The sequence below is a fragment of the Aethalodelphis obliquidens genome, unplaced genomic scaffold (genome assembly GCF_003676395.1).
Source record: "Aethalodelphis obliquidens isolate GAN/ISIS:26980383/991018 unplaced genomic scaffold, ASM367639v1 scaffold19, whole genome shotgun sequence".
Lineage (NCBI taxonomy): Eukaryota > Metazoa > Chordata > Mammalia > Artiodactyla > Delphinidae > Aethalodelphis > Aethalodelphis obliquidens.
The window spans coordinates 22595498-22667586 of record NW_020837963.1 but is presented as its reverse complement, the minus strand read 5'-3'; the positions used below and the strand labels follow the sequence as shown (position 1 = coordinate 22667586).

The 72089-nt window shown below is 41.6% G+C and overlaps 1 protein-coding gene across 7 annotated transcripts; it reads right to left on the bottom strand.

Moving 5' to 3' along the window:
* Positions 1-26353: 26353 nt before the first annotated feature.
* Positions 26354-59394, bottom strand: SOCS6 (suppressor of cytokine signaling 6). 7 transcript variants are annotated; one of them, XM_027118751.1, is made up of 3 exons: positions 59176-59394; positions 54217-54405; positions 26354-31159 (listed from the first exon to the last, which is right to left on the bottom strand). In XM_027118751.1, the coding sequence occupies exon 3, from the start codon at positions 31028-31030 to the stop codon at positions 29423-29425; it is 1608 nt and encodes a 535-aa protein (XP_026974552.1). In that variant the 5' UTR covers positions 31031-31159; positions 54217-54405; positions 59176-59394; the 3' UTR covers positions 26354-29422. The 7 variants fall into 7 exon arrangements, with proteins under 7 accessions (XP_026974552.1, XP_026974553.1, XP_026974554.1 ...); XM_027118752.1 differs by lacking the exon at positions 59176-59394 and adding an exon at positions 58512-59148; XM_027118753.1 differs by lacking the exon at positions 59176-59394 and adding an exon at positions 58071-58501.
* Positions 59395-72089: the final 12695 nt, after the last annotated feature.

Genomic DNA, 72089 nt, shown 5'->3' with positions numbered 1-72089 from the left:
GCTAAAAGTAATAGAAGTTCCTATTTGAAATAACCTTAGGACAAGTAAATTTATCATCTCTCATAGCAGAGGCATAGTAATGGGGAGGGTGGCTGGTTGCAGGGCTGTGTAATTAACACTTGAGCAATGGCAACTTTACGGGCTCCGAAGACCCCCATCTCCCTGTCCAGTCCTTCCCAGCTGTGTTTCTTTCTTAGAGTCATGAAGCTTCTCCAGAAGATTCCTCCTCCCTCCCCGCTCCTCCAGGAGCTTGCTCTGAGCCCCTCGCCCAGAGAGAATGAGGTAACTGAATGGCCAACTTCAACTCGCCCCTCCCCGAGGGCCTGGCCCTGGAGAGGAGGGAAGCCTGCAGGAGGGAAGAGGAAGGGGGCAGGCAGAGTATGTGCTGATTTGAAGGCAAGGAGTCTGCAAAGAGAGACAGCTGGCTCAGCACAGGTCACAAGAAAGTTTCCTAAGCTTACAGACCACCTCCAGTGCAGCACGGCACTAAGAAAAGAGTCCCTCTCTGGGTGTCTGACAGAACTGAATTCAAATCCCCAATCAGCCACTTAACGAAAAGTGTCATCTTCATTTATTTAAGCCGACTAAGATTCGTCCTCTTCTCACGGACAGAAGGGATAGTGGCACCCGTTTGACACGCTGGTGTCAGAACTCAACAAGGAACGAGTTATACCTCGCGTTCACTGCATGCTGATCACGGCTAGGGTACCGTGCCTAGTCCCACGGACTCCCCACGCCAACCTCACGCAGCAAGCACTTTCTTATTCTCACCCCGCAGACAGTACACCAGCAAGTGACACGCTCCAGGTGACACAGATGCTGAGGCCCAGAGCATGGACAGAACACAGCCTGACTCCAGAGCTGCCCCCCTGTGCCTTTTGAATCCAAGCCCGGACGAGGTCAGGCCCTCAAAATACGCTGCCCCATATCACCTGCAAGACATCACCCTTAGCCGTTGCCACTACGATGAGCAAAACAGCACTGACATACCCTGTGTCTGGGGACCAGTCTACTCTGTCTGCACATCCTCACCCCTGACACTGATGAGAGACACGGCAAATCTCTCTTAGGTGAATACACTAACAAGGAAGGTAGGCAAAATGTGGGCTTTTGGGGTCTAACCCACAAGAGAGAGAAGGAGAGGTTTAATGAGCAATGGCTCTACATTTGTCAAAGAATACAATCTATTTTAAAACATCCACTGTGTGTGACAGCCCGGTTGGACAGCTCAGTGGTGGCACAGAGGACACAGGACACATCCCTGCCCCCCTAGAGGTACGTTCAAGTCCATGAAGGGCCGTGGACAGAGGCATAAACGATTTATATGTCTATAACATGTTCAAGGCTGATCACTGGCGGAGATCCATAACGTAAATGTCTGTCCCCATTTTTACCGAGAAAGATTCTGAGGCCCAAAGGCTTTGAATGACCTGCCACCTCGCACACAGGTGGGCCGTGCTGACTAGGCCCAGGGTGAGCAGTCCAGGCGGCTGTCACGTTGCATTCATGTCACAGGAGCTGCCAAAGCCTGAGCCTGACTCTCTCCCTTCCGTGCAGCAAGGCCACACGGCTGACAAGGATCTGTTCCAAGGGCTTCACCAGGGAATGAAGGGCAGACCTGTGCATAAATAAATAGATCTCAGGCTTGATGTCTTATTTTTACCCAACGCCAAAAACCAGTTCTTTCCTCCTTTTGTCCGTGGGGAGATCTTGGTGGCAACCGCCTGCCTGGGCACAGGCCTGTCCTCCTGGCCTGCATCGTCATCGGGCCATTGTGACCTGAGGACTGGATGCCCCTTTCTGCTGGATCTTGTTAACCCCAGTTGCTGCTAAGCTGACTTGTCTCTTGTTTTTCACTGTCCTTGTACTTTGGTTCCTGCCTCCTGACAGGGACTTGTTTCTCTTTGCTCATGTCCACTTTTTGCTAACATATTCTTACAGTTATGCCAACTTTTACCTTTTACTTTCTTCCCCGTGCATAAATAACAGAACCTGGATGAAAACACAAGTTTTGTAATTTCGGATTACGAGCTCTTTCTATTCTACTCCAAAGTTTCCTGATACATTTCATGGATTTTGTAAGAAACAATCAGCAAATATTTACTGAGTACCAAGCTCTCTGCTCAAGGATCTTTCAGTCTAGGGGGTAAAGCACACACACGGGCAGACGATGATAACACCGTGTGTTAGCTCACATGCTGAGAAAGCAGAGAACACGATAGGAACGCCCAGGGTGTGCGCCTAACCGATCTTGACAATGAGGAAGAGTTAACCCAGAGCAGCGAAAGGGGGTGGTTTGATGCTTGGGAGGTGCGTTCCAAACAGTAAAGGGAGCCCAATGCGCTTAGGAGAGCCTGTAAACATCTGCTCACCCTGACCGGCTGAGGCATTTGACACAAGTGAAGTTTGGAGTTTATGTTGGTGACAGTGTGGGAATCACCAAAAGGTGTTCAGAAAGATGTGAAAATAGACTCAAAGAGTCACTCAGCAAAAGGAGATGGAGTATAAAACTGATGAGGACACAGTCCCCGGGCTCCAAGATGCTCATCACCTCCTGGGCAAGACAGATAAATAAACCAATCATTACAGAACAATTTGTTTAGTCCTGAATATAGCTTATACACAAAGGGCTGTGGGAGCCAGAGGAAGAAGCCATTAGCACTGCCTGGAGGAGAAGAAAGAAAGGCTTTGTGTAGGTGACAACTGGGCAAGATGACAGACAAGTGGGTGGCAGCCAGTCCTGGCAGAGGAGATGCACACTTCCCAGCGGGCGGGTGGGCAGGACCAGGAAAGTCACCTCCAATTCATTACCCAAAATTGAATTAACCAATTCAGTTACCATTGTCTTTACATTTCAAGGCTTGGGAGTTTGTCTCCTCCTGTTAGAGATACTGAATGTTAGACTGTAACTTACAGCTCTCTTCTCAAGGATTTTGAATGTTTACAGAGCACTCCCTATCTAGTGCACTCCAGAAACAAAAGGAGCTTTTCAGAAGTATCTGCGGTACCAGGAAGCTCTGATCATTTCTGGAGGCTATATTTGTGCAAAACCCACAAAATCAGAAGCACGTAGGACTGGTGTGGGCTGTATCTGGGCGGGGCGCATCTGGACCCACCTTGGTGCCCCTTACAAAATGACTCAGAATCCAAGTGTCCAAGTCATGGGGTTAGAGAGAGAATCTTCTTTCTCTCTAGTGGCATCAAACTTTGCACAGGCTTCAGCTAGAAAGAATACTACACTTACTGTGTTCTTCTTACAGTCCAATAAGTGCATTGCTGAAGCACAGAATGTCATGGGATACAGGTTTCTCAGTTTTTCCCATAACACAGCTCAGTATCAGTACATAGAGAAGGTGAGGTTGACAGCCCAACATCTCCTTTGCTGAGAGAAATACAATCAAGGCGGATTCAGGTTTACAGTTCGGTAGAGTTCTAAGTTACGTGTGATAGTAGTTGTGGACATAGTGAAATAGAAACTATACATAATGGGTTGAAAATAAAGGAATGGGCAGTAATTTACCAGGCAAATACAAACAAACTATGTAGGAATAGCAAGATTAATAAAAGATTAATAGGGAATTTAATGTTTTAAGAAGTCACAGGGTATGGGACTTCCCAGATGGTCCATTGGTTAAGACTCTGCACTCCCAATGCAGGGGTCACGGGTTCCATCTCTGCTTGGAGAACTAAGATCCCACATGCCACGCGGCACAGCCAAAAAAAAATAAACAAATAAAAGGTCACAGAGTAATTTGGTAACGATAAAAAGTCATGAAAAAGATATCATAGGGTTTCCCTGGTGGCGCAGTGGTTGAGAGTCCGCCTGCCGATGCAGGGGACACGGGTTCGTGCCCCGGTCCGGGAAGATCCCACATGCCGCGGAGCAGCTGGGCCCATGAGCTATGGCCGCTGAGCCTGCGCGTCCAGAGCCTGTGCTCTGCAATGGGAGAGGCCACAACAGTGAGACGCCTGCAACCCAAAAAAAAAAAAAAAAAAAAAACTACAAATAATAAATCCTGGAGAGGGTGTGGAGAAAAGGGAACCCTCTTGCACTGCTGGTGGGAATGTAAATTGATACAGCCACTATGGAGAACAGTATGGAGGTTCATTAAGAAATGAAAAATAGAACTAACATAGGACCCAGCAATCCCACTACTGGGCATATACCCTGAGAAAATCAGAATTCAAAAAGAGTCATGTACCACAATGTTCACTGCAGCTCTATTTACAATAGCCAGGACATGGAAGCAACCTAAGTGTCCATGGACAGACGAATGGATAAAGAAGATGTGGCACATATATACAATGGAATATTACTCAGCCATAAAAAGAAACGAAATTGAGTTACCTGCAGTGAGGTGGATGGACCTAGAGACTGTCATACAGAGTGAAGTAAGTCAGAGAGAGAAAAACAAATACCGTATGCCAACACATATATATGGAATTTAAAAGAAAAAAAATGGTTCTGAAGAACCTAGGGGCAGGACAGGCATAAAGACGCAGACATAGAGAATGGACTTGAGGACACAGGGACGGGGAAGGGTAAGCTGGGACGAAGTGCGAGTGTGCCATGGACATAGATACACTACCAAATGTAAAACAGATAGCTAGTGGGAAGCAGCCGCATAGCACAGGGAGATCAGCTCGGTGCTTTGTGACCACCTAGAGGGGTGGGATAGGGAGGGTGGGAGGGAGACGCAAGAGGGAGGAGATATGGGGATATACGTATACATATAGCTGATTCACTTTGTTATAGAGCAGAAACTAACACACCATTGTAAAGGAATTATACTCCAATAAAGATGTTAAAAAAAACAATGGTAAGGAGATTCCCGGCGGTCCAGTGGTAAGGACTCCGTGCTTTCACTGATGAGGGCTTGGGTTCCATCTCTGGTGGGGGAACTAAGATCCCTTGGCCAAAAACAAACAAACAAACAAACAAAAAATGGTAAGCACTTATTGTTTGAAACCAATGAGTGTCCATCCCTGAATGTTGGCTGGGGTTGATCCCACCAACATGAATGAAGAGACGATTATTGAAGAGGAAATCAGGTGCCCTGTACTCTCTGAATTCACTCACTGAATGAATAAGAAAGACAACAAGACAGTAAGCATGACCTTGACAGCCGTGCACAAAGGAAGACAAGTACACAGAGATAGGACTGGGGTTGTGTAGGAATCCCTAGACCTCTTGGAGATGGTTTTCTAGACAAGAGACAACCAAAAAATGTGCCAATGTTACCTTAAGTAATTTATCCACTCATGTCCCTCCCCACCCTTTCTACATTTACAGATTTGCAAGTTAAAAAAATTTATTGAAGTGCTGTCAGGCAGTGAGATATTTCTTTATTTGCTAATGGAGGTAATTGGGAGTTTATTTTCATCGGATTCTTTGTGTTGGCAACAGCATAAGAAATCCCAGAGCAAGAGACTTTCAGAAGGAAAATTGCAGAGTAAATTCCAAATGACTGAAAGTTCACCAACAAAAGGGGCATAAACAACCAACATTTTCTCTCCTCATTCTGTAAAGCTATCGTGCTTCCTGTTTCTAAAATTTTTTGAAATTTAAAACTGATTTCTCAATCATTGAATTTTTTTAAGCACGTGGGCAAACACATTGAGTTAACAAGTGTGTTCTCAGATAGTAAGAGAAGGCCACTCAGCAAACTTCGGGATACACGCTTCAGAGTCAAAGAGAACATAGCCTCTCTGCTGTCCATTGGCTATGTGACCTGGAACACACTGCTTAAACTCTCTGTCTTGTCCCTTTAAAATAACTGGGACAACATCTCCCTAATAGGGTTGCACTGGAGACCAATGGAAATAATGCCCATAAACCACTTAGCCCAGTGCCTAGAAAAATCACTCAATATTTGCTATGTTATAATTATCATAATTCATGGGAAATCTGTCCCAAACACCTGAAATGCAACTCTTTACTTAAACGTTATTTAATATCCCTCACGTGACTCTAAAATGTAGACATCTGAGAAATGAGGTAGCGTTTTCCTCATCCATCAGATGCAAAAACTGAGGATAGAAGACAACATACCAACAAATCTGTAGCAAAATCAAAATTTCCTCCTAGCAATCAACTATACAAACGAAAACGGCCAATGCACAGAGACATTAACCCTCAGAACCAGAAGAGGATGCACTGACTAACCCCCGTGTTTATCTGACAGAACTACCCAGGCCTAGGCAGTCAAGGAGGGCAAAAATCGGGCCAAATAACTATTTAATGATCTAGTTAATTAAAATAGATCTCATGGCCTCCTCATAAAAGTAATAGTAACAACAAGCTTATATATATATATATATATATACACGTATATATATGTATAATATATATGTGATATTTCCAGGTATTGTTCTAAGTACTTTCCATATATTGATTCATTTTCATATAGTGACTCTTTCCATATATTGGCGCAATATACGACCTTCCATATATTGACCCCATCTATTGACTCATGGTCTTCACGACAGCTCTGACAGACGGGGACACCATGGAACTGAGCAGTGCAGCGACCAGCAGGGGCAAGGCTGGGATGCACACCCTGGCTGCGTGCCTCAGTGTCTGCGTCCTACCATTACACTCTATGCCCTACACAGCCCAATATGTCCTGCAGCCATATTTAAATTTTAAATTAACCTAATTATGCCAAGGGGGAGGGATGGATTGGGAGTTTGGAATTAGCAGATACAAACTATTGTATATAGAATGGATAAACAACAAGGTCCCACTGTATACCACCGGGAACTATAATCAACATCCTCTGATACACTATAATGGAAAAGAACATGAAAAAGAATGTATTTATATGTAGAACTGAATCGCTGTGCTGTACAGCAGAAATTAACACAACACGTAAATCACCTATACTTCAATAAAACAAATTTTTAAAAATTAATTAACCTAATTAAAATTAAATAATATTACAAATTCAGTTCTTCAGTGGGACTAGCCACAGTTCAAGCACTCAACAGCCACACGTGGCTCATGGCTTCCACTGGACAGAGCAGGTGGAGAACATTTCCGTCATCACAGACACTTCTCCTACAGCCCTGCGCTCCTGACCATGACACTGCACTGCGTCGTGGACTCCAGTAGTCTGTCCGCTCTACCCACCCATCGTAATGGTTACACTTGAATTCAAAACATATTTAGGTTATCTCATTCTCTTATTGAGAAAACAGCTTACTCAGGGCCTACATTGTACACAGCTACTCAATAAAACACATCGAAGGGTGCAAAGCAAGCTTCTGAGACAGTAATTTTGCATCCATGTAATCCAAAAATTAAGCTCAGACAGGAGTCAAGAAAAACAAAGCACATGCAGAGGGTGAGGTGGAGCCCTGTTGGCGCGAATCTTGCGGCGGAATCAAATTGCACCATGTCTGTGATTGTCTATTCCTAACCAAAGTCAAGAGCCCCCAAAGTAACAGAAATGATTGATGACCACCACTCGTTTTCCATCAACATCTTTTCTTTCCACTCTTCTTTCCTTCTCTCATTCTCCTACTGCATTTCTGCTTTTCTTCTAACTCCCTCTGAAAGTACCACAGTCTTTTCAGGATCCAAGTCTTTCACAATTTATTATGAGAATTAGGAATGTGTTCTTCCTTTAAAACCCCTCCTCCTTCTCTTTCTCCAGCTCCTTTTCTTGCTTTTCACTGACAGCAGGGGCCATAACAGCGGACCTGTTATATGCCAGAGCACTGTGCAGTGCGCCTTATTCTATTATCTCATTTAACCTCAGAACAGCCTCATCTGGTAGGATTACAAAACCTGTTGACAGAGAGAAAACCAAGGGGTAACCTACCCAGGCCACATAATAAGAGGTGAAGTCTGGATGTGGATTCAGGTCTGCATGCCTCCAAGGACTGTGCTCTTTACTGATGTCGTAGGCCGTCCTCAGCATCCTCCAAACAGGATCACCTGGAATAGTGGAACGAGCTTTTTACTAAGGGAATAAAAAAACCTTGGCTTTCAGCCTATTCCAGAATAAATTCAACTGTTATTGTGGGGAAATTATTTAATGTCTCTGGATTTCAGTTTCTTGTCTGTCAGATGAGGAACCGAGGGAGAAGATTTTTGAAGCCCCTTCCAGCTCAAAACTAGAATTCTATTCTACCGATATAAGTATATTTTAATTTTTCTCCTAAGTATATGACTTTTATCACATTTTAACTGATGACAACTAGTATTTACTGGTTGTGACTATGCGCCAGGCATTTTACACACTGTATCTCATTTCATCTTTATCTCAACCTTGGGAGGTAATTTCATTGTGGATTAAATTAATTCCACGGTGCAGAAATTGAGACTCAGGGCAGCTAAGTAACTTGCCCCAACTATGAAGGATGGAGGCTGAACCCAAACTCAAGGCATCTGGCTCTGTACTCAAGGGCTGCACTGACTCCCAGTTGTACCCACAAGTCCTCCCCTGGCCATATGCTAGACTTTTCACAGCACACAGATATCTAGCAGTAGAGAGTGATAGTACAGAAATGTATTAACTCTCCAGAAAAAGTGCAGAACAGAGGAAAAACCAAGCAAACATATTTGGATGACAAGCCTCTTACCAGTCCGTGAGGCAGGAGGCATATTCAACTTTCACCTGCCTCATTCCACCTACAGAATAAACTTTCACTTGTGAATTAAGCTGACTTCCAGACTCTTCAAAAAAATCATATGAAGAACACTGACTGCAGTAGCTCCATTAAGCTTAAAATGCCATATAGTTTTTTAAAATTGGCATTTCTCCCTACGCCTTTAATAACAATCTTTTTTAAGTGTGGGTAAATCCTGGCTCAATAATACTATCGACAAATGAACCTGTAGCACGTTAACTGCCTAAAGTTGGTGGACACTAAAAGCCTCATACGGGATCTGAGCCCCTCCCACGTTTGGCAAAAAATAGTGGTTTATAAGGACAATTAAGACATTTCTGGAACCGTCGCTCAACATTCTCTTGGGACTAGGATCTCTCCTCACGTAAGTATGTAAGGCTATAAACTGTTTTCTTTTTAGCTTAATCAAATGCGTCATAGGAAAATCCCTCTTGTGGAGCAAATGTATGGATAGACATGTGACGAAGGAAATATAGTAATAATTCAATTATGGAATCTAGGTGGTGGCAATATGGACACTTACTGTACAACTCTTTCAACTTTTATATTTGAAAGTTTTACAATAAAATGTTGGGAGAAAAGTCCCTCTTATAAGATATGTATTGCATAGTCTACAAATACTTATTGACTCCCTACTGTACACCAGGCACTGGTATATGCTGAATAAGGAGCTTAGGGTTTAATGCAACAGTCCTGCAGCGCTGGCTTAGGCTAGACTTGGAGCCCAAAGCCGAGGACCAGATACTCTTTCGGTTGAAACAGGAAAACCCCCATGGCCTACCCAGCCTGAGAAGGTCCCAGTTATGTGCCTGCTGACAGTGACCCAATCAAAGACTGTCACATACATTTGCAAGTCAATCAGAAAACTCCTGGCCCGCAAGGCACTCCCACCACCTCCATATCACTTCCCAAAATCCCACCCTAAGGGGAAAAAAATCCCTCCCAAATTGGACATGGACCAAAAGCTGTTTGAATTTCCTCCTTTCACTCTATAAAACTATCCTTTCGAATCCCTTTGTGTCTCTAGCAGAAGGAGTGAAATAATAGCTGACTCCTTCACTACAGGAAACTCTGAATAAACAGACTTTGATAAAGTCTACAGGTGGTCTTCAACCATTTGATAGTCCTCAACTACCATCATCGATATACTTCGTTAAAATCAGTTGTGACAACCCTCTAAAAACACATAGGGCACCTGTATTTGTTTCCCCCTGTGTTTCCACTCTCCTTGGATTGCGGTCTGCTGTTAAGAGAGATGGTGACACAGTTACGGGTCGCTTGCCCAGAGTGGCACAAAACCCAAGGTAACTCCTTGACAGCCTGTCACTTGAGAAGGTCATCTGCCTCTTGGGGAAACTTGTTGAAAATAGCTGAGTATTCATCAGTGCGCTCCTAAATGCTTTGCCTCCCCAAAGTAAAGCATAAGGAAGTGTCAACACTGATGGCTGCCTGTGGGCTGCATATTTACTTTGTGAAACAGTGGCCTGAATAATCATGACTGAGTCACTCTAGGAGACTCAATAAAAAGCATGGCACTGGTCCACATGTTTTGATTCAATATCTCCCATCCCATCTGACCAAACACTCAAATAACTCGCTCCTGATGTCTCTTCTCATGATTTCAAACCAAAGTGATCAAGCTCTCCTCCTTGAAACGCTCCTAGTTGTAAGTCCTGGAAAGAAGGCATGAAGGAAAGGAAGACAGGGAGGGAGGGAGGAGGAAAGAAGGGACAAGATAGCCCTGTTTTACCATGTCTCCGAACATGGAGAGGAAGATGATCAAAGTTCCTTGCAAGGACATATCCTCAACATTTTAATCTTAAAGACACCAGTCACAAGGGCACATCACACCATTTGTTTCCTTCTGTTTTATGCTGCCTCACATTTTTCAGAATTGCTGCTGTGCTTCATATATAGTTCCCCTCCAAATTTGCTGACAGACACTTACTATCGCTCACTTCTGAATCAACAAAGCCTAACGCAAAAGGGAAGACCTAGCAGTGTAATACACAGTCGGTGCAAGAGTCCTTTTTGTCATTTTATCCAATAGGATTTTGGAATTTCACTGTTAGTATGATGTTTTGAAATCTGATAGGAGCTAATACCCACCTAAGACAATCAACACCCTTCTGACGCGCTCTTCAGAACTGGCTGACTTGAGAAATGATGTGTGTGTGTCTGTAGATGTCTTCACAAAGAACGAGGTGAGGTCCTCTGAGATTCCTACAGGTGGGAAATTAGAAAAGTGCCTTCTAGATTCTTCTAAAAAGGTGTCTTTTAGTATAATGTTCTGATTAGTATCATGATTGCAAAAGGCTAACCCCATGAGTCCATTGGCTGGGAACGCCTGTCACACTTTAGGTCCCTAGGGAAAGATCCCTGCTGTGATGCAGTCAGGCTATGCATGCAACAGCCCCCCGCTCTGTTTAAATACACTGTTGACCTACTGCCTGACACCGGCGGCAGCGTTCCCACAGACCCAGCTGGCCAGCCAGGTCAGCACAGCACAAAAATGCACCACCTTGGGACCCAGAAGTTTCTCCTCAGCCTTTAGCTCAGACCCTCTGCAGGTCGGGCAGGGTTGAGGGGGCCCGGGTTCCAAAGGGGAGGCCAGGTGCCCAGGCGCCATACAGGGGTCACAGAAGTGACCAGATAAGGCCCAGACCCAGCTGGCGACTGAAAGAATTTGCCCCTCCAAGATTCACTTTGTCATCCAAATGAACCTTCACTTCCTCACCAAAACTGGGAATATATGTAAAACGACACGCATAAAACTAGAAAACAAACTTCCACTCTGCACAAAAGTAAACACGCATAGGAAGGCTACTATTGCTTACCTGAAAAAGAAAAGAAAATGTAGCTTCATGTTTGACATCTAATCGTTTTGACTTACATTAGCCATGGCAATAGCGATTGAGAACAATGACCCACAAATGAAACACAGATACCATAACCTGCCTGACTCTGATGGGTGTGGTGTCCACTGCGAGCTGCTGAGGCAATATCACTTCCCTGTTTCATCCTCATTTAGAGAATTTCAATTCTGACAGGAATGGCACTGGGCCCAGAGAACAAAACAGTCATCAGACCCTACTGCAGCTAAAGGTCACTGTGGGACACGGTTCAGGGCAAGAAGGTGTACATTTACTAGGGTTTCTGGAAATGTTCCAAGGCCTGATCTAGCCACTTATTCTTCCTCATTCATCTTTCTTCTTTGTTTCTGGAATGCTAACATGATTCTTAGATGCTCAGCCATTATGCGTGAAGGACGGTGAAGTAAAAGGGTGAAATGAGCCCGGCCCTAGAACAGATGCACTGGATCCTGAAATGACCACCTCCATACTTTTTGCAAGAAAAATGAAACTCCTTATTTGTTTAAGCAGTATCAAAGTTCCTGCCCCTCTCAGCTAAATCTATCCCAAGTAAAGAGTGTGGATCAAGAAACACCAACATTTCCCAAAATTCTTTGGGTTTTATTCACATCAGGTGGTTCTCTTCATTTTCAGATCAAGGAGATCACCTTCCGAAAGATGTGCTCATTGTTCCCAATCTGACCTCTCTAGGAGGAAGACAGGTTTGGGGTCCTGGCATTTTGGCAATTAAGGTAAAACTAAAGGAGAGTCCAACTCCATCACACTTCTCTTCCAAGGTGAGCTACTGAAGTCAATATTTTATTGAATACAATAAAAACAAAGAGAAATGTCCAGGATAATGATGCCAGTGTATGTTTCCTACATTCCTATCAATGGGAAATGATTCTAGAATTAACACATAGAGTTGATTGTATTGTATACTGCCTAACGACAAGATCATCCTATGCATTCTCCGACTATTTAAGGCAAACAAAATACAAATTTCAATGTACAAGTATGGAATTCAGAGAAACAATGATTTAAAAGGCGAGATCCATGAATTCCAGCTGTCAATGAACATATATCAAACATGTTTTGGACAGAAAACTTATTGTCCTGGTACCTTTGGTCATTTGGAGCCTAGAAATGAAATTGTTCACGCCTAGTTCCTAGATTTCAAACTGCTACCCCTTTAATTGTTCATCCTCATTTATAAAATCAGTAGGATTAATGGTCATTTGTCTCCTTCCAAGGCAGTTATGAGAAACGGATCAATGCCAGCACAACTTTCCCCCTCAGTGCTTCAGCTTGCACAGGTAAACTTCAAAGCGATTTAAATGGACCTGTTCCATCCACTCACGTACAGGAGCTGATTACCTTTCAAAAGTAGTGTAACAAAGTTCGGAACCCCATTCTTCCATGCTCGATGGGAAGTGTCAACTGCCTCGGTGGTAAGTTTGTCAGAGTCCATTTCCAAGAGTGAGGGAGGCTGTTGGCAGACACTGCTGTCTGTAAACGGAGTAGAAGGCAAAGAAAGAAAAGGAGCTTGTTAGTTGCAACAAGCACTTTGGTTGGCGATTCCTCATCCTTTCTCCTTGCCCACCTCCTAATGTGGATGCTAAAAAAGCGAGATCCTTCCTTTTCTAGCCACTTTTGTAGCTCAGAGAGGCCATGAGACCCCCTTCTGCCCAAAGAGATGTAAGGTAGAGGGACTTCTGGGAAAGACTTTTGTTCCTGGATAAGAGGAAACAGGTATGTGAGAAGAGCTGCCTCTTGCCACCTTGACAGCTCTCCTCCTTCTGCCCTCATACACGGTCACATAAAGACTTGCTGTCTGTAGGTGTGGCAATCACCTGGTGACCATGAAGCCTGACACCTAAGGATAAAAACTAAACAGGCTACAGATGTTGAAGCATAGGAAAGAAAGAACATGGGACCCCCATGATACTAAGTCACAAGCCAATCTGGAAACACCTCCCTCTAAATATCTTATTAAGTCTGCAATAAATGTCCTTTTTTAATAGGACACCTAAAAGAACAATACTGACTCAGATTCAGCACTGGGACCTACAAAATTATAAGGGTTCTAAAACTATAACACAAAAATAACTCAAGAACTGGCAACAGTTACGGCCGAATCCATGAATAATCAATTTAAACAGCTTGTTAGTTCATGGAAATATTTACCTGGCAGAGTAAGAACCAGCTGGAACAATTCCAGGGTTCCTGAGCCTCCATGGCAATTTAGAATGAGTGTCAGACTTCTCTGGAAGGAATCTCACCACTCCCTCTTCATTGAGAACGTGCTTATTTACCCTACAGGCACAGGTATAAAGATCAAGGAAATCATGAGAATCATTTCTTATATTTATATAGCAAATTATCTCTTGATAATTTTGTTTTTAATGATAATTAATCTTTGCAATATCCTTGTCGGGGGGAGAAGGGATAAAGAATAATGACTGCCATTTTAGAGGGAAAAGATACAAAGAACAGGAAATTAAGTGATCACCCATACATCACAGTCAACATGTAGCCCCACGTAAAGACAACCAGTAAGCCAGCAGAGATTAGATTCCAGTTATCTTAAATCCCGGTCTAGCCTCTGTCCCTCAGGTACTCTTTCCTGATGACAGCAGATGATCCGAATGAGTCACTCAGTTCCTTACACCTCCCAGAAACGAGGACAGGATTCAGGGCGATCCTGAATCCTGAATCGCAAAAAGGCAGGTCAAACCAGCTCATTGAAATCATTGTAATTAAGGCACCATAGTCATTTTTTGTCTCTTAAACATTTGGAATTAAAAAAAAGAAAAAGCAATAATAAGGAAAGCACCGATACAAAGGAATGCTTAAAAGTCAGAGATATTTGCAAATAACGTCTACAAAATAAGCAAAAATAGAGCAACTAGCAGTAGCAGAGAGGGAAGAGATAGTTTAGATATATATTAAGTACTATTTGAGAGGTCACTGAGGTTAAGTGAGCACTTTGTTTTCCTGTGTTAATAAGGCATGCCACAACTCTTTCAAAATAATGTGAGGTGGCTGGGAATAAAGTCTACATGAACCATAGGGCCTTTAGAATATCGATAGTACTGCCCGAGTGCAAACCCTTGCCTTGTCACATACTAGCCACGTGATTTAACTGCTCACTGCCTTAAGCTAACTGATCGAGTTTACTGTGGGAGCAGTAATAGCACCAACCTCAAAGCATTCTTACCTCATCTAAGTTAATATATCTGAGGAAGCTCAGAGAACACCAAGCAGGATAAATGCCCAAAAAACTACACCTAGGCATATCATTTTCAAATTACAGAAAATCACAGATTAAGAAAAACCAAGAAAGTCCTGAAAGCAGCCAGAAGGGAAAAATACCTCACCTACAGGGAAACAAAGATGAATTACATCTAACTTCTCCTCAGAAACCATGCAAACAAGGAGAAAGTGGAGTGAAATATTTAAAGGGTTGAGAGGAAAAAACCTCACCAACCCAGAATTCTGTACCCTATGAAATTATCCTTTAAAAGTAAAGGAGAAATAAAGTACTTCTCAGACAAACAGATATTGAGAGAATTTGTTGTCTGTCAGCAGACCATGCTTTTTTTTTGCGGTACGTGGGCCTCTCACTGTGTGGCCTCTCCCGTTGCGGAGCACAGGTTCCGGACGCGCAGGCTCAGCGGCCGTGGCTCACGGGCCCAGCCACTCCGCAGCATGTGGGATCTTCCCGGACCGGGGCATGAACCCGTGTCCCCTGCATCGGCAGGCGGACTCTCAACCACTGCGCCACCAGGGAAGCCCAGACCATCCTTATAAGAAATGTTAAAAGAAGTTCTTTAGAGAGAAGGAATGTGATATAGGTCAAAAACTTGTATCTACATAAAGAAAGGAAGAGCATGGAAGAAGGAAGAACTGGCTGTTTTGTCACAGTTCCTTAGACTGATTTATGAAACTTTTAAGAGGAATTTTCAAGGTGAGTTAATGTGCCACTCAAGATCAGTCTTACATCTTTAGGTTCGATTATTTTAATGCTGGTGATAATGACATGCATGAGCCTCCCCACCGTGATCCAGCAGGTCTGGGGTGAGGTCTGGCCATGGGACTAACAGCTCCCCAGGTAACTGTGCTGTGCAGCCAGTGCTGGAGGCCATGGCTCTCAACCATTTTTGGAAACTGGCAGGACCTATGTGCCACCTTAGGCAGTAAACCTTACCCAGATCTTTGCAACACCAAAGGCTGTTCCCAACTTCTAGGGGCTGCCCATATTCCTAGGGTCATGGCCCCCTCCCTTCATCTTCAAAGCCAGAAATGATTGGTCAGGCCCCTCTCATGTCTTGCATCTCTCCCATCTCCACTCTGGTCACATCTCTCTCCCTCTTTCTCTTTCTTTCTCTCTCCTCCCTCTGACTTCAGCCAGGAACAGTTCTCTGTTGTCAAAGGTTCATATGATGACATTGGATCCACTTAGATAATCAAGGATAATGTCCCAATCTCAAAATCCTTAATTGAAACACATCTGCAGGGACTTCCCTGGTGGTCCAGTGGGTAAGACTCTGTGCTCCCAAAGCAGGGGGCCCGGGTTCGATCCCTGGTTGGGGAACCAGATCCCGCATGCATGCCGCAACTAAGAAGTTGCATGCCACAACTAAGAAGTCTGCACCTGCACCTAAAGATCCCGCATGCTGCAATGAACATCCCACATGCCGCAACTAAGACCAGGTACAGCCTAAATAAATAAATAAATAAAACAAAAAAACAGAGCTTCCCCCAAAGCATAAAAAAAAGAAAGAAAGAAAAGAAAAGAAACACATCTGGAAAGTCCCTCTTGCCATGTTACTTAACATATTCACGTGTTCTGGGGATAAGGACCTGAACATCTTTGGGGTATCTACCTATCACACTCACTACTCCCCATCCCAATCCCAAAGTCTTTTTAAAATTATTTTACTAGTGTATATTATTATTTCTGGATTTCTTGTTTGAGCTTTAACATTAAGATAAAGATTTAACTCTTTTATATGCCCACACATTCACATACATACACCCTCCTCCTTTCCCCATTCTACAAATTTCCCAATGAGTTAACCAAATATTCTACCCAATTTTTGGTTAAATCATTATCCAGGTGTTTAGATTATTATAAGCATGTAAATATTTTTATAACTAAAATAGATATTATGCTATGATTATTTTTTCTTTCTTACATATATATCATTTCTTTCATTCACTTAAATTTCTATGTATCAATCATCTTTGAGGTTCTCATCAAAATTGGGAATCATTTCTCAGTACATTCAAACACAGCAGAAAATCTAGTAATTTTTTTTCTTTTCTTGAAAATACCTCTCCTTGGCCTTAGGCCCTTTCACTTAAACTTAGATTGATTGTTCTCGAATCTATTATAGCTAATGACCTGGAGATATTCTTTTGGTATCACTTCCAGGATTCCCTTCACATTTCTCCTATGCTGATGATTAACTGTCCCTTTTACTCCCTCTTTTTTGTTGGAGCACATGCTCCAGTAGCTCTCTGAGAAAAGGTGCATGATTTTGTTTAGCTTGCATGTCTTAAAATATTTTTATTCTACCCTCATATTTGTTTAGTGTTTAGGCTATATATAGTATACTGGGTTGTAAATCTTCCTCCCTGTCTCCAAAATGACATTGAGATTTGAGAGACAATCATGTAGAGAGTGGTCTATATGGCATCTTGTAATTATGGAATAACAGAGAAGGACAGTTTTGAAGGAGTTACCCAGAATGACACCTCCACCACAACATGATCTCAAGAAGATCAGTTTTAGAAAACAACAGACATAGTACTTGACAATCTGGGAAATGACTCCCTGAAATATCTATGCTTCCATATTTTAAAATAGTTTTCACGTACTTAACCTCTAGACTTTTATATACTTAACGCCATTTGAGGACTACTGTTTTAAAGAATTATCTCTTTCTGGAAATGTGGGACCCAAAATGTAGAGAGAAATAAAAACCCTAGCTTTCTTACTCTCTCCTTATTTTTTACTTTTCACCCTTTATTTACTTTTTATAGAAAAAAAAGAGCTTTAGCTATTTCTTTCTCCTGTAACACCTCCTCCTTCCACCTAATAAAACAGTAGGAAAAGTGGTTCAATGGCCTCTCTGTGATTCTGATGTTCAATAACCTAAATTTCTCTAGATTCTAGAATACTCAAATATAATCATCAATGATTACAATTTTCCTTTATTTTTCATTTTAAAATTTATATTGGAAACATATATGTTCCTGTTTGCAAGATATGAAAAATTTAAGATTTATATGTACATTATAGATAGAAAAGATTCATGATATTTAAGGATTTTAAGATAAAGATGATTTTAAGGATTCAAGATAATGAAGGAAAGAAAGACTTCAATAATTTTCTAATCACCCTTCTCTTTATTGTGAACAATTTTGGCATACATGCCTACTAAAGAAAATTATTATTAATTTTAGTAAAATTTTAATGAAAGTCATCATGTCCTAGATGCTGAATACTATGGCAATGTTATAACCTTAATTTCTGGGTTTTTATAATCTCTTTGTGGAGCCCAGACAGCTACACAGTGAACAGTTAAGCAGTCTATGATTAATTGCTAAAATGAGAGCTATGAACATACAATATCTGATTCAGTATGATGTAAGACCTAGACTATTAGGAAATTTGCTCCAGAACTTTATCCTGCAATTTATTTAGATGAAAAATAAAATTTACTAAGCTGTAAGTTGCTGAGAAATGCATCTGAAAAATTTATACTAAAATTCAAACAGATTAATATATATTCAATCTCTGGGTCTAAGCATATTCATTTCTACCACAAGCTCTGAATAGGAACAAACATTATGATACTAAAACTGAATTTTTAGCCTAAGGCTAACATGGAAATGGAAGCTGAAAAACGTAAGTACAGTACATTTATTTCTTTTACCCAGAGTTTTACTAAGAGTTTTGAGTTATTTGAACATTTAGCCCTCTTACACTTCAACTTCCTCTGAAAACAATAGAAATATATTCCCACCCTGTTACAGTTTTATCACCCAGTTCCTATAGAGAAATCCTTTCAACTGAAGCAGTTTAACAAAAAGGTTAAATCCAAAATGCTATCAATTAATGATGAAGGTTAGCAATTTAGTAGTTGATAAATGTTACATATTTAATGTACTTAGATGAACTCTTTCGTGCCCTTGAGCTAATAACTCGTATTAATTAAATTATTAATTTAGTTAAATGCAGAATTAACATTTAATCTTCTCATCCCACGGCAAACGTATCTTCCCATCACACGGCAAATGCACATAGCCTGAAAAACCACAAATGACTAGAAATAATATAAATGTGTAGGTATTTCAATATGTAAAGAAGAAAAAAAATCAATATCTGGTTCAAATTGTTCTAAAAACTCAAGTTCAGACTTCCCTTTCTAGTTGGCATTTGCCGAATTTCTGGATTCCACCAATTGTCTTTAAGTTCTAAACAGTGAAAAACTACTTCCTCAGAAGCAGACCAAAAAAAGAAAGAAAATGAAATCACTTTTAAAGCAATCAAAACCAACCATCAACCATCATTACCGGGGAAATAAGTAGTCAGGATTTGAGTGAGACCTTGAAGGCATAAATATAAACTTCTACATACCACGCCTTAGCTGTGCTTCTCAACTGAAGGCTCTAAAAATTACATGGTTTCCAATAAGTGAATTACATTCGTATTTTTTCCATAATCAAAGGACATAGATCAAAGTTTGGTTTCTCAACCTTGTTACTTCTTGAAGAAGCATTCTCATGTGAAAATGAGACCACCACCTGAAACCAAGAAACCAGTTCAGAAAGTGATCAAAGCCGTGAAAAAATCATTTTGAAAGTTACTGAGGGACATGCAAGCACACTTTATTGAGAGCCCCGAGGTCACAGCAGAGAAAAGTATTGATGTATATTTTTGTCTTGTGCTTTGTCACATTTTTTTCATTAAAATGCTTCATTTGGAGACCTATAAGGAAAGGCAGTGCTGTACCAAAAGAAGGAAAAGAGGGTGTAGATTTGAACCTTTCATGGAATCATTTCAGCAACTGAGATTTCCTTTTACCTTTAATCTTTTCACATGGAGGAAATGTTTTAGAAATGAATCTCTACCTCTCCCCCAAAATCAATTCTCGTTTTCAAAAGGGAATTTTGTTAGATACTGTAAATCATGCACAAGTCAATATAGAATGAATAAAAATGTTGTTTCTGGAAAGGCAAAAAGGCGGAGTTAGGGTTAGAAGACTCCAGGGATGGGGGTGGCAAGAGCAGAGTAAAAGCAAATTAATCCCAGGATGTTTTCCATCCAGAGTAAATTCATCTACTGACGATGAAAGGCGGAAAAAGTTCTCTTGGTTAGGGATTGAGTTTGTCTATTAACTGTCAATGGGTTTCCCTGGTGGCACACTGGTTAAAAATCCACCTGCCAATTCAGGGGACATGGGTTCGAGTCCTGGTCCTGGAAGATCCCACACGCCACGAAGCAACTAAGCCTGTGTGCCACAACTACTGAGACTGTGCTCTAAAGCCCACGAGCCACAACTACTGAAGCCCATGTGTCACAACTACTGAAGCCCACACATCTAGAGCCGATGCTCTGCAACAAGAGAAGCCACCACAATGAGAAGCCCGTGTACCACAACGAACAGTAGCCCCTGCTCGCTGCAACTAGAGAAAGCCTGTGCACAGCAACGAAGACCCAATGCGGCAAAAAATAAATAAATTAATTAATTAATTTTTAAAAAAATTATTAACTATCGAAAGATTAAAGTTATTTTTAATAAGATACTTTAGAATTTTTAGGCTTCCCTGGTGGTGCAGTGGTTGGGAATCCGCCTGCCGATGCAGGGGACGCGGGTTCGTGCCCTGGTCCAGGAAGATCCCACATGCCACGGAGTGGCTGGGCCCATGAGCCATGGCCGCTGAGCCTGTGCCTCCGGAGCCTGTGCTCCGCAACGGGAGAGGCCGCAGCAGTGAGAGGCCCACGTACCGCAAAAAAAAAAAAAAAAAAAGATACTTTAGAATTTTTAAAGTGTTTTAGTTTAGGCAATATTTATTAAAGTTAAAATGTAGTAAAACCAGTAGTAAAATTCTGATAACCTCCTCTCTGTTCTCATCTTAATGAGATGACTTTATTCTGAGAGGGTTTTCACATTTTCTTTGATCTCTGTCAAAACTCAGTGTAGCTGGAAGCAACCTAAGTGTCCATCAACAGATGAATGGATAAAGAAGATGTGGCATGTAAATACAATGGAATATTACTCAGCCATGAAAAGAAACAAAATTGAGTTAAAAGAAATGAAACTGAGTTATCTGCAGTGTGGTGGATGGACCTAGAGTCTGTCATACAGAGTGAAGTAAGTCAGAAAGAGAAAAACACATACCATATGCCAACACATATATATGGAATCTAAAAAAGAAAAAAAAAGGTTCTGATGAACCTAGGGGCATGACAGGAATAAAGACACAGATGTAGAAAGTGGACTTGAGGACATGGGGAGGGGGAAGGGTAAGCTGGGACGAAGTGAGAGAGTGGCATGGACATATATACACTACCAAATGTAAAATAGATAGCTAGTGGGAAGCAGCCGCATAGCACAGGGAGATCAGCTCGGTGCTTTGTGACCACCTAGACAGGTGGGATAGGGAGGGTGGGAGGGAGACGCAAGAGGGAAGGGATATGGGGATATATGTATACATATAGCTGATTCACTTTGTTATACAGCAGAAACTAACACATTGTAAAGCAATTATACTCCAATAAAGATGTTTAAGAAAAAAAAAAAAAACCTCAGTGTAGGGACTTCCCTGGTGGTCCACTGGTTAAGACTCCACACACCCAATGCAGGGGGGCTGGGTTCAATCCCTGGTCAGGGAACTAGATCCCACATGCTGCTGCAAAGATTCCACATACCATAACTAAGACCCGGTGCAGCCAAATAAATAAATGATGGGCTTAACAATAACCTGGAGATTGCAGATGTAAGGATTAACTAATTTAAAGCTCCAGCAAGAGAAATTATACAATCTGAAGCACTGAGAGAAAAATGGTTGAGCAAATAAAGAGCCTCAATGATATTTCGGAAAATATCAAGCAGTCTAACACACATGAAATTGGAATCCTACAGGGAGAGGACAGCAAGAAAGGGACAGAAAGTATTTAAATAAATAACTTAACAAAAATTTCCTAAAGTTGGTGAAAGACATGACTTACAGATCCAAGAAGCCCAATACATCCCGAGCAGGATAAATACAAAGAGAAACACACAACTCAGTACCTCGTAATCAGACTACTGAAAAATAAAAATACAGAGAAAAATCAAAAAGATAAAATAAAAAATTATTAATAAAGAGAAAGAGAAAAATCTTAAAAGCTGCTGGGGGTCAGAGGATTACACAAAATTGACAGAGGAACAATAATACAAATGATGGCTAATTTCTCATCAGCAACATTGGGGCCCTGAAGACAATGGAATGGTGTTTTTAAAGTGCGTAAGGAGAAAAATACAGTCAGCCCAGAATTCTACATCTAGTGGAAATATCTTTCAAAAAAGGGGTAAAATAAAGATATTTCAGTTAAACAAAAAATAAGAGAATTCATTGCTCTCAGACTTGCACTATGAGAAACACTAAAATTCATTTTAAATAGAATTTAGCTACTTTCACCTAATTCTCTAAACTTTTCAGGCTAATCATATGCGCTGATAGAGTTTAGGACAATGATTCCAAGTCTATAATGAAAAGAGTATTTGTTTTAATGGTACTGAGCTGTGTATAATATAAATCACTATTTCCCAGAAGTATGGAGGGGAATTTCACTTAGATTGATCATAATTATCATATGAACACGGGTGGTTAATTTTTCTACTCATTTAGGTATGGGCAGAGAAGCTGAACATAGGGTGGAAGTATAGTTAGAACTTCTTTTGGAAGGAAGTTTTTGCTCAGGGTGTGGAAGTGAGTTGGCCAAGCATGGGTATAGGAAATGAAAGAGAAAGGGTGGAGTCTTTCTTCTGCTATAAAGCAAAAAACCATGGCTCCTAGTATAACAGGGCACAATGAATGTCTCAGGCAATCTGATCAAATTCATTAGCAAAAAAAAGCAGAATTAACACTTTTCCTCATGCACCAAACATGTGGAGAAGTCCTCCGAAGAGTTCCATTTCACTGAATCTTGTTCCTGTATTAGCATATTAGGTAGTTCTAAGAAACTTGACGAGGCCATACAAGGGAAAGCAGTGATCCCCTTCCTCCGCAATAGCATATGAAGCCCCCCAGATACTCCACCAGTTAGGCCTCCGTAAGTTGTTTAAACTACAGAGTAGTCCCCTAGAGGAGAAGACAGTCGGTCACTCACTTGCTTCTGCTACAGTTCTTTCCCCTGACAATCACAGATAGAAACGCTCTAAATAATAGAAAACCCTGAAAAAAGGAAGTATATCACATGGGATGAGCACATAGATTTCGGAGCCTGACCGTATGAGTTTAAAACTGGGTTCTTTGTGGCTTTGGGGAAGTTTACCTCTGCCTCAGTTTCCTTTTTTATGACCCTCAAGTGCCTGCCTTGCATAGGGCTCTTATGAGGATATGAAACATATGTTAGGTTATTAGCAGTATATGTATTTTCACAACGTGTTTTCTATTATAATTAAAAAATGAATGGTGTAAAATCCAGCTCTCTGGTTTCATCTGTCGATTCTACTAAGTAGACTCCCGGAGAACCCCCGGTTTTTGCAGGGAAATGGATTCTTCTGCATTTAAAGATATACATCTATTGGTTTTCCAGGCAAGTGTCACACCGAATAGTCACTGTTAGGCTGGTAATACTTAGGGCCAAATGGCACTCACCAGTTGCCAGCCACAAGAGAACAGTGTGTCAAGGACTACAGTGAGAAGTGGGCTGTGACAAAGGCATTAGGTGAGCAGGTGGCTTCAGAGTGACAGTTCTCAATGGAGAGGACCAGAGACACTACCTCTTAAAGCTGTTGGGGTGGAATGGCACAAGAGGCCAGATTATTTACACAAAGGAAGGGAGGTTCTCTTCAATGTGATTCTAGGATGGAATTCCATGTATTTAAGAGAACATTATACAACTTCACTTGTGACCTAGGCTGGTGTTATCAAAAGCTAGTGTCTATTAGACTTACAGAACAAAGTGAGAGACCAGAAAAAGCTAGCTTCCTAAAACAATCTGTGCTTCCTAAAACTGCCTTGGTGTGGGGTAATCCATGGCTCATGATCAAAGAGTCTTTTCAACTTAAGATGGACCCTTTATTTGCAAGCAAGTTACCAAGGACAGAATTTGATGGCCCAAAATGACCTCTAGGCAAAGGCAACTGGCCCTGTTCATAAACCTTATCAAAATAATCCCAGCTCTGGTCAGCTTCTCCTTGGCTTTTACAGTCTGAAGGAGCCTCTCCCAGGAGGACCCTCCTCCAACCCTTCTGGAAGAGGTGGTGAGGCTGCCTGGTATTAAGTAGGGAAAATGCAATTTAAAACAAAACTCCAGGAGTCTGGCTACAAAATTCAGCTGTGCTCAGAAATGGAAGCTTAACGCAGACACCCACTCCTACTGGGTTCTTTGTCAGTGTCAGGCCCTGGTGTTAACAGGAGGCCCTGGACTCTGGGAAGGAGGCTTGGGGAAGGCGGACGGGGATGGTGGGAACAAAGAAGCTGAGGCAGAAATATCCGTTCGCAAGACAAGTCATGCAAAAAGAGCAGGAAGAACAAACACTAGTCAATTTTTTTAAAAAAGATGTTTCAGAAGGTTGGGAAGCCCTTAAAACTGGAGACTGGAATACGAATAAACTAAAAGAATTAAAGGAAATGTTTTAAAAAATAATGAAGTTTAAATGAAGCTAAAGAGTTGAAAGAAAAAAGAAAACTAGATTGGAGGTTAAAATAGCAGACAATAAGGACTAAATTGAAGTGAAATAAAGGTTAAAATATTTTTGACTCAGAAAGTTGAAGGTCTAGTAAAAGAATAAGTAAAATCTGTGAGGTTAAAAAAAAAAATTTAAAGGTGAGGTGGCAGGCAGTACGAGAAATTGACTATGGTCAGCATGATAATCAATTAGGACGCTCTGAGGTGGACCCAATGTTCTCAGCAAGTCATCTCATACTGGACAGCAAGTTTTGCTCTCTTGTTGAATGAGTAAGAATCTGTTTATTTGGCTAGGGTGTAAGTTCGTGAAGTCTATACTTCTACATAGTTCTTGAGGCCTGACCATTCTCTTTCCTTAATTTCATATTTCATTAGCACCACCATCAGCAAAGTCTGACATTAGAATCAATGCTGTCAATTGATACCAGTTCTGGAAAATGTGGTTAGAACGTGACGTTATTTGGAGTCTACGAAAGACAAAATTTGTGATATATTCTGAACAAGGTCATTTAAAAATTTATCTTTGTATCAGCTATGATAAAAGACTTGTTAAAAAGTAATAGAACAACAAAACGCGAAAGAACATTTAACCCAATATGGTGTTTAAGAACTTTAAAAGCATATAATGAAATTCAGGGGCTATGAGAAATCATTCCTGCCTATGAAGGGATTTCTAAATGACTTCTACACAAAGCACTATTTTGATAACCTGGTTCTATATCTATGAAAATACCATTAAGTAATAAGGGACATATTTTTTCAAATGTCACAATCCAAACATTTTACCATTAGGCCTAACATTCTTTTAATGAGGTTTTATTACTGTGTCTATTTTAATTAGTCTTTGCTTTGCAAATGTTCCGCCAACTCACTCCAGCTTTTGTATTGAAGGCTCTAGGATATCAGCAACATTGACTAATTCCTAATTTGTTGGATGTCTCCTATGCCACCATTTCACTTTTGCTGTTTTACTAAAATTTGTTGGTACCTACCCTCCAGTAACTGCCCAGTTTATGGGACATCCAGAAATTATCTAGTTAACCCTATACTAATTAAAATCCAACTCTGCATCTCGTTATTAAATAGACTGCAAGGCAGACCTTGTGAACGAAATTTTTATTTACACACTGTATCTAGAAGCAGATACATAAATTCTTTATACGATTAATTTCCAAAAATGTGCAAGAAATTACTCTAATTTGTTTACAAACCAAAACACGTATTAAAATCAATGGACTTTGGATAATTCATTCTGTGGTGTTCTCAGTACAAATGGTACACACCTGATTCGAAACATACAGAAAAGTGTAAACTACAGCAATCTGGATTGCAAGTATTAATTCCATGGCACTCCAACGACTATAAAATTTCTTGAACCCAACATGTATACTTATTACAAAATTCTATAAGAATTTTTCATCACCTCTGGATGTAGAGTTTGGATCACTTTTCAGAAACGGCAGCTACACATTCGCCATGTTTTAACTGATTAATAAAAAAGGATGTTTATAAAAAATCTTTACAGGATTAAAAAAGTATTAAAAGAAACCGAATTTGTGATTACTAGCGTACCAGTACTTTATTCTAGAATTTTAAAGTTATTTACGGAACTGGCGACTGTTCCTTATTAGAGTTTTCAACAAAACTGTCTATTGCTGGTAGCATGATTTCATTTTCAAATTACGACTTCGCATTCGATGAAAAGCCATGAACATTTAAAATACGTTACTTTGAATCATTCATAAAGCAAGTATCTCTCATATACAATGTGAAATGTACAATGATCAAAATTGGCATTTCTGAAAGCATTGTTAAGAAAGATATTCAGACTGGTAGCACTAGTAGAGACACTGCATATAACCTACCTAAGATTTCAGTAACTTTTATCCTGTTTCAGTAATACTGGCTCAGAAATTATCATGTGTATATACTTGGGTTTTATTTCCTATATGCCAGTGATATAGCCTCTTGGCACATGATTTTCTTTAACAGCAAGATGGTTGCCCTGTGTAGCTGGTTTCCTTAAAAACTATTTTTAGTTCTATGATCGTTTCCTGTGATATTTTTTGACCTTCCAAAATTTTCACATTATTGCACCAAACAGAACAGTTTTCCTTAGAAAGAGAAAGAGACTTTTTCAAGTACTTTCTATGCTTTCTTATTATTTGTAAAATTGCATAATAGTGTCCTAGTAACACTGGAAATAGCTTCTGGCCTCCATCATGTTTCTGTGACGAGATATTTGATAAAAAGCAACTCTGATTCATTTATTATGGCAGAAAGATACAGCTTTCTTGTCTTCTTTTTCTTGCCTTGAGCTCAGATTTTCAGAAACACATATTTAAGAAATGACTTACAGGTAGTGCCCATGTCATCTACGCTACCATTCAACAGAATCCAGAAATTCACCCAAATGCTACCTAGACAAAACTACAGGATGATTTCTCTTTTTCCCCTTTCCAATTTTAACCAGCCTGTTTTACTACCCTACAAAGCCAGTCTTTCACATTATGTTGTACTGCCTATATGCCAAATGGTTCTCTTTAAACAAAAGCAGAAAATATTGCAACACTCCTTTCTCTGTAAATAACTTCTTGGCAAATATTTTTATTTTTACTGATACACTATCAGACCCCAGCAATTTGAAATTGGATTAGAATAGGGCATTTTACTTAAAAGTATTTTATATTATGAACATAAAAAAGCACATTAAAGATTGGCTTTCTGAATTAGAACAGTATCAAGACTTGCCCTCCATAAAAACACAAAATACAATTTTAAAACCATTTATATGGAAATCAGAATGATCTTAACTTGAAACCAAATGGCTAGATCTTAAACACATGGTATCATGAGGAAGGCGTGGGGAACAGGCTACGCCCACATTAAGATGGGGTTCAGGGCAGTCCAAAGACCTCTGTGCACCATGATCTCACAAAGAGTACATGTAAATGCTTCTAGAAACATGGAGAAGCCATCTCAACATTTATTATTAATACACAGTGACTCTGTGACAATACCTGCCATCTAATATAGATGCACAGGGACTTTTAACTCACCCTAGATATATTTTAAATTGTTTAAAAATAAATAGTTTTGCAAAAAAATAGTTTAAATGTCTTGCATTAATTTGATAAGTTTACAACTCTGTAATAGTTCTTAATCCAAATAGCTTACAATGAACACTTAAATTATATTATTACAGTATACTCCATATTCCATCTTATTAGGTGAAAACATATCAGAAAATGAAAGAGGAGTCTTTGTCACAAGGTACAATCAAACATTCCACCAAAATTAAGTACCTTTTCCCCTTTAAGTCAAAATATCGTAACAGATACTATGGCATTGTGCCTTTTCTTGGTAATTCTCAGTTGACTCTAAAAAACAAAGAGAGAAAAAAATGGGGATACTGTTTATGTCTGAATGACAACGCTATTACATTTGATCTGAGACCTTTACTCTTGTTTTTAAATGGGGGTAAGAGATAGGAAAACCGAGGGACAAAGGAAGAAATATCTTAAATTACATGCTTCGTCTGAGAGGGAAACATTTCCTTTAAAGTTATGTAGCTAGAAACATCTTCTGGATGGAGCAATTCCGAAACACTAAAGAATCATGCAGTAAATAAACACTGCATTTCAAAATAAAAAGTATTGGAGGTAACATACTCCACCCCCGCCCAAAGGACTGACTCAGAAGAGATGAAAAGACTAATGATGTCAATTTACTAAGGACTTAAAAAGAAACAAATAGAAAACCTATTTTTAAAGGTCAGTATATACGGTAGGCAAACACTTCCATACACCTGATTGGGTTTTAATATTGTTCTTACATGGTGCTCCACAATCTCCACAGTTTGTCAACTCAAGTCACTGGGTTTTTTTGGTTTTTTGTTTTTGTTTTTTTGGTGGGGGGGAAGGAAGGGTCAAATCTAGCACATCTCAATAGTGACTGCATAAAAGAAAAATATAAACCCAACTTTAAAACAGTGTTTTCTTTCTATTCAAATCAATTTAAAACTTTATATAAACTTTATGTTGCAAGAGGATCTAGTCCATTTATGAAAATCATTTCTACATCAAGTTCACCCAAGAAAATGTTGACTAAGCTAAAGAAATCACAGATAAAACATTTTACCAAAGGAAAGTATAGATAACAATAAAACTGCTTAACACCGGAAACTATGATCATCTAGTATTTCTTTAATAGTTCTAGTTCCATTAGGTCTTTATATGTTACGCCAATTTGTACCAGAGTTTAATGACAGAAAAGGCAACAATTTCTAAATTGGTGGTATACATTTCTTTACAATTCTGTAAGGCCATTTATTAAAACAGACAAACCACAAGATGAAAATGAAGGCAACAGAAAAGTCCAACTTCTCACAACCAACATAACAGCACAACCTTAAAATAATTTAGAACTGAATGTTGTAAAAGATATGTAGCAGATCTCTGTTCCATTACCCAAGATTATGTCAGTTCATAATTCTAAATAAATCCTTCTGAAGTATGAAATTAAAAATCATTTTCAGTGTAGGTGTGACCTCTGTGACTTATCACACGGCTATGTTTACTCAACACTATCTTTGAAAACGGGCCATTGAAAGAGACATAACAATGTTCATTCTATAAGTTTCATTTAACTTTACTTAGTATTGAATACACATGAAATGTGCTTTTAATGCATAAAAATCACAGTGGATAGCAGCAAAGGACTGGGGGCGGGGTGGGTAAGGAGAATCTGATTAATTCACATTGTGATTATTCTGCACACTGATGGAAGATAGTTTACTCTTCTAAAAGCTCAAGACTTCCCTTTTTAAAGAACCAAAGTAAACCCAAGACACCTTGCCGACACTTGCCCACCCCTAAACGAACTGGTTACTCTTTTACACATAAAACTGAAACAGTATGGCAGCAAAAGATTTTGATAGCAATGGAAAGTCTGTAAACTGTATTCCAATCTCTTTTCCTTCCTCCCCAAGTGCAAGACGCAGGGTTCTCAGAGCCTCTCAGTAGTGCTTCTCCTGTAAATAATCCTTCATTTTGTTTGGCAGAGGCAGCTTCTGAATCAGGTCTATTCTGGTGTACTGACGGATGACGAACCGGCACAGGTACTGCAGGGAGCGCACCTGCATGAAGCGCGACACGGGGTTGGTCAGCCTGACGGGGTAGGTGGCCGAGCCCGGCAGGCGAGACCGGGAGTAACAGAAGGCCCCGTTCTCGGAGTCCCTGACTGAGTGCTCGATCAGGTCCACGATAGACGTGTGTCCTTCCACGTCCGGCTGTTCATAAAAGCTAAACCTACCATTTGAATGTTCGATTCTAGTGTGAAGGGTCTTGCCGTGCGAGCGGAAGCTCAAGCTTAAAAGGTAGCGGTCGTCAGAACTGTCCCGAACGAGGAAAGAGCCATCCGGCACGTTGGCCAGCTTCCCTTCTGCCTCCCAGCGAGTGATGGGGCCCCAGTACCATCCCTGTTTCGCAAGTTTCTTCAGCTCCTCCGTAAGGCTTGTCACGACCATGGGACCACTACTCTGCACTGAGTCATAAACTCTGGCAACCCCGGGGGCAGAGTTAGGATCGAAATTCAAGTGACAGCGCATACTTTCGGCCACGTGGGCGTCGGAGCCGGCGAGCCCGCCGAAGTTCCTTTGGATCTGATTCGTCTGCAGGGGAGGTAGCAACGGTGAGAGTGGCGGGGCGTCGTCGGGACTCGCCCTCGGGCTCTGCAGCACGACTCCCGTGGTGCCGATCAGCAAGCCGTTCACCGACTGGTCCACGAAGATCTCTGGGGCCACCACGAGGTCTGGGTCTACCTGATTCTCGTCTTCGGGGAAGGAGCCCCCTCCCACTGGAGGAGGGACCGCGGAGACTTCCATGGGGGAGGAGCCGTCCAGACAATAGCCGCGCGGTCCTTCCAGAGGGTACATCCCCTCCTCCAAAGGCACAGTGTACTGAATGTAGTCCTGAGGCACGAGTCCGATAACGACAGGCACATGTTCTTCCAGGTGGAGATGCAGGTCCCCATCCTGAGACTCAGAACTCTTGAGCGAGTTCGTCTGTTCTTGGCACGCGGTGTCGGCCTGGAGGTCGTGGAAGTCCTTGCGCACGCCGTTCAGGGCCGGGCCCGGGCCAGGCGAGTGGACCAGGGCCTTGACCCTCACCTCCATCTTGATGCACGTCTCCTCCGACGCGGTGGGGCGCAGGGGCCACGGCGTGGGGCTGTAGTGGTGGCTGCGCAGCGAGGTGGACCTCATGGGCCTCTGCGCCCTCACGTCCTTGAAGACGATGGGGGCCGAGGAGGAGGAGAAGGTGTCCTCGTCCGCGGAGCCCCCGGAGGGCGCGCCGCCCTTGCCCTTCGGCTTCTGTTTCGCAGACAGCCGTCTTTTCAACGTACCCATTAGGCTTTCACTTTTTGATCTACTCTTTCCGCCTTTTTCATCTTCACTGTTGAGATCACAGCTGGCTATATCTTTCCCATAGCAGCTACCAAATAAGGAATCCTCTTTTCCAAAGTCACTGGCTAGTGACGGTTGTTGTACAACCATAAAATCCGCTTCTTCTTTACTTTTATTCAAGTTGAAAGATTTCCGGAAGGTTTTAAGACTAATCTTCTTCATTCTGACTAGTTACCTAATCCAAGGGAATCAACTGCTCTCTGGAATATTATCCTCGAACATCTGGAGAGGCTGCACGCAATGCTGCATCTATGTATTTTTCCCGCTTCATTTACCCTTTGGAGCCATTTTCTAAAAAAATGCAAAAAATAAAAAATGTTAGAAGGCTACATTAAAAAATATCTCCACAAAAAGTTTTACTTTAGTCACTTTCAATCCTTTAGCTTCTGAACAAGGATGCCTGAGTATGTTTATAAGAAGGTAAGCTCCATTAAGACATATTTTTTCCATTTCACACAGCACAATGCATCACTGCCTACTACCTGATCAGCACTGGACAAATATTTGATAATGCTTAAAGAGCAACCCCGACTCTACCTCTTTCCTTTCTGCACCTTACTTTGATTTTACCCTAATTACGGTTCGTGTTCCTTACTTCCTAACACAGCTCTAACAGAGCCACTCATCCTCTTCACACTGATCCACACCGTCCCCGGCCTCTCCAGCTACCAGGCTACCAGCCTGTGTCCTGCAAACGGCCAGCACTCAACAGAGAAGGCCCCACATCCGTAATAAGCCTCATCGATTCTACAACAAGCTATAACGTATTTTTAAATATTCAAACATCTGTAAAAATGAATTAAAGCAGTCCCATCATCTGTGATGAGTTATCTAGGAAAAGCCTAGAAACGTCCTTCTATAGCCATGAGTTAGTTCAGCGAGAACAGGGCCCATCCACCTTCGCGTTGCCAGTACCCTGCACAGCCAAGAGCGCCCCGAGAGGGGTACTTGCAGCTTCAACACTTTCACCTGCAGGGAACACTCCTAACAACTAGATAAGTACAACTCATCATAGTAGTAGAAACTGCATTTATTTGTCTTAACAGGTAGAAATTGGTGACCTGAAGACTAATAAAAGCCTCCCTGTGTTAAGTGATAATTTTCTGGCTCACTAGCAATGAACCCAATTTTGTCCACCAAAAAACTGGGCATCAGTTCACACAGATATTAAGAAAACGTAACTACCAATATCCATAAAACCAAAGGCTGTGAAAACCAGACAAAACAAACATGTTTTGCCGCAACAACAGGGACGTTGCAAAGGAAGTAACGTTTACAATAATAACCGAACATCAGCAAATTCTCGATAAACGAGATCAATGGATCGGTATCCAAAATGGCTTGTATCTGGTCTGTCTGGAGCGTCACCCCCACCGCCTCCCAAACCCAAGCATGTAAATCTATTTAAAGCTCGATATAGACGGTCAGGCCCAGCTGACTTTCTAGGAATGGTATAAAATGTTAATTCAGATTTCTAATTATTAGAGAAGTGCAAATCAAAACTACATTGAGGTACCACCTCACATCTGTCACAACGGCCAACACTAAAAAGTCTACAAATAAAAATGCTGGAGAGGGTGTGGAGAAAAAGGAAACCCTCCTGCACTGTTGGTGGGAATGTAAGTTGGTACAGCCACTGTGGAGAACAGTATGGAGGGTCCTCAAGAAACTAAAAATAGAACTACCATACGACCCAGCAATCCCACTCCTGGGCACATATCCAGACAAAACTCTAATTCAAAAAGACACATGCACCCCTATGTTCATAGCAGCACTATTCACAATAGCCAAGACATGGAAGCAACCTAAGTGTCCATCAACAGATGAATGGATAAAGAAGATGTGGTACACAGATACGATGGAATAGTACTCAGTCATAAAAAAGCACAAAATAATGTCATTTACAGCAACATGGATGCAACTTGAGATTATCATACTAAGTAAAGTAAGTCATAAAGAGAAAGACAAATACCATATGATATCACTTATATGTGGAATATAAAATATGACACAAATGAACCTATCTAAGAAACAGAAACAGACTCATGAACACAGAGAACAGACTTGTGGTTGCCAAGGAGGAGAGAGTTGCGGGAGGGATGGAGTGGAAGGCTGGGATTAGCAGATGCAAACCATTATATATAGAATGGATAAACAACAAGATCCTGCTATATAGCATAGGGAACAATATTTAATATCCTATGGTAAACCATAATGGAAAAAAAATATTAAAGAATGTATATATGTATAACTGAATCACTTTGCTGTGCAGCAGAAATTAAAGCATTGTAAATCAGCTGTACTTCAATAAAAAAAGAGAAGAAAAGTTCAGTTTCAATCTTAATTATGAAGCCTTTTGTTTTTCTACTGCTGTGCCTCGTTTATGCTATTTTGCTCCTCCTGATAAATGTTCTCTTCTTCTTTCCTAATCCACCTTTCAGGGAATTCCTTAAAAAATATACTTCCTCCTTAAATATTCTCTGATCACCCAGCCAGAAAGGAGTTCCCTCCCTTTTCTGGACTCCAAATACTCAACCTGTACCTCTTTAACAGTATGTCACACAGTGACTTAGAACTGCTTGTATTCTATTCATGTCTTATCTCTCCAACCAGATTGTAGTACTGAAAAATAGAGACCATGTCTTATTCGTTTTTTATATTCCTAACCAGGAACTATCATTAGATACTTAATATACACTGCTTAAACTCTTTGATACCAAATAAATATTCCTTAGCTGTCAAGTAAATGGATAGAAAAATCCACACTGTGCAAAACTGGCTAAATCTCCTCTTATCAAAATAAAGCGCTCCATATGGCTGATTCGCTTTGTTGTGCAACAGAAACTAACACAGTATTGTGAAGCAATTATACTCCAATAAAGATCTAATAAAAAAATAAAGCACTCTATCTCCTATAAGAATCAAAAGTCATTATTACAAATGATCAAGGATTGGCAATTCCACGTAAAAAAAGACACACAGAAAAACACGTGTCTATCTGTTAGCAAGCTCTACCATACGGGTAATGGGTGTCTACTCCCATACTTCACATGGTATGTGTTCAGACATGTGAAAACTACTGAAGAAATTCCACCAAATAAATACTAGTAAAGAGAAGGAAGTAAATATACTAAATTACATCCCACCCCCCAATACTTAGTACCATGTAGTTGTATAAGTACATCTAAAAATAAAAAGTATCTTTGATCTCACAAGTTGAGGCTGGGTGAAAAGTAGCATAACAATGGCATTACCTATATAAGTACTACGCTGTCATCAGGTCCAAAAGAAACATAAGGTTGTCCTCAGTCTCAGAATATTACAGTAGGTGCTACAGACTGTCCTTTCTGCTTGTAAGCTGCTTTTCATAAAGTCTTCTACTGCCCTTTCCCCCTCCCATTTGTAAGATACTCTACTGGATCCAAGAGGAGTTAAGATGTGTGATTCAAAACTAAGAGATGAAATCTGTGAGCTCCAAGATGGGTGAAAGAAAACGACAGGTACACCAATATGTATAAAACAGATAACTAATAAGAACCTGCTGTATACAAAATAAAATTCAAAAAAAGAAAAAAAAACGATAGGAAGAAACTGGACAGACACAATCTGATAGAGTATCTTTAAGCAGTCAACTATGAACATGACCAACGATTAAAAGCCCTAAGTCAGACCAGACTGTAAATAAAGACACAGGGGAGGGCATAGTGATTCCTGATTCTGCTTCCTAGCTGTACCCTAACCAGCTGCATGCTAGCGTGTGGGTAAAATTCACGAGTGGGTCTTAGTGGTTCTGCCAATCTGCTGAACTCACAGACCAAATACTCTATGTTCCTTTCTCTACCTGTCACTTTCCTCACACCCTCAAAGGAGTCCTGACCTACAAAAAAGGTCTTCTGTCTTCAGAGAAAACTCTGTACATGGGAAGAATGCACCTCAGTGGTAACAGAGCCAGTGGCCCTAAGGTCCCGGTACTCACCATTTCCTGGGAGAGGCTGCCTGGGCCGTGCAGACACAAACCAAGTAAAGCAAAGAGGACAATCGTTGGTAACTGTGACAGATACCATGAAGGAAAGGGAGGCTATCAGAGAACACCAGGGTTCCTACTTTAGGCTCCATAAACACATAAGACACGTATCCAAGGCCTCTCTGACAGCCAAATATTTAGGCTAAGGCTGGAATGATGAGAAGGAGCCAGTCGTGCAAAGGAAGGCTGAGTGAACAACTTTCTAGATTGAGGGAAGAGCATGTGCAAAGGCCCTGAGGTGGGAAATTGCAGATGCAAAACTGAGAAGCCCAGTGTGCCCGAAGTCCAAGGCGTGAAGGATGAGTGGGCACAAGACAGGCACGGCAAGGTACCTGGGTCTGGTTCGAAGTGCAATGAGAAGAACTAAAAGGTTTCAAATATGAACATGGTCTAGTTTATATATGCACTTCCCAGTTTTGAGACCACACATCATCCTCTCCAACACAGACACAAACCCATCAGGAGTGTACCTTTGTTGACAAAACCAACCAAAAAAGCCCACAAAGAACCCAGGGGTCTCAAACTGCCTCATCTGAAAAACAGACGAACAGTTTCTGAATAACAGTAAGATGCTAACCACGCGGAGCTGTTTGGAGATCTCGGGGAGGCTATCCCAGTCCTCCTCACAGGCCGCATGCCTCTAAAATTCTTCTAACAATGGATGGGTGGGGAGAGTTCAAGTTCAACATAAAGCACTGGAGAGACTCAAACATGAGTCAACTGCATATAAAGGTTTTATTCATAGCTAGTTTCCATTTGCAAGCAATTCTTCATAATGCCCCAATTTTGTGATATAATTTTAGTGAATTACATTCAATTTCAATTCTGGTAGGAAATAGTTGTCGTTTCAAACCCTTCAGGGTCCACCATTTATGGATAGGCCAGTCATTAGAAACGCGTGTGTGTGTGTGTGTGTGTGTGTGTGTGTGTGTGTGTGTAGGTGTGTATACACAGTTAATGCAGCTAGGAACACACACAGACTCATCCCGAGGTTGCACGGAAAACATCTGCAGCACGTGCCCAAGCTTTAGGGATTCACAACTAGGTAAGTTCTGAAAAGTAGGTTCAGAGGACGAAGAAAGATTCAGAACATGAAGTGGAAAGGAGGCCTGAATAAGAAAGAACACACTGCAGGATCCAGGCAGCCTATAAGAAGGCAACAGCCTCATCTCCTGCCCACATACACTCTGGTCTTCCTCGAATCCAACTGCCAAACTGCAGGAAGAGTAAAACCCGAAAGAGCTTTCCATCTCACCCAGTGAAAAACAGGTCTTTACAGTGGGCTGCAAGGCCGCACATGATGTCACGCCCCCATTCCTATACCACTCTTCCCTTGCCCTCTCCACTCGCGTCCTGGTGCTCTGAGAATACTAGACACGTGCTGCCATTGAGGGCCTGGGCGCTGGCTGCAAACATTACACAACCAACTCCGCCCCCGCCACTTCTTTCAAGTCTTCAGGACTGTCACTTTCTCAGTGAGACCTGCCCTGATCATGCCATTTAGGCTGCAACACAAACCCGCTTACCATGCTCACTCATTTTCCCTGGCAGACAACAGAACTGTCTTAGTAGGTTCTCCGTCACTCTCCCACCTCTTTAAAGAACATAAGCTTTACAAAAGTAGGGATATTAACTCTGCCTTACTCACTGATGTGTCCCAAGCATCCAGGAGCACAGCACGGGCACAGGAGGTGCTCAGTAACTAGGAGTCAATAAATGCTAGACATGCAAACCTAATCAGGTATGGTGAACGGATCCCCTGCCCATCTTCACCTTCCTCACTCCCCACCTCAAGCAATAATTCACCATCATTTGGGAAAATGTTACAACACTCCTTAACATGGTCAATAAATTCTACACAATCTGGCTATTTTTGATGATTTCTGCTCCATTCACATTCACCATATTTTCACTCAACACACAACTTCTTAACATACTGCTCCTTTCATTTGAACTGTGTTTTTTTTTTTTTTTTTCCATTCTCCTCCTTGACTAATTCCTTCACACATCAGCTCATCTGTCAGTTCCTCAGGGAACATACCTTACTCTTCCTGATCAGGTGAAATCCCCCAATTACATGATCTCAGAATACTGCACACCTCTCTGGCCTACGATTTTTATCTGGGATGTATACTTACATCTGTTTGTATGATTATTCGATTAATACCTATCACGCCATCAGACTATGATTGACACAAAAGCAGAGACTATGTCCATTCTTTTCCCAGCATGTTATCGCAGCACCTAGCTTGTATCTGGCCCAAAGAAGGCACTCAATAAATATCTGCTGAATAAACAACAAAGTAAAATGAATGAGAACACTGGCCCACAATGACAGGCGACTTGATGCTGATGTATTTAATTGCCTCAAGAGCAGAACCAGTAACTGCCTCTGACGTGGTAAGTATTACATTTAAATTACCCTTAGTAGATCTGGGGTTCAAATGGTTCTGCTTCCCACTATCACATCCATTTCATAGAAAACAAGACTGATAACCACAGTAAAAGTACTTGGTAATTATCTACTTGATAATTATTCCTTTTTCAACTACCAACCCATATGCAACTTAATATAACATTCAATAAACAAAATTCAATCCTAAACATTAGAAACTACAAAAAGTTCTAGTAGGCCATATGGTCTTTTATCTCTTCCCTTCATTTTCTAGGCAAAGATTACTCTGGAATTTTTAAGAGTATCTGTTTTTCTGTTTGCACTTCTAAAAATACACGCCATCTTTTTATAGGATTACCATCTGTCTCATCATGCCGAAGTAAATGTTCTGAATTAGTTTCACTGCTTTTCTAATTGTAAAATTTTAAGTTTACACATATACTTGAAAATGTGTATAAAGGTTCAAGGGGAAGTTTTAGACATGAATACTTTATCCATACAGGCAGAAGATAATATCTTCAAATAATTTCACAATCTCTTTTTTAAGGAATGATTGGAGGTAGTCATGCTTGCCATTGTAAAATGAAAAAACTTAAAGGACAACATCAAAACAACTACCTAACCTTCAACAAACAAAATAGCGTTATTATTGCCATTTTAAAAGTGAGGAAACTGAGTCTCAGAGAGATTAGAACTTGCCCAAATAAGTTAAATAATTTGCCACGAGGAAAACTAGCAGATCCAGAATTTGAACCTGGATGCTGACGCCAAAGCTCACGTTTCCCCTATAACAAGCTGCCCTGTTGGTCGTGCTCATGCTTAAGTCAGTGGTTCCCAAACTTTCCTGTCTTGGGACCTTTTTGCCCTTTTTAAAACTACTGAAGGCCACAATAAAGCTCTGTCTCTGTGGGTTATATCTACTGAAATCGTTTCTTAAAAGTTAGTTGCCCTGGGCTTCCGTCGTAGCGCAGTGGTTAAGAATCCGCCTGCCAATGCAGAGGATACGGGTTCGAGTCCTGGTCCGGGAAGATCCCACATGTCACGGAGCAACTAAGCCCGTGCGCCACAACTACTGAGCCTGCGAGCCACAACCACTGAAGCCCGTGCACCTAGAGCCCGTGCTCCGCAAGAGAAGCCACCTGCGCACCACAACGAAGAGTAGCCGCCACTGGCAGCAACTAGAGAAAGCCCATGCGCAGCAGCAAAGACCCAACACAGCAAAAAAAAAAATAGTTAGTTGCCCTGGGAAATCTGAAACCATATCAAGAATTTCTTTACTCTGTTACATTTAATCCCTATTAGAAATTAGAGATTTAATAAAAATATTTATTAATTCATTTTTAAATGACAATTTACTCATTACATGTTAACATAAATAATTTTTCAAGAAAAATAAATACATTTTCCCAAAACAAAAATTCAGTGAGAGAAGTAGTACTGTTTTACATTATTGTGAATCTTTTCTCTGTCTGACAAGACAACTGCACTCGTCTGTGTTTGCATTCAATCTGTTACAATATGTTGTTTCAGTTAAAGTGTAAGAAGAAAATCCAACCTCCTACAGATATAGAACTGGAAAGGGGAGGATATTTTATTTAATAACCTTTTCATAACTGTGGATAGTCTTCTTGTGATACTAGAACAAAATCAAGTGCTAGTTTCCTAAAAGTTAGTAGTGCTAAGAAATCTACAGCCATATCAAGAATTTTTTACTCTACTACATTTAAATCCATTGGTCTCGGTGACATTTTGAATGAATCCTTTATGCAGGCATGATTTTTTAACATCATGTATTAGTTATTTCATTATACAATATCAAAAAATTACATTTAATATCACCACTGATCTCATCAGAAAAGTCTGTAAGTACTGGGAAGCAGTTAAGCAAACAGTGGTAGATAGAAGTTTTCCACAATTCTGACTTTTGCTTGAATCTAACATGGGCAACGATATTGTCAGTGAAGAGAAAGGCTTTACTTTGACCATTTATAAGAAAATATCGACTGAACACTCAAGTTGATTAACCATAGTTTGTCTGTCAATTGTTCTTTTAGGTAAAAGTGGTGTGTCATGAAAGAGCAGCTAGTTCAGTAAGTAACTCAAACAATGGCACAAGGCTTCGCACAAGGCACCTTCGTTAGCATGTGGTACAAGTGCTTCCTACGCACTTCCATTTCATCATAAGGATTTTGAAAAGGTGTGTACTCAAGGTCAAAATGTAATAAAATTAATAATTTTTATAGCTTCATCAATGACATTCTTAAAGGTAGCTGGAATTTTATTCTTACTACAAGCGCTTGGAGGTGAAGAACATATGACTACTATGAAAGTTTAATACTATTACACAGTTAGTGCCATTGCTTTGTTCGTGGTAAGGCACCATCAATTTTATTCACATTGCTTTTGCACCCTCGGCAAAAATGGCGATACAGTGAAAAAGGCAAATGCTTTAGCATTATTATGAAAGGGGATCCACAAACCATACTTTGAGAACTGATAGCTTAAACTACCTGTGAAGACAGTTTAAAAGAACAAAGAGAAAGACTTTTAATGTAAGCAAAGCATCCACATTAAAAATCAGTAAGATAGGAGGTTCACTGTTGTAACCATCTCTCTGCATTTCAATTTCCAGCCAGTTTCTGAGCGTGACATGGCTCATGCCCTCCCAGGTCAGCTCCTTGAATTCTATTCCACTGCTCCTGAATCTGTCAGGTCACTACCTGCCATTACCTTTATAAAAAAGGAAAAATAAAAAAAAGACTACTAAAGCCTTTCCATAAAGGGAGAAGCAGAAATGAGGGAAAGAAACAGACCATATAAAGAAAGAAAATAAGGTCAATGGCCAATATAACAGAAGATGGAATTTAGGTCCCAATGTTTGTTATGCCAATAAATATGAATGGGATACACCCAACCATAAAAATAAAGAGACTTTCAGATCTGGTTTTTAAAATCCAATCATATGTTACATAAAAACAACACACTAAAACCAACTGCCTCATAAAGTTTCAAAACATCATAAAATTTCTATTAGCCACCTCTTTCCGATTCTCCTCTTCTTCAGCATTCCTGTGATTTTCTTATTCTATCAGCTGAATTATATCTACTTGTATTCTATTTGAGATCAGGAACACTATCACTTGGTCACTTGTTAGACCCCAGTAACTGAAATAGTTCCTGGGCATTGCTGATGCTCATCCAAACTTTTCTGAACTTAGTCTTTTTTTTTTTTTTTAAAGTTCTTCCTACAAAAAAAGTTAATCGATTTGTAAACACTAAATAAATGCAGATGGCTAAAAAAATTTTCTGCGGAATTAGGTGTAAGCAAAACCGCTCTAAAGGACTATGAAAACGTTACTGCAAAAAATATCTCAGCCTTCGTACGAAGGTTGCTTTGCAAGTGTGATTATAATTTTACTTAAAAGAAGTGCCAAACTGGAAATCAAAGATGATGCATTATGGAAGGCTGGAGAGGACATAATTCAAACTGGTAAGAGTTTTTAGTCACTGATTATTTAAAGAAAAGACATTGGTCCTACACTTGGAAATGAATGAGAGTGCATATTTACTTCTTTTAATTTAAAATAAAATGTTTAAAAGTACATGAGTGTATGTTTCAGTGCAGTTTTTTTTGTTTTGTTTTGGTTTTTTGCAGTACGCAGGCCTCTCACTGTTGTGGCCTCTCCCGTTGTGGAGCACAGGCTCCGGACGCGCAGGCTCAGCGGCCATGGCTCACGGGCCCAACCGCTCCGCGGCATGTGGGATATTCCCGGACTGGGGCACAAACCTGCGTCCCCTGCATCAGCAGGCGGACTCTCAACCACTGCGCCACCAGGGAAGCCCTTCAGTGCAGTTTTTCCATTAACTGATAAATACCAATCCTAATTATTTTGGGGAAAAATCCTCTAATAGAAAAGAATGAAAAAAGGCATAAGCTAACAACAACTGGCTGTCATAATCAAGAAAAAAGGGAAAATGTGTTTACACAAAATTAGAAATGGAAAGAGCAATAACTATGGATCTATGAGAAATCAAAATATGTTAAGAGTACTTTGAAATGCTATGAAAATTAACCTGCAACTCAGATGAAATGGATAATTTTATGGCAAATATATATTACCAAAATTTGTATCAGAAGAGGGAGGAATCCAAAAGAGGCTGACAATTGTCAAAGAACCTGAGAAAGTTATCCAAGAACTACCATGGCCCTCTCTTCCCTTGGGGAGAAAAAGTAACAAGTCACTATAGATATATGTCCAATACTCACTAAACTACTTCAGGGCATAGCAAGGAAAAAAAAAAAAAGGCTCCCAAATTTATTTTTGAAGTCAAAAGAACACTGATACCGAAACTGGACAGAGACAACAAATTCTAAAAAACCAAAACACCAAAATCTCACTTACGAACACCGAAACAGAAATCTTAAACAGCAGCAAATGTTCAGAGCAGTGGGGGAAACAATTCAACTAGATAAGGTACATCCCAGGATGGCTGGCATGGCTGTATATTTGTAAATTTATTAGTATAATTTATCATAGATCAAAGAAGCAAAATCGTATGAGCATAGCTATAAAGAACAAAAAAGATCTGAAAAAATAACATCAATTTCTGACTTCCCCCAAAAATAGTCTTTGTAAAATTGAAATAGATGGACATTTAACACGATACATATAACAAAATTATGAGCCATAATGAACAATGAAGAAATGCTGAAAGCCGGCAACAAGGATGCCAATTATCAATACTTTATTTAGCATTATTTTCAACATATTAGCCAATTAATTAGACAAGAGTAAGAAATAAGTATAAATATTGGAAAGGAGGAGACAAATTGTCATTATTTACAAGTGACATGATTGAATGAATATCTGGAAATACAACAGATGCAGCTGAGGAACTATTAGGGGGGAAAGAAGAAAACTCAGTTAAGTAACTGCTTACAAAATGTATATGTAAAAATCACTAGTAATTCTATATTTTTTTAAAGCTGGTAAGAAAATACAATAAAAGACTAGATTCTACTTATAACAGTTTTTAAAAAGATGAAATTAATTTTTTAAATGTCCAGAACTTCATGAAAAACTCTAAAACTCCTCAAAGGATCATAAGAGATCTAAATATATAGAAAGACTTATCTTGTTCTTCAATAAAACAATTCAATTCTGTCAAAATATTAATTCAAGATCCCATGAAAACATCAAGGATGTCTTTGCCAGAAACCTGACAAAATGATATTGAAGTTAACTCTGACATATAAACAATGAAAAAAGTAAGGAAAATCCTAAAGGACAAATGAAGGAGGATGAGCTGCACTGGATGTCAGAACATACTGTGAGCGCTTAAACCTGGAGGGACAAGGACTAGGAAGTCAAGAAACAGACCAGACACATAGGAAAGGCTCTGTAACTACGACAGGTGGAACTACCGGAGGAAAGGTGGGTTATTAAAGAGACGATGAGAGTAGGTTGCAAAACCATTTGGGAGTGGTGGGGAAAGGAAGATTCTGACTTTATTTCTTATGTAAAAATAAATTCCAGAAGGATCAAATATGTAAACAAAATAAATAAATAAATGAAAGTTGAAGGAAACTCTTAAAAAACTTGCACTGCAAGAAAGACTTTCTATGCACAACATAAAATCTTGACTCCATAAAGAAAAAGATCGACAGATGTAACAATGCAAAATGCATAAATTTCTGGATAGCCAAAAAATGGCATAAAGCCAAAAAACAAACTGGAGGAAAACTGCCAACACATATGACCAAGGATTAATTTCTGTCACATAGACCATGCTCTTAGAAATCAGTAAGAGAAAGGCACACAATCCTATAAGCAAACGGGCAAAATATACAAAGGAACAGTTCACACAAAAAGAACGATGGAAGAAAAGAAGTCAAGCAAACAAGTAAGAGAGAAATCAGGCAAAGCAGGAGAGGGAGAAAATGAATTCAAGTGGCCAGTCAACACCCTAGAAGATTCTCAACTCATTCACCACAAAGAAATTAAAGGAATTTGGGCGAGATGCGAACTGTTCTACAATGAGATTGTGATGGTGGTTACATGACGGAATGCATTTGTATAAACTCAACAGACTGTACACTGTAAAGGGTGTTTCACTGTACATAAACTGTATATCAACCTTAAAAATTCACTAAAAAGGAAATTCAAAGCAAAACAAGATAGTATCTTTCACCAATGAGTTTGAAAAAACTAACAACATTGGCAAAGGTATGGGAAACTAGCACTGATAACTAATCGTTGAAGTGCAAATGGCTACAACTTGTGGAGGACTATTTGAAAATATTTATCAAAATCTTAAAATTCACATATGCTTTAACCAATAATTATGCTATTAGGAATTTGTCTTTTGGATCCATATTCATGCCGAAAACAGGAACATATGGAAAACGATGTTCGCTACAGAATTAAAAAAATAAAAACTAATATAACTCGATCATTTACCTAGTAATGGCCTACTATTGGTAAATATAGGCCGCATATTGGCCTAATATGTGCCAGGCCTTGGGCTAAGCCTTTGGAATACACTGCGTCTCATTTAATCCTGAGAACCCAGTGAGTTCGGTACTAGGCACAAGAAGTATATAGCACGGTGGGCAGCACTCCTCTGAAACCAGAATGCACGAGTTCACGTATATCCCCAGGTCCACCTTTTATCGGTGTGTTATCTTAGAAATAACAGTATCAATCATGCAAGTTAGTTGTGAGATTTAAATGTGTTCGTAAATGCGATGTCCTTAAAAAATGCTGACCACACAGTAAGCTATACAGGTGCTTGCAGCTAAAGGCAGTCGTAACAATAGTAACATTCCCATTGCATAAATGGGGACGCTGAGGCAGAGATCACAGCACTTGCCTAAGATCACAGAACTGATTCTACAGAACGAGTCCACTTAATCACTACACAAGACTTTTGCTGCATAATTCATTTTGGTAAAAATGTGGAATTAATCTAAATATCAGGGAGCAACAATAAAAATACACATCAAAAATCAGTGGACTAGTTTAATAAATTATAATCCATCAATACGACGGAATATTATATAAAGAAAGGGGTCTAAGATATATTGTTGGAAAAAGGCAAGTTACAAAATAAAATGCAAATATGATCCCATTTGTGTACTTATTTATATGCCTAAATATGTATAGTAAATGTCTCAAAGAATATCCGAGTATCAGTGATTACACTTCTAGTGAACAGGAAATAGGATCAGGAAGCCCTACATGCAAGACATACATTTTCTACAGTAGATCTTCCTGTGGCAATGGAGCAGGTTTCACTTTACTACAGAACAATGACCACCCTCTCCCCTTACAAAAGAAAATCTGCAGCCTGTGTAAAGGAATGTGTGTCTGTGTGTTTCAGCCACCTGGTGTCATGAAAACCAGGACTCTGATGCCCTCAGGGTCAAAGGTAAGGTCTCAACAGCTTTCCTTAATCATCCATCTCTCTAAACCTGCTTAAACTGTTCCCAGTTCTCCCCAGCTTCTTATCTCCTGATCCATCTTCCCCTTTGCACCTTGCCTTGTCTCATTCCATATACCGCACTCTCTTCTTTCAGTCTTTTGCTTCCTATTCACAACCCAGACTCTCCCAGCAGCTCTGATCCCTATGAAGACCAGGAATGAACACCTGATCCAGCCCAATCCCTGACATCAAACCACCTCGGTACCACTGAGTTCACTCCATACAAGTGGTTCTCATCATTCACTACAATTTCTGTGTTTCCTTAACTATGCTCACCTCTTTGCCTCCCTCTCCTACAGTATTTATCACTCCAGCTCACATACTTGTCTTGACACTGATAAAACACTGCACTTCCTTGAACAGTATAAGGAGATAGCTGCAAACCACAGTAAAAACACAGGGATGAAAGATAAAGTCCTTACCCTCCAGGCCCTTAGATTCTAGTAGAGAATTTAAGTAAGCAAGCATTTGCAGAAGGGTTGTAAAAGGAACACATTAGGATGCGACCATCATTCAGAGAGACCTAACTCACACCAGGAGGAAGAGGGGAGGTGTCCTGTCACTACGACTACTAACACCACCACAAGCACCACCCACTAGGAGGTTATTATGCACTAAAATGCACACTAATCTCCTTGAATTCTCACAAGAACTCTGTTTGGAAGGTCCTATCTTTATCTCCATTTTATAGAAGAGTAAACGAAACCTTAGAATATTTAACAACTGGCCCAAAGTCACAAAGGAAGTTGCCAAGCAATAGACACAAGAGCCGTCACGTGTCACTTTATCTGTGTTAACACAATATGGAGCCTGGGAGGACAGAGCCTTGTGGTTCTGAGCAGAGACTCTGCAGCCATCCTGCCCGAGTTCAAATCACAGCCACCACCGCCCAATGATCTTGGGCATCCATGCCTCAGTTTCCTCATCTGAAAATAGGAATTAAAAAGTATATACCAAAGGGGATCCACTTCTGGCATGATGGAAAGGGAAGCTAATAAATCCTCTCTGTAAAAAGTAACTATAAAGCTGGGCCAAACTGTCAAAAGCAACCATTTCAGCATTTTGGAGATAAACTAACAGCATACAACTGAGCAGCTTATTCATAAAAACCAGTGAACATTGGGACTTCATTAAAATTATAGACTTTTGTGTTGCAAAATGCATCATTAAGAGGAAAGAAAAGCCACAGACTGGGAGGAAATATTTGCATACCATATATCTGATAAAGGACTTGTACCCAGAACAAATATATAAAGAACTCTTTAAGACTGAATGAAAGACAAATAACCTGTTTTAAAATGGGCAAAAGACTTAAATAAGACCTTTTACCAAAGACATACAAATGGCCAGTAAGCACATGAAAAGGTGCTTAACAGTACTGGTCGTGAGAACAATGTAAATGAAAACCACAATGAGACACCACCACCCACCCACTAGAAGGACAAGACCCAGCCTTCGCAAGAATGTAGAGAAACTGGAACCCTCCTACATCACTGGTGGCGACGTAAAATGAGTTGGCTTTTAAACATTTTTCTTTTTTCCTTATTACAGGAAAGAATGATTAAAATGCTTCACTAGATATACAGAAAACAAAGATTTATGGAAAGGCAGGTAATTTCAGACCCCTAGGAATCACTCCATATCAGTTTATACAGATCATCTACTTCCTTTTTTCTACAGCTGTATAGTACTTGTGTATTGACGTTTTATTCTTTTTGTGGTGTCTTGGAGAACTTAAGTTTCTCACTGCATTTTAGCCGAATTTGTTAAGTCTTCCCTCATTGTAGGCCGATTCTATTGTCTTAAGAAAATTCTTCCAACAATGAAAGCATGTATCTCCTGTTATTTCCTATAAAAAAGTATTAAAAGTTCTGCCTTTCACATGTAAGTCCTTGGTTAATACTTGGTTAGTACTGACTTATGTGTGAGGTAGGGATTAATTTGCATTTTTCCACAGGGATAACCAATTGGCTCAACACATTAACAGAAAAATACTGACCCTCATAAGAATCAAAGAAATGCAAATTAAAATAGTAGTGATTTTTCACAAGTCAAATCAGCAAAGATTTTTCTAAATGATGATGTTCCCTACTTAAAAATGTCTTAATATAGTTGTAAAAAATCACTTGGCTATATGCAACTCTTAAAAATATTCATACTTTGACCCAATAATGCTAGTTTTATAAATCTTGAATATGAAAACAAAACATAACAATGTCCCCTGCATTATTATGTGGTGAAAAATAAATTTAAATTAAAAAAACCAGAAACATTCTGATTTCCAACATATGAGAACCGTAAACAAAATTCTTACACATCTACACAATGGAACTTTAGGGAACCACTAAAATTGATATTTATACAGTTAAAAATAACATGGGGGAAAAGTTCATATTGTTCATTTGTTAAGTGCAAAAACACAGGAAACAAAATCTTATGTAAAGTGTGGCCTCGATTATGTAGAAAGAATAGGGAGGAAAATCAGACCAGAAAGAAATACAGCATAACTGTCAACTGGATCATAGAAGACTTTGTAAATATTATTTTCAATACCTTATTTTCAAAATATTCTATAATAAACATGGAGTGTTTTTATAAGAATAAAGTCTGTAAATTTGTTTGTTCTTAAGGTACTTTTTAAAAGGGAATGGCTGAGTAGATCCATCAGGTCAGAGCAGAATGCAAGGTCTTTTCTTGGCTTTTGTACATGGCATGACTACCAAACAGAAAAGTAAATCAATAGTTAAGAATATTGCATTATTTTTGTTTTATTACAAACTAGACAGCCCCCTCCTCCTCAGCCCACTTAAAATAACTTTTTGCAAATCTGACGTTACTTTTTATTTGGTGTATGAAATATTCAAAGTTTAAATGCTAAGAGTAATAACCCCACCAGCTCTTCAATGACCCTCTTCCCTCCCTACTTCAGCTTATATCCCATGATTAATCACCATCATTCCACAGCTCATACCTTCAATTCCCTTCCCCCATTCTCACTCTGAAAAACTCCCCTGGCAAAACCACAACACCCGTTAAATCTGACTCTCCCTGCGCCACTCCTGCACCCTTATAGGGAACGTGGCTGGAGAAACACGTGACCACTCTGGCTGGTCTCACTTCGTAGTCATCACCATGAACCTCAGATGGAGCCTTAATGCCGCCTGGAAATCAAACCACATTCCCCTGGTCCATTCACCTCTCACTTTCCTTGCCAACGATGTCACATCTTTCCTCATACCTCCAACACCTATTCCCCCATCTTCAAGCTCAGCAGATGGCCCAGTGTCCTATTTCACAGAGAAAACTAAGAACTTCAGAAGAAAACTGCAGACTCTGACACCACATCAACCCACATCCATCCTTTATTATATACATCCACGCACCTTTCTACCGGGCCCCCTCCACTGGTGTGCTTGGTCTCCTTCCGCTTCCAAAAATTTCCCTCTACTGGATCACTCCTAAAAATGTCACTTCTCATAGACACAAATAAACTTGTCCTGACCCCACTTTCCCCACAATCTATGGTTCTACCTCTTCAATCCCCCTGCAGCAAAACGCCTTGGGAAAATCATGCATACTTGAGATCTACAATTCCCTTTCTCCCATTTTCTCTTAAACCCAAGCCAGAGACCTACTATACCACCATTACACAGAAACTGCTTTTGCCAAGGTCACTCATAACGTCTCCATTGCAAATCCGGCACGGGCTCTCAGTCCTGATCTTACACACTCTACCAGCAGCATCTGATACAGCTGGTCACTCCTCAGATGCTCAGCCTCTAATCTCTTAATGTTGGGGCACCCTGCACTCAGACCCTGGTCATTTCTTCTCTATCTACACTCACGTCCCTCAGCAATGTCATTCATTCTCATGCATGGAATAATGATGCGTCATCCACTCCCAAACTTTTATCTCTTTATTTAGCCCAGTTATAGTCAACTCCCCTCTTGACTTTGCTGCTGCACTATCTTATAGATATCTGAGACTTACCATGTTCAAAACTAAACTCTGGATTTTTCCCATCCCACCCCCAAACCTGCTCTACCTGCAGTTTTTCCCACTTTCACTTATGGTTGCTCCATTCTTCCAACTGCTCAGATCAAAACCTTCAGAATCACCCATGGCTTTTCCTTCTCTCACTCCACATCCAGTAGCTCAGGGGTTCCCAACCCCCGGGCCTCGGACTGATACCAGTCCTCAGCCTCTTAGGAACCGGGCCGCACAGCAGGAGGTAAGCGGTGGGCGAGCGAGCGGAGCTTCATCTGCCACTGCCCATCATCATTGCTCGCGTCACTGCCTGAACCATAACACCTCCCACACCGCCAGCCCCAGCCCTGCGTCCGTGGAAAAACTGCCTTCCATGAAGCCGGTCCCTGGTGCCAAAAAGATTGGGGACCGCTGCAACAGGTCACAAAACCTCAATTCCTATCTTCAAAATATATGCAAAATCCAATCACTTTGGGGTCCAATCTCCACACTGGACCAAGCTGCTGTCCTACCTTGCCTGCATCACTGCAATGGCCTCCTAATTAGTTTCCTGCTTTCCCCTCTGTCCCCGCCCCCACCCCAGTCTTCTCTCAACACTGCACTGGTGCTCAGGGAACTGGCACCAGATGCCTGTCACTACCCTGAGTAACAAAGTCCTGTATCTCTGACCCAGGAGTCTCATGTCTTCTGGAAGCAACCATGAAACTGTTTCTGGCTAACTTGATAGCTTGCAAGGAGGGTAAAATCTCCAACTCCTCACTAAATAACTGAAATGTAGTAAATGTAATAGAATTGCTTTCACTTCTTTTAGATCCTCTGGATCTTCACACAATAAGCTTTATTTTAAAAAGCAATATGGTGGCAGAGTGGTTAAGCATCGCCTGCCAATTCAGGGGACACGGGTTCAAGCCCTGGTCCGAGAAGATCCCACATGCCGCGGAGCAACCAAGCCTGTGTACCACAACTACTGAGCCTGCGCTCTAGAGCCCACGAGCCACAACTACTGAGCCCACGTGCCAAAACTACTGAAGCCTGCGCGCCGAGACCATGCTCCGCAACAAGAGAAGCCACCACAACTAGAGAAAGCCCACGTGCAGCAACAGACCCAACACAGCCAAAAATAAATTTAAAATAAATAAATTTATTTTTTAAAAAAGCAATATGAATATTTGCATGGCTACAAAAGGCAGACAGAGACATTTAAACATAATCAAGTTAAGAAAAATAGATTTAAAGTTGCCATATAATTTAAAATTAAGAATGAATTTATAATTACAGCAAAAGCTCTAATAAATTTTCTATTTTTAACATCTTTATTGGAGTATAATTGCTTTACAATGGTGTGTTAGTTTCTACTGTATAACAAAGTGAATCAGCTATATGTATACACATATCCCCATATCCCCTCCCTCTTGCGTCTCCCTCCCACCCTCCCTATCCCACTCTTCTAGGTGGTCACAAAGCACTGAGCTGATCTCCCTGTTCTATGCGGCTGCTTCCCACTAACTATTTTACATTTGGTAGTGTATATATGTCAGTACTACTCTCTCACTTCGTCCCAGCTTACCCTTCCCCCTCCCTGTGTCCTCAAGTCCATTCTCTATGTCTGCATCTTTATTCCTGTCTTGCCCCTAGGTTCATCAAAAACACTTTTTTTTTTTTTTAGATTCCATATATATGTTAGCAATATGGTATCTGTTTTTCTCTTCCTGACTTACTTCACTCTGTATGACAGACTCTAGGCCTAATAAATTTTCAAGTGATTCAAGTCCCACTTTGGGGGCTATATACAAAAATACAATGTAGCACTAAGTTCGCTATGTGACACTGCGTGAGTCTCAGATTCCCCATATAAAATAAAGAGGCTGATCTCTAAAACACATCAAGCTCTAAAATTATCTGATTCAATGAATACAAAAATATGCAGAGACTTAGAAATTTAACCTGTAGAGAAGTTTTGTGAGCACTTCTAAGTATCTTTTCCTATAACTGTGTTCAACACACTGCTATTAAATTGAATATAAAACAAATGTTCATAAATTCAATCATTTAAACTGTTAATGGAGCTGGCTTATAAGATTTGATTAATGAAATAAACTGTCAATTTTTTGATTCAGATTTTAACATGTTGTATTTAAAAAGTAGTACACCTATTACCAATTCATTACTGTCTTTATGTATATACATGCTAATTTTTAAAATGTATACATTTTTACACCTTTCCAGGAACTTACCAATGTTTTAGCTAAAAACATAGTAAATCCCTAGTCTCACCACTTCCACTGCCTATAAGAAAGTATTAAACCATTGGTTAAACTACGAAGTAGGTAAGTTCCTTTGAGAATTTTTTGACTAACTGTTGACAATTAAGTAGGGCCCAAATATCTGTTTGCTGTTTATTTTTATTCTGGGACAGGGGTGCTGTACCAAATAGTATAATGATGGAGTTCCTTCTCTACTTTTCTTTCTTCAAAATTTGTTCATACATAAAGTCTCTTAAATGTAATGAACTACCAAAGCAAAAATTTTTAACTCCTAATGGCAACATGCACATAAAAATAATTGAAAAGTAAAACAATTGCTTTGACCGCTTTCAGCCTTTAGGTCTTAACACAAAGCTCCAATTTAAAATGAACTGTGTCAATTATGTGTTCAAGTGCTTTTGCATAGAATATGTAAGAGTTTTTCATTCAATCTGCATTAGAGAATAAGAGATTTTAGTTAAAACAATCTTTTCCTCATTTTATATAAGTATACCTAATAAAGAAGAGCAGACTGGGGTACAAAAAGTAATCCACAAAAGATTTATCAAATGTATATTAAGAGTGACTGTAAACCACATTCACTGATCATTAGCGATAAAGGGCATCCTGCAGAGCAATAATTATTCAAACGAATGATACAGCCCTATTAAGCAAATATAAAAATCTCAAAAAATGGTAAAGGTTATACACACTGTAAAATGATAACTTAATTATCAAAAGTAATCACTTATTATAGGCTGCCAAACAGGGGATCTCTTGACGCTTTTAAAATGATCCAACTTAAAAATAATCCATGTTACCCACCATAGATCAGCAGGCATTTCATAAATTAAGTTGCACAAAGTTCAGCGACATAGGTGTGGCTTCATGACAGCACTAACTGAAAACACACTGAAAAGCTTTATTTAAAGAAAAATTAGATTTGGGTTTCCCCCAAAGTAAAAGACTTTAATATTCACTGATCCTGGCAAAACAAACAAAAACTATGAAAAAGAAAAAAACTTTGGATGAGCTTCTAATGAAACATATACTTTTTTATCTCCACACACACGCACACAAAAACACAAGGACAATGAAAACTGGAAAACAAATGACAACAGAGTTAACTGGCTTAAACAAATGAGAGAAAGCTGAAATCTAAGCCTACTGGAAGGGAAGGCAACAGAAACAAGCCTAAGAAAAAATATCGCAAATCTGAAACAAGAGTCAGATGCTATTTATTAAAAAGTGGGGGTAGAACAGTTAGAAAACAAAAACTCCTATAAACCAAAATAAAAATTCAACGGAAGAAAAACTGAAAAAAATTCTCCCCCCAAAAAAGAACCAGAAAATTAACTGACTTAAATATTTGAGAAAAGGCTAAAAAAATTAATATATCAATCCAGGAGGTCCAACATCCAACAAAAAAAGAGAAAATGAAGGGGAAAGCATTACAGAAGAAAAATTTAAATTTTCCCCTGAACTGAAGAACACAAGTTTACACACTGAAGAATCCATGGAATGCTCAGTCCACCCAAAGAAGAAAAAATAATAATCAGGCACATCGTGGTAAAATTTTAAAATCTAGACAATAGCAGAAATATACTATAAGCTTCCAGAAAGAGAAAAAAATTACATACAAATGACTGGGAAAGAGATGGCAACTGACATAGTGATAACACTGAAAGCTGGAAGTTAGTGGAGCAATGTCTCCGAAATGCCAGGAGAAAGTCTGCTTCCGATGCGGCACACGTTTACAGTCAGCAACCCTTCTGAGCACACGCACGTTTCCCCGCACCCCTGCAGGGCCACGTGACTGGTTCTGGCCAATGGGTTGTGAGCACAAGTGACATGCGTCACTTCTGGGCCAAATATTTACGCCAGCTTGTGACCTGTCAGCTCTCTTTTGCACCTGCTGTGGCAACCTGGAGCCATGGGGTGATATGACGGGGAACTGCAGGAAGATGCCAGAGGAGCGCCAGGCCCCCAGCAGACTGGGTGAAACCAAGCAATAAGCATTTACTTACGCACTGAGATTTCAGAGTTAATCTGCCGTTGCAGCATAACCTATTCCATGCTGACTAAAACAGTAACCTAGAATTCTATACAGTCAGGCTATAAAGCAAATATTTAGAACATAGACATTTTCTGACATGCAAGGTCTCAAACACACAGGCACACACACCCCATCACCTTACTAGGAAGCTACCAGGAGGTTAAGCTCCATCACATCAAGGAAGTAAACCAAGAAATCGAAAACAGGTAACCCTACTTAGGAGAGGAGAGAAAAGAATCTCTAGGTTGACGGTATAGCTCGTACTGCTCAGTCTGTTTGGGATACTGTCCTTGCCCTCTATAGCTCTTCCCAAACACCCTCCAAGAGTCAGCTCAACTGTGACATCCTCCATGAAGACAGAAATCCAAATTTCCTGGCTACCAGAAGTAAATGAAAACATCTTGCAGCAATAGCAACAAAGAGTTGCATTCTAAAATCTGTCAGCAATGTGGTTTGTGACTCGGGCAAATTACGTAACCACTCTTAGTCTCAATTTCCTCATCATCTGCATAAGGATGAGGTTATCAGAAGGTTCCTTCTAATTCTAAAAGGCAGTAATTCTGCCAATGTACAAAACCACTAAGTCCTAATACAATTCTATGTTTGGTACATGCTTACATATTCCGACAGTCAGTGATATTTGGTAATAATGTTATTCCCTGAATATATATATATATATTTTTTACTTTAAAAGCAATGTCAACAGACAAAAATGACTATTGTCAGAGGGATGATGATATTTCGTTTAAAACCCAAACTCAGGTTTAATAACAAACACCTTCATTATTATAAACATCAAAACAAAAGGAAAATCATACAAGTCTACCAGTAAGAATTCATCTTACTTTAAACGTGTGTTAACCTTGCTGCTAACACCACCCAGTGTGTCATTGGTGTGGCCAGAATAATGTCTATCACTGTTAGTACAACAGCGAGCAGCACCGAATAATAGGTCATCTAGAGCACATGCTGAATACATCTTTTCTAAATAGTTCTAAAGAGTAACATTAAAGTCTTAAAATTGTTTTTGATAGAAATTTTATCTAATAAGAGCCATATATTCCTCTGCCTTCTTAAAAGAGACACTTTAAACACAAGTGTGTACATTAATCTCATGCTGTATATAGACAGACGCCTCTTCACATGATCAGATTTACCTGTTGGAAGATTTCAGGACGGCATAGTGACGCTTGCAGGGTTTACTGATGCTCAGGAAACTTCGTCTCCCAGGCCTTCAGAGAGATGTGGTGTTTTCTTCTTTCCTTCTTCTCTACTACTCAAGAGTCGGCTCCCAAGGACAATGGGATAGCCACCGCTCCCCAAACATAGTCTCCAAGTGTGATGCCCTTTTAATAATTTTAAGAAAAAATTTCAGTGTGATGGCTGCTGAGAGTGATAAGACAATATTAAAACAATCAGTAGGAGAACAAGCGCCCAGGGCCTTGCAGGTGGCCACATGCAGTACCTTTCTGTTCTAGGTTTCCCACCAACTGACCGCAGTGACCCAGAGCCAGTCAACCCACCGCTGCTTACACTGCACCCATGTGTAGCCCTCACAATTCTAGTAGCTGCACCAGTAATACTTCTGTAGACTCCCACTCTCCTTCCTCTTTTACTTCCATTTTTCTCATCTCTTTGGTCTCACACCGACTCCCCACATGGGGCTTCCTCAACAAGAAAAACCAAGTCTTATGCAGATATTGCTGATTAACCAGAATACTCCTTTTAACTAATCACAGTACGTTTTAAACTAATTATTACTGTTAGCACCTGTTATATGCCAGGCACCGAACTCATACACTTACATGCATTATCTCAATTATTACACCAATGTTGAGGAAGGCACCATGATTATTTTACAGATAAGACAAATAAGACTTTGATTTTATTTTAAAAACCTACCCTATAAAATCACAGTGTTGAAATGCAAACTTCGATCTGCAACCCTATGAGAGACTGCCTTCACCAGCTGCAGTCAGTCACCCAGGTCTCTGGCTTGTCTAATTCCTAACGAGTTCTTCCTTCCTGCTTAATTCTGAGGATGCCCGAGGTTCCAGACAACTGAAGCTTTACCTTGCTAAGCTCTGTAAGGCAGCATCAAGGGAAATGTGCTCTGGGGCCGTTACTCTCCTCACACTCCAGTTAACTGTGCTTCCAGAAGCGACAAGAGGCCTGTGCATCTTCACGACCAGCCAGTGGGGCATGTGAGTGAACTCAGACACACATCGCGGTTCTACAAGAAGATGTAGTCCTCCCTGTGTGGGGATTTGGGGCCATGTAGTGTCAAGAACGTTGGCCTTATCAGTGCTATGATTTATTCAGTTGAGCAGATCAACTCAGCCAGGGATAAATAAAAAACACAAAAAACCCAACAGATGTCTAAGATCCAGCCAGCACATCTCTGCCTTTAACAGGCAGACAAACGTGTAAAAGCTACAAGTGCTTTCTGTACACCATGTCCCCACTCAGTGGCCAGGCTCCATGCCATGTGTGAGGGAGACAAAGGAGGAAGACCACAGCCCACGCCCTCCACAAGGAACTTAGTAATGAACATTATATCAGAAACAGACGAATTGATAAAATGGGATTACTGAAGGAGCTGGAAGGAAGGGTGGTCAGAGAAGGCTTCTCTGAGAGGGTGACCCTGAGAATGAACCAACCACAGGGGGCACCACTGAAGAGCAGTCTAGGAAAACTGTCAAAGGGGAGGAAGCCAGACGCAGCTTGGAATGTTGAGGAACAGAAAGGCTAGACCACACCTTTGTGCTAAGGCGGAGAGAGGGTTGTTCAAAGTGTGCTGAAGAACCAGGCAGAAGTCTTGTGGTCGATGGTAAAGAGTTTGGATTTTACTTTAAACAAAATATACATGTATTCACAGTAACTGTGACAGATAGATCATCCCCACCTTAGCCCCACATGAGGAGTAAGGCTCAAAGGGGTTATATAATGGGTTCAAGGTCACAAAGCTAGTAATGTACGCTCTTCCCTAAAGACCTAACACGTCTAAAACGTCCTCTGTGTGCAAAGGGAGAATGGAAGTCTTAAATGACTTTATCTAAGTCTGTCTATTCTTCAAACATTAAGGAGACCAAGTCACCCAAAACAAACGTCACAACAAAGTAAAACGTAATGTTTGTATGAATCATCAAAGATGACTCTGAAGTTGGTTTAAGGTAAAATGTGCCCTCAGTCCAAAAGCCTTCCCTACTTACTAGCTAAACCAACGTGTTGTGCAGCATAATAAATTAACCATAAAAATATTAATGACAATTTCACTCTCAATACACTTTAAAACATGTCCCACTGCTGTTTCTCTCTCTCTCTACCTGGACAACTCTTTCAATCAAGCCAGTCATACAAGAAAGTTTCCCCTTTTTATGACACATACTAATATTATAAATTTCTCCCTTGCAAAAGCAATAATTTTACAAAATTACCCAGGCGCCACAGATGTGTCATTTCCAAAAGTGGAAGAGGTCAGGGATGAGGACAGAGAACTGAAATAGACAATCTTCGTTTCCCATAAAATGCAACAAGCAGAAAACAGCAAAAGGTGACCTTTAACTCTTGGTCATTTGCCTACCTACCCTTACTAAGTATCAAAATAGGTGCATACACACTCATTAGTTATTCGAGATTATAAATAACGTGGGGTATCTGACCTTATACTTCAGTATATTTGTGTGTGTATGTGCGTGTGCACCGATCCATTTCGCATGACTGTGTATTTTTAAGCTAGCGATAACAGTAACTGCCACAAATTCAGAAATGGGCGTAACAGTTCCCTTTTCTGGAGTACGTTATGACTTTTAAATAAGATCACACAGGCACTTCTATGAGCAAAATAAAAGATAATGTTAGTAACACAAAAGTTTCCTGAAAACTGACCACAATGGAGAAAACTACCAGAGTTTTCTCTGCAGAGTGACGTTACCCAACAAGACAGGCTTAAGAAGATGCTTCCTTCTGTTCCCTAAGAAGAGGGCCATTGAAGGAGCACTCAGGGACTTCCCTGGTTGCACAATGGTTAAGGCTCTGTGCTCTCAGTGCAGGGGGCCCGGGTGCAATCCCTGGTCAGGGAACTAGATCCCGCATGCATGCCACAACTAAGAGTTCGCATGTTGCCACTAAGGAGCCCGCCTGCTGCAACTAAGCCCCGGTGCAACCAACTAGATAGATAATTTTTTTTTTTTTTTTTAAAGGAGCACTCGGGACCATGAGATGAGTAGGAATCCATTCAGTACAGCTGAGTTTCCCTCCCAGGTCATGGCACAGCCCAGGATGACTGCAGCCCAGGTCAGTGGCACCCAAACCCTTTCTCTGCCACTCCCTGCAAGGTGCTATGCGGAGGGTGCTAGGTGACACCAAGAGTGTGCCCCTGGGTCCTGCAGACGCCGTGTTTAAGGCCTGCCCATCTTCCCACTAAAAGAAGGGAAAGGGGCAGCGCCATGTACTTCCCATCAATTCAGGAGGTATTTAAAGATCATAAAAAAAAAAAAAAGGCAAAAATGTTTCAGAAGAGATGAAGGGAGCTGTAAAAAGGGTAAAGGTTCAGGTGAATAATCTGGGTGATCGTACCCAGACCAGTGGAAAGCACTTGCCAAGTCACAGGTGAGTTCTTCTAAAGTGTCCTAGTTAAGCCCAAGGTCAGTGGGCCAGCTTCCCCCAAGGCAACAAGGAAACATTAGGGACAATGTCGGAACCAGAGGGTTGAGGCCACATCTTCTGTGCTGTATATTCTGGAATGGCTTCCGAAACTTACCCCATCCATGCTACCTAATGCGGCACTGAGAAATAAATAAGAAAGCGTGGGGAACGGATCACAGGCTATGTTTTCGGGTTTTCTCTGTGAAACGTGATAAACAACCGCTGTTCATGTTTCTAAACAAAACTGATTCCCCACAGCACTAAACAGTCCACTTAAGATTCATTCATTCAAGTAAGCTAAGTAGATTTTATGTTGTGATATTTGTTAGGTTAACAAAAAAGGTCAGGATAAATGTACACCTACTACGGTTGAGAAAACCTCAGACATTTCATCTTGAAGTAGATAGCAGTTTACTTTTGCTTGAATACACATATATCTTTATTCCAAGGAACACGGTCCACGAAGAACATATTCGGAAACCATTCACATTATAATTGTGATTACTACGTTCTCCGTCCTCATACCCAGTAAAGCGGCATATCGCCTTTTCCGGGGTAGACGTTCACGAAACATCTGCTGAACTGAATTCAACATTATATATTTCATTACCGAAAGCCTGAGCTCCGCCACATATTCCCACCTGGCCCTGAATTCCAAAAAGTACGGATGGCAACCCAAAATTCCACATTCCGACTAAATGTTAAGGTGGCCTACAGGCGACCGCACACATTCCAAGTTCTGCGCCAGGACCTGCCCCCAAGAAATGTCAGTAGTTCTGGCCCAGAATGAACCACAAAGGTGTACCTGAAGTTGTCAACACCTGAAGCAAATTGAAAATCAAGGCCCGTCTCGGGGGCGGCTTGACATCTCTAGTCCCCACGCCCGCGCGAGCCCGTGAGGGTCCGGCGGCGCCTCCACGCGCGGAACAGACCAGGGTCTCGGCCAGACGCGACCCCCCGGGGTACGGCACAGGCGCGGCCTACGGCCCCCAGCCCGCCCTGCGGCCGCCGGCCTACAGCCCGGGGGTCCGAGCGCGGCCGAGGGGCTGCGGAGCACGCAGGCCCCGCGCCGCCGCCCCAGGCCTTGCTGAGCCCCGGCCTCTCCCCGGCGGACTGCGGGCAACAAAGGCGGCGGCCCGGGCCCGGCGCGCGCGGCGGGCGAGAGGCCGAGGGGTCCGGCCGGCGCGCGGCGGAAGCAGGCCTCAGCCCTCCCCAGCCCAGCTTCCCGGACGCCGCTCCCCGCCGGCCCGGCCCCCGCCCGCGAACCCGCGGAGGCGCGCAGGGCCTCACGCCGCCGGGACCCTCGCCGCTCCCCGCCGGGCGGCCTCCCCGACCCCCTCCGCGCCGGAGCCGCCCCGCCGGCCGGAGGAGAAGGGGCACCGCCGTGGCCGGTTCCCCGGGCCGCCGAGGAGAGGGGGCGGGAAGCCGAGCCCGGACCCAGCCTCCAACTCGGCTCCGCAGACGCTCACCCGGCGGCCGCCCGCTCCGCTTCCTCGCCCAGCGCCGGCGCGACTGCCGCGCTCGGCCCTCCTTCCCGCAACTCCTCCTCCCGCCTCCTTCCTCCTCCTCCTCCAGGAGGGGCGCGCCGGGCGCCGGCTCGAGCTGGAGCCGCAGCCGAGGAGCCGAGCGGCCGCTCCGCGCCCACCACTCGGCCCGCGGCGCCGGCGGGCGTCGGCGCGGGGGGGTGGGCCGGTGGGGGCGGGGGTGGGGGCGTGCGGGGCGGGGCCGGGGGCGCCGCGGGGCCGGGGGGCCGGTCCCCGGCTCGAGTCGGAGTCCCGGCATCTGCCCGCGCCCGGCGCGCCCCGCCCGCGCCCGCTGGCTCGGACGCTTGTCCGGTGCTGCCTCTGCCTTTGCAGCCTCCCCGCCTCGGCGGCCGGGCCGACGCGGAAAGGAAGATGTCCTCGGCCCTCGGCCGCCGGCCCTGCCCTTGTCCCTGCGGTCGGGCGGCGGCCTCCACGCGGCCGAGGTCCGCTCACCTGGCGCGGTGACCCGGGCCCGGTCCCCGCGGGGAGGGAGGGACGGGCGAGCACGCGCGCCCGAGCAGGGCCAGGGAGGGAAGCCCTTCCCCACACCTTGTCTAGCTTAACCGTAGAATGTGCTTATTAAAAGAAAACCTATTCCTTGTTTCAAGCCATCTGCTTTTCCATTTAGTCCTTGTTAGTGGGGTTTTATGCAGGAATAGTTCACTATTGTTTGCGCCGCCGAATTCCAAGGTAGTGTGACGTAAAGTTGCGTGTTGGTGACTTGACTCATTTCTTTGGAAATTGAACCGTCCCAACATATAGCAATAAGAGCAAATTGGAGTTTTGCCAATGAGAAGCAACAGGAACATTTTTATTTCTCTTTTCATCAAAGAAAAGTGATTAAAGTGCATTAAAATCTAACTTAAGCTCTTTTCTCTTGTCCGCCATCCTATGTGCGGTTGGATTTGCTCCTCGCCATGTCTTCCCACAAGACTTCAGGATCAAGCGATTCCTGGCCAAGAAACAAAAGCAGAATCGTCCCATTCTCCAGTGGATTCCAATGAAAACTGGTAATAAAATCAGGTACAATTCCAAGAGAAGGCATTGAAGAAGAACCAAGCTGGGTCTATAAGGAGCCTCACATATGAAGTGGCACACATTTACGCTATCAAGGTCAATTCTTACCGTATCAGAACATCACTAGTGTCTGGAACAGCTGCCTGTGTTTGATGGGAGAAATGGAATGGCTCTCTCCTCTTTTCTTGATCTTTCCTCACCACTGCTCACTGTGTAGCTCAGTATTAAATATGTGAAACCTTTTGTTGGAAAAAAAAATCTAACTTAATAATTGTTGGCTTTAAAACTTGTATTTCTTGAATAGTATGGACCTTTTAAGGAGGAAACAAGGCTAGGGAAAAAAGTCTTAAAGTTGTTCCAAGGTGAATTTGTAGCTGAATTATACCTCAGTTAAGCTGTTATCTTTAAAAAAGTGCAAGTAATTGATCTTAATTCCTATAAATGTTGAATATATAATTCTCATCCAAACACAAAATGATTAATAATTTAAAAATTGGATTGCCAGGTGATTCAATTGGTTTGTATGACTGAATAGTATATATAAGGTTGATGTCATTTGTTATATGTGATTCACCAGACCTTCTGTCATCTTCAGTTCTTAGTTGAATTTACCATTATTGTTACCCTGATTTGGATACAACTCAATTCTCAAATATCTAATCACAGTTAATGTTGACTGAAATAGAATGGTCAGAGAGCTCAGTGATAATCGTAAGTGGTAATTAGAAAAGAAGCAAACTTTTCAACCCACCCCTCTTGTTGTAAGCAATTCAGAAGGAAAAGACATGGGACAGATTGGAGTATCAGGGGGCTGGTGTCTCCTTATATGATCTAAAGAAGGCCAGCTGGGGGCCATCAGCAGGGCTTGATAAGCACTAAGCTAGCAGTGGACTGAGCTGACCCCCAGGAGACAGGATCAAGACACGGGCTTCTGAGTTTGGCAGAGCTGGTCTGGCATCTCAGCTTCGACAATTCATATAGTTATGTGACCTTAAGTTTCTCAGTTGTAACTTCAATGTCTTTGAAGAGGGGGGTGGGAGTGGGGGAGGGGGTTTTGATATGTTGATATTAAGTATATTAAATAGTTGTGAAGATAATGCACAAAAGTGGTCCATAATGATTGTTATTACTATGTAATGTATATTTTATGTACATATGTAATGTACATTTTATATACATAATGTGTATTTTACAGGCAAAGCATTTAAGTAGTTTTTAGTGTATATTATCTTCTTTATTTTAACAATAATCTATTTGTAAGGTCAGTGTTATCATCATCCCCACAGTACAGGTGAGGAAACTGTGGCTTCTTGTGTATAAGTGGTAAATAACTTTATCAAAGTCACACAGCTACTATGGGGCAGAGCTGGCATTCAGACATAGATCTCTCTGACTCCGCAACATGAGCTCTTAACCACTAAATTGAAATAATAGTGATAACTACGTGAATAATATAACAACTTTAGTGTAGAGATACTAGTGGCTAAATATACCATTAAAATCTCCATGCTTGGCTGAATTCCAATACTTTGGCTGCAGACAACGCTGTCTGATAGATACACTTGCTGAAAGATGGTGGGCTTCCCTGGTGGCACAGTGGTTAAGAATCCGCCTGCCAATGCAGGAGACACGGGTTCAAGCCCTGGTCCGGGAAGATCCCACATGCCGCAGAGCAACTAAGCCCGTGCACCACAACTACTGAGCCTGAGCTCTAGAACCCACGAGCCACAGCTACTGAAACCTGTGCACCTAGAGCCTGTGCTCCGCAACAAGAGAAGCTACCGCAATGAGAAGCCCGTGCACCTCAACGAAGAGTAGTCCCTGCTTGCCTCAACTAGAGAAAGCCCTCGCGCAGCAACAAAGACCCAATGCAGCCAAAAATAAAATAAATTAATTAAAAAAAAAAAAAGATGGTGATGGCAAAAGGTCCTATTGAAAGTCTATCCCCTTAACAGGGGCAGAAGAGCATAGTTCTACCTCTTCCTCCTAAGGTCATAGCTTGTAGAGCCAGAAAGAACTTTCTGGATCATCCTCAGCATCCTCATTTTATGGAGGAGGAAACAGACTCAGAAATCATCTGACTTGCCCAACCAACAAAGTTAAAAATAGTTGAGTCATGACTTGAACTGCCATCTCCCAATTTCAAGTCTGGTTTGATTTCTAGTATTAAACTTCTTCCAGGAGAGGAGCTCAGACTGGAGAAAATTGGGAGGAAGCAGGATGGGATACGGCAAGCAGCCTTCCAACCTTGTCCTGATATTCACGTACATCCTCGCCAAAAGCACCCTCTGGGCCCCTGCGGGAAAGCTGTCCAAGTAAGCAACACTCCACGCTCTCAACACCCCTGTCACCTTCCCACTGCCATTCTGCTGCCTCCTGCCTTCCTGCCTTTGAGGATCAGAAGTCCTCCTCTCATTCGAGGTTCCCTGTTTGGTACTTGTACTGGATTGAAGAGTGTTCTTCCTGGAATCTCAGAGTGTGACCTTGTTTGAAAGTGGGGTCTTCACAAATGTAGTTAAGCTGGTCAGAGTGGAGTAGTGTGGGCCCTTCATCCAATTTGATCGTTGTCTTTATAAGAGGAGAACAGACACAAGAGACAGTCATGCAGAGGGAAGACTGTGTAAAGACGATCAGGGGGAAACCCCAGGAAGGCAGAGATGGCAGTGATGTGCCCACAAGCCAAGGATTGCCAGCACTGCTGCCAACACCTGGAGGTGGAACGGGCGAGGAAGGATCCTCCCCTACAGCCTTCAGGGAGAGCATGGCCCTACACACACCCTGATTTTGTACTTCTAGCCTCCAGGAACAGGAAAGGAGATATTTCTATTGGGTTAAACACCCAGCTTGCGATGCTTTGTTGTGGCAGCCACAGGGAACTAGTGCAGGAGTCCTAGGCCTGCCTGCCCCTCCGTCCTCACCCCTCCCATCCACCCACCTGGAGGGCCTGTTCTCTGGAATGAAGTCACTGAAATCTCCTCCCAATCAAAGCTCCTCCTTATAGAGTTCCCCAATTACTAGAGTCACCATGGTTCCAGTTTGCCCAGGACAGTACCAGGTTATAAATATTGTTCCGGCACAAATGTGAATAGTGCCACCTTTCATCCCAAAGGTGCTCCTGTTCAGAAAATAAATTCTGTGTTCACCCTGCCTTCCCCATAAAGTACAAAAGAGTGACTCAGTTACTTGGCATTCAAAGAGAGAGTTGGACCCAACCCATTTCTCCAGCCCCGCAGTCCACTGCTTCCTCATATTACACTTTGCCCGGCCAAGCTGGGTAAGTCCCTCTCCAGACAGTCCCCACCCTGTGCCTTAACTCGTGCTTTTCTCTCTGCCTAGAATGTTCTTCCATCTCACCCCTGCCACCACACACACACACACACACACACACACACACACCCTCTGATTATTTCTATATATTGAAAACCTTACTCATCATCAGTCAATGTTCAGATTGTCAGAAACGACGTCACTCTATATAGAAACCCCACCTTGGGTTTTACATCACAGGTCATACTCTACCCTGAATTGCAACAATTCTTCTCTCTTCTCCTTTGAGTGCAGATGCTTTGTCTTATTCCTCTTTGTGTTATGCGACTAGTACCTTGAATGAGATTTTTTCATACAGTAGGGACTGAAGACATCTTTGATAAATAAATATGAATATTTCATTCCTCTCTCCATCCATCTGAGAACAGTCCTTAAAGGTGCACTTTAAGGACTTCCCTGGTGGCGCAGTGGTTAAGAATCCCCCTGCCAATGCAGGGAACACGGGTTCGAGCCCTGGTCCAGGAAGATCCCACATGCTGGGGAGCAGCTAAGCCTGTGTGCCACACTACTGAGCCCATGAGCCTAGAATCCGTGCTCTGCAACAAAGACAAGCCACCGCAATGAGAAGCCTGTGCACCGCACCGAAGAGTAGCCCCCGCTGGCCGAAACTAGAGAAAGCCCGCAGTGCAGCGGCGAAGACCCAACGCAGCCAAAAATTAATTAATTATTTAATTATTTTGTTTAAAAGAAGATCCACTTTAAGATATAGGGGTGGCTGGTTTGTCCTTTGGGAAGTGACAAATACCTGATCTCCAGAGCATAATTATGCGGACAAAAAAATGTTGCCTGCCCCTTCAGTAAACAATGAACGTTACCCACCAGCAAGCCTTCCGCCACAGCTGCAGCCATGACGGCACACCCTGAGGGGAATTCAGGTTGGAGAAAAACAAGGTACTGCCCCTAGATAGTTAAGATGTGTATCAAAGGAATAATTTCAATGCGTCCAGCCACTTGCATCTTCCCATATACGGAAAGGCACTAAAATCAGTATCTTGGGATGTCTGGGTGTTTCGGTGTGATTAGCAGTAATCTTTCGATGTTCAACTACAGGTTTTTGCAGCAAAAACTCCTATATATCCTGGCTCCTCAACTCTTTGCTGCAGTTCCTCAGAGCTATCTGAGAGGCTGAACCTCAGGCTATAGTCCTCAGTAGGCCCCCGAATAAAACATAATTCTCAACTTTTACGTTGCGCAACTATCTTTAGTCGACAATTATTAAGGGAAAATGTCTGGGCTATTTCAATCAGCAGCTAGATTCTGCTCGCTGGGGACACGCTGACAGCAAAGGAATGGTGCCTACCTCTCAGAACGAGGGATTCTGAGGGGTTTTAAGACCTGGCAGAAGGTAGTTGGATACGTGTTTCTTTGCTGAGAAAGGTAGCACTTCAGCAAAATATCATTCCTACATGGTAAGAGTCCCTCATAGGCTCAGCTTCCATTATTCTCCATTTCGGATCAGAGATTCCTACTTGTAGACGATTAAAAGAAGTACCTCACTCATCCCTGCCCTTTCCACTTCCAGGATCCAGAGCCCCACTGACTGCTTAGGGGGTATTTCACTCTGTAAAGTAACCCTGTTGATTTAGTGCAAAAAATTCTAGCAAATAGGCATTATTATGAGCAGTTGATGGCGTGCGTAGGTCCTGTAGTAGAGAATAACACGATAGACACCCCCACCCTCACAATTAACCCAACAATGGAAGAATCAGAATTCTTCCCTAATGGGCAGAGTCAGAACTCCTATGGCCAAGTTCAGGACGGTCTTGAAATACCATCACTACTTTCCCTCGCTTTGAGACTTCTAGCTGGGTAGAATCCCATTTCTTAAAGAACCCTTCTCTACAGCAAGATAGCTCTCTGCATTCAATAGCTAGAAATCCAAAGTAGGAGTTTACAGAAAAGTAAACTTCTACCCATGTTTGTGATTCTAAAGCATTAGGAAGACCTGACAATCTGTAAAAATGAAAAAACTACTGTACCTTCTATGGCATGGATTAAAATTCTATACTAGAGCTTTGTTCCTTTACATTTGGAGTTATTAAAGAACAAATATTGGGAATTCCCTGGTGGTCCAGCGGTTAGACACCCTGCTGGGGGAAAAAAAAAAAAAAAAAAGCACAAATATTTCCCTAGAAGCAATAGCACTTTTAGACGTCATCAGTTGTTTATTACTCTGTGACCTATATATTGCTATCACATTGTTACTTGATTCTTGCATCATTTTTAACTTTTCATATCTGTGTTTCCCCATTCACCTATAGTTTATATTGAACTAATTTTACTCTCTTCAATTAACAGCAGACATATTTAAAAAGTGTGAGATTTCTCCTAGGGCAAGAAAAAATATCTGTTATTCAAATGCCTTGTCACAAAACAATAATGAACATATCTGTAATTGGTAATGCATACATTTCTTATCCTTAGTCACATCTTAGCACTGGCTGGCAAAGAACTTGAGACCAAAAGGCACTCTTTTTGAGACGGTACATGGCATAGAAGTGTTTCCAGTGAATGGCTTTCCAACAAGATCCATTTTCATGCCCCCTTGACCTTGAGTTTTGGCGGAGATGGGAAGCATAGGTGCTAAACACCCTGACATTAAGGGCTAATCTATGCCAGACTAGCAAAAGGAGTGGCTTCAAAACCTGTTTTGCCTGAATTTGCCAACGTACCTAACTTCAGGGTACAGAAGAGAAGAGGCTGTGTGTCCCATCCTCCAATGAGGGAGGGAAGGAGTTGTTTCCTCCCCATTTTAAGCCAAGTAATGGAAAACTTCAAGAAAACCAGAGCGTTTGACCTATGCCCTTGGAATTTGAGCTATGGGGGACCTGGTGTCAGACCCTCACGGGAAAATGCTGAAGAGTATAGCCTGACCAGAGCTGCCCTGACCCAGCAGCAGAAAGAAGAGACAAGACCACCCCCCCAACCAAGCATGGCAGGCCAAGGACAAGGGAGCCACCCGTGGGCTTTGTGGACCTGTAGATGCGAGCTGGAACCAGGAAATTCCCGAACGACTTCTTCCTGTCCTAAAGGGTATTAAAGAAGAAAGTACTCTGACACTTGTTATCATGGTAAAGAAGACATTATTTTGGTAGGGTCAAGACTATAGCAATAGGGGAAAGTGATGGGGCTTAACTCTGGAAACAGTAAAGACAGCCAGGAATTTATAGGGATTTATTTATAACAAGCAGGGTGAAGGGGGTCAGTGGATGGAAAATTACTAAGAGGAATCATGAAAGGCAGAGGGATGCTTGCTAAACCATCACCATCTTGTGAGGAGACTCAAGCAACCCGAGGAGAAGCAGCCCAAGGTGGGCAGGAACAGAGGCCTCCTGCCCAAAACAAGCACCACATGAGCGAGCTTCATTGGGAACCCTAGTCCCAGACGAGCCTTTGAATGACTGAAGCCCAGCCCACACCTTGACTGCAACTTCGTAAGAGACCCCAAACCAGAATTACCCAGCTAAGCTGTTTCTGAATCCTTGACCCAGAGAAACTGGGATAATATGGTTTAGCACCCTTCCTTAACCATTACATACAATCTCTCTGCCACTGAAAGAAAGTGAAGTGTGATGTTCACCTTGGGGATGAATAGGATTTCTAAGTGGCCAATAGGTACCTGAATATCCCAATGATACTATTGTATTATATGATTTTTTTCAGAATTTTAAATAAACTTTATTATTTTTTTTAATTTATTTTATTTTTTTTTGCGGTACGCGGGCCTCTCACTGTTGTGGCCTCTCCCGTTGCAGAGCACAGGCTCCGGACGCGCAGGCTCAGCGGCCATGGCTCACGGGCCCAGCCGCTCCGCGGCATGTGGGATCTTCCCAGACCGGGGCACGAACCCGTGTCCCCTGTATCGGCAGGCGGACTCTCAACCACTGCGCCACCAGGGAAGCCCAAATAAACTTTATTTTTTAGAGAAGAAAATACTGATTATTTTTTAACCATCAAGGCTTTGCATGTATTTGAACATATTCGGAAGCTGATAATGACTGAATATTTTATAATAAAGATTCTTCTGTGCTCTTTTCATTGAAAAAAATTTTTTGTGGAGGGAATATATTTCTTTTACCCTGATTTACCTCCCTTCTCCATTCATATGAACCTGGGTTAGAAAATTTAATTTGTAATAGACTGGATGTTTAATTTAAATAACCCAATGAAATATGAACATTTTAAGAAAATATCATTCAACATCCACTTGTGAGGGTTCAAAATATATAAACTGCTTACTTAACTGCATGTTCTCATTAAAAAAGAAAAGAAAAAAGGCACACCCTGACCGTGCTCTTGTTCTAATCTCTCTCCCTGTTTTCTCTTTACTCTTGACATCAGGATCCTCCCCTTGCCGTTCCCATGGTGACCATATTTTGTAGGGAAGAAATGATGCAACAATGATACGAAAAAATCAGGTTTCAATGTCATCTCACTGCTAAACTTTTGATCACGAGGAGTTGGGAATAACTGGAAAGGAGAGTTAACGTGTAGTTATATATTAATAATGATCACACAAGGTAAATGCTAGGTCAGCCACCTGTGCACTTCTTTCCTCTCTCCCTTTCTTACTCTTTGGTGGTCATGATGAAAAAGTATGACTTCAGATGAAACCCAGAAGTAGAAAAGGCTGTGCACTCACTTAAGAAAAGCACTTGGCAAAAAATTCTTCATTACGTAAGGAACTACGTAAATGTCTAGCAATAAATACCTATTTGAATATTATATTTTCATTAGCATATAGTGTGTACTTTATGATAGTAGCAAACTAACGTCTGTTAAAAAGAGTCGATGAGGGACTTCCCCGGTGGTCCAGTGGTAAAGAATCCGCCTTCTAATGCAGGGGATGCAGGTTTGATCTCTGGTCGGGAAACCAAGATCCCACATGCCACGGGGCAACTAAGCCTGTGCGCCACAACTGCTGAGCCCGCGCACCTCAACTAGAGAGGCCGAGTGCCGCAACAAAGAGCCTGCACACCGCAACGAAGATCCCACCTGCCGCAACTAACACCCGACTCAGCCAAAAAATAAATAAATAATTTAAAAAAAATAGTCAATGAATAATTTTGACAGATATCTGGGAATAGTTTCCTCACAGACTCTCCCTTTAAAATACTGCTGAGTGTGTGTAAACTCAGGAAAAATCTGGCACCTCCAGGATTTAACTTGAAAAGAGAAAGCAACAGAAGACCTGGGGAGCTATTAAGGAAACATCAGTGTGACTCAGACTTCCTTCTGTCACTGACTATTTTCAGGTTCAGTTTTGTTTGAACCAATCCTCCTGGGATGGTGCAGCAAACAATAGCAGTCCAACTACTTAGCGCTTCTTTCCAGAGGACTCACTGGAGCCCTGACGGGTCACCGCCACAGATACATCTCTCAACTTCGTTGCTGCTAAGCTTGAGAGGGAGCGGGATAAAGATTTTATTCCCAGCAAGTGGCTGGCATGTATTTAAGTCTTTATTTCTCGCTGGTGCAGAGAAATAGGCTTAACTTTTGGACATGTTGAGGCCAGGCCAGACACACACAGCGGAAAGTTGAGGGAGCAAATGAGGATAGAGCTAAATAGAAGATTCTACCTACGTTGGCCCCCAGGTTGTCCCAGGGCCTTCTTGAGGGCAGGGTCAAAATAACCCTTAACAATCTTACCTCTGCTCTGTCATCCTGACAAGTAACGGAAGCCCCATAGTTCAAAGCCGTGCTTGGACATGGCAAAAACTTTTACCCCAACACATTTGTAAAGCAATAGAAAACTCAGACATTTTCTACGAGATGAAATAAATTCTCTTTATATTTTCTAAACTTCTTTACCTCTTCTTGTTGATTATCCACTTTAGTGTACCTTCTTATTTTGAAAGGGGAGGTGAGGATCCATATAGTAAAAATTAAGAAATGCAAATGCAGGTTTAAATAACAGCTAATTTTCAGAAATACTCTGATTAAATATTTTAACATGAATGCTGCCCATTTAAAATGACTCATTGTTTCAAAATATTTTGGTTGAATTTTAATTTTGTTTTATTTTAAATGTGTATAGAAGAATCCAAAAGGCATTTTCCTCTCTAATCTTATTTATACCTTTTAGTCTCCTACATCAGAGGCTTTCAAATCAGTTACCTGAGATAGATAGATATATATATATACATAATCCAATCTTGTAATTCAAGACTGAATTACAAGAATGAAGTATTTCCTAAGTAATTATTTAGTATTTCCTAAGTAATAGTTATTATTACTTATTTTCTAAGTAATTTCCAAGAGAGGAAAGAAAAATTTTCAACTTATTTTACGCTAATTCATACTTTATAAGGCAAGATCAGAGATTTCCTGTTAATTTTTTTTTTTTTTTGTAGTACGGGGGCCTCTCACTGTTGTGGCCTCTCCTGTTGCGGAGCACAGGCTCCGGACGCGCAGGCTCAGCGGCCATGGCTCACGGGCCCAGCTGCTTCGCGGCATGTGGGATCTTCCCTGACCAGGGCATGAACCCGTGTCCCCTGCATCAGCAGGCGGACTCTCAACTACTACGCCACCAGGGAAGCCCCCTGTTAATTTTTTAAACTAACTAAAAATCGAAGAACACTAGGAAAAATTTTGACAGTTCCTTTCAGTTTATCAAATCAGTGGAAATAGACACACTGAAACTGACATTCAGTTCTAATTAAATTAATTGATACCAATAGCTCAGCTTTGAGAAACTCAGGTAGGTTGTAGAAATACTTGTACAAGATCTTCTATTTTTCGTGTTTCTATAAAAAAAGATTCAAATATTTGTCCAAGAGTAGTAATGCACTTTATCAGTGAAAGAATAAACAATCCAAAATCTTAACATCTAGAAAGAAACAAAATAGTGAGTTTTTTTTAAGAAGTGGGAATTAAAATTGTAGCTTTGTAAAATATCTTCTAACTGCTTATCAAAGCTACCCTGGGTTCACAAGAATCCTGAGTGTCTTTCAAAATAAAATTCTCTTCATCCTACGTCAGTATTAAAAATTTCTTGTTACTGAAAATATAGCCAGATTATAAGAAAACATCACTTAATGATAATTAATAAATAGAAAACCCCATCACCAAATTAGGGGGAAAAAAAGAACAGAAAAACTTTATCTCAAGGTCTAAGGCATTCAACAATTCAACAATTATGCCTCGCTTCATGAATATTTTTGTAAGATGTTCCAGACACAAAAGATCGCTTCAGGAAACTGGTTTCATTTGAACCATGGTTAAAATCCCTGAGAGAATTTCTAGGAAAAAAAAATACTCTAAAACCCTCCCTGGGCTCGCTTCATGGGCTTGGGACCAGCGCTGCTGCCCGGCGTCCCACAGGCAGAGGGTCCCACAACTGTGGGTTAATGCTCTGCGGAGGAATTTTGAATCGCTTTCTCTTTGAATTTGAGTTTTGTTAAGCGGAGCATGCTCTGGAGGCTTGGAGCCTCAGCTCACATGTAGTCCAGCTCCCCTGCCTTCCCGTCAGGTTCTAAGTCACCTGCTCCATGAGCTCGGCTCCAGGCCCACCTATTCACCCCCGCCTGGTCCTTGCCTAGGGTCCACCTGAGCGCTGATTCGCTCAGGGACCGGGCCTGAAGCGCATGCGCACCGCCTTGGCATGGGGCGGTGCGCATGCGCACCGCCTCGGCATGGGGCGTGGCTCACCTTGGGCCGGCAGCACCTTGTCTCATCCTGGATGACAGGCAGGACGAGGCGCTTGCCCTCCCTCCTTCCAGGTACCTAGTGCGTCCCTCAGCGGAAGTTGCAATACCCTTGGCCTTGGGTAGAGGCAGCAGACCCACGGGCAGGAGAGGTGCTGCCTCTAATGCCCGACAATGCGGGCGAGCCGCGTTGGTTGGACATGGCCGAGGGTGAAGGGTGGAGGGATTGGAGAGGTAGTGGGGACCCAACAGTCGGTGACTTGCACTCGCACCAAGTAGGGGCAGCCGTGAGGGTCTGCACTTGCTCTGCAAGTGTCCCGGTACCTGAGGGAGCATAATATCAAATAGCAAATAAGAAACACCGTGATGGTAGAGAAACAGACCCTTAGGAACAAATATCTTTTGAGCAATTTAGTATTTCCCAGGAATTTGTCAACCTTAGTAATATTTACACAAGTCTGTTATGGACTGTAACTTCAGTAGGATAAGCAAATGTCTATATAGATATAGATGTAGATATTTGCTTATGAAAGAGGCCATTTTGGTTTAGACTGATCACTTGTGCTGCTTGCTTTCTTTTCCACTGAAATCCATGCTCACCCTTCTCCTGTCTGCGCTTGCGGTAGGAGGCTGCCCACTCTGGCCCCATCCCCTGGGCTTCCTTGCCCGCTGGTGTCCAAGTAGGTCCAGCAACGTTAGGAAAGAATATGAGTGGAGACCCGGAGCAGAGAGAATTCCGGTGCTTGTTCCCCTGGTCCGTCCTAGCGGGGCTGGAATGTGGACAGAGGCTGCCTTCCTTGGCTCTAGGTCTTGTAGACATGCCTCTCAGCCACCACTCCCTCGCTCACAGGGGCTGTTCCCTCCACTTGC

Coding starts and splice junctions, on each gene's coding strand:
- SOCS6 (XM_027118751.1), bottom strand. CDS start 31,030: ATGAAGAAGATTAGTCTTAAAACCTTCCGGAAATCTTTCAACTTGAAT.